This window comes from Dermochelys coriacea, chromosome 21 (assembly GCF_009764565.3).
Source record: "Dermochelys coriacea isolate rDerCor1 chromosome 21, rDerCor1.pri.v4, whole genome shotgun sequence".
Taxonomy (NCBI): domain Eukaryota; kingdom Metazoa; phylum Chordata; order Testudines; family Dermochelyidae; genus Dermochelys; species Dermochelys coriacea.
The window spans coordinates 12,838,708-12,909,447 of NC_050088.1; the positions used below are offsets into that span (position 1 = coordinate 12,838,708).

Consider the following 70,740-nt stretch of genomic DNA (forward strand, 5'->3'; position numbering starts at 1 on the left):
CTCCCTGGTCTCTTCCTTGCTTCTGAACTCTGGACCAGATCCTCCATGCAGCGGAGCTGTGACCAGTGCAGGATCTGGGGTAGTGGAAGGGGAAAGGTAGCTCTAAGCTTACCCGTATCTTCAGCTGAATCAGAAGCCTGTGAGCTGCTCTAAGTTACTCTGTAGAGAATAGAACGGAGTAAATAATTTTTTTTAGGCTCAGAGGCTGAACTGATAAGCCAGTTCGGTTTAAACTGAAACTGATTTTTTTCCCATTTTTTTGTTTTGGGTTGTTTTCAGGTGTTTTGCCACCCTTTAAAAAAAAAAACAACAACAACTATATTTTTAGCCAGAACACTTTTTAAAAATGAAAAGTTGAAATGTTTCCTTTCAAAATGTCCGAAATGAAATCTTTCTAAATGAATCGGTAGAGCTGCCACCTCTGAGGTACAAATCCCAGGACATCTGGGATGGTCCTGAGCCCATAAAACGGGACAGCTGGCAGTGTACATTGAGTGCCCTCACACATCTCCCAGGGCAGCCACCTCCAAAGAGGGACAATAGGTGTGACCCTAAGAATTGGGCCCAATGGAGTTATTCCCGATTTACCTCAGGGGGAGTGAGACAGGAATCAGGGGTGATAGTGTGACTCCTGATGTAAACTGGGATGAATGAGAGCAGTTGAGCCTGCTGATTCTGGTGGCTGCACATGTGGTTGCGGGGGAGTAGCTCCTTAACTATTCTTATACTTTTGCTCCAGAATTAATGCTCCAATGTAATTCTGTTGCTTTTAGTGTCAAAGCATAAGGAAGCGATGCTGGTGCGAGGCACGCCCTGGTGAATCAGAGATGTGACAGATCCGTTAGAGGGCATTAGCTAGCTGGTTAAATTCAAACACTGCAGCTCTTGCGTGAAGATCAGTTTGACAGACATAAATGGTCCATGTTAAGGTGTGTAGTGTGGTTGGCATGATTGCTGCTGTTTCTGGGCCAGAGAGGGAGGGATGTTTTAGGTGAAAATTCAGCAAACAGGCGGGCACAAAACAAGAATTTCTCAGCATACCCGGTTACCCGACTACCTTGCCCCTGGCCCCCTGGGAAAGCATGCATGGTAGGAAAAGGTGCAAAGCTTTCTTCTTTAGCACTACGGCCCACTGCTGACAGTGGCTGGAATCGCACTCTCTGTGCTCCTGAGAACAGGGTGTCCTCCCAAGAGTGCAAGCCTCCGCAAGGAGTGGGGAAGGAGGCGAGGCTAAGGCAGAGCTGGCTATCTGCAGAAGGAAGCACACATTTGCACCCCCTTTGGGACTGGTGTTGGTGTAGAGTCCCCGCTTCCCTGCCTTGCAGAGGGTAAATGCTTTACAAACACTTATCTGGAGAGGTGAGTAAATAGAATCATAGAATATAAGGGTTGGAAGGGACCTCAGGAGGTCATCTAGTCCCACCCCCTGCTCAAAGCAGGACCAACCCCAGCTAAATCATCCCAGCAAGGGTTTTGTCAAATCTGACCTTAAAAACTTCTAAGGAAAGAGATTCCACCACCAATAGCACTAGCCCCATTACCCAGATGGGGTCACAAAGGCAGAGATGGGGTCACATGGTGAGCGAGGATTGGAATCCAGGGGGTGAAATCCTGGATCCTGGAAGTCAATGGGAGTTTTGCTGTTGACCTCTCTAGAGCCAGGATTTCACCTCGTATCTCCTGGTTCCCAGGCCCAGACCCACAAAAGGACTTACGTGCCAAACTTTCTGACAAGCATGGGGTTTAGGACACACCCCTTTCCTCAGCATCTCCCACTGGATAGATAGCTGAGATGACTCCACAGATAGCATCCTGGCTCATGTGAATCCCCTTCGTAGGTGCCTGTCTATCCTCATGTGTTGTATAGGGGTCCTGGATAGCTAACTCAGGATTTGCCGATTCCACTGCATGGCCAGGTACCTCAAAGCTGGAACTTGCAACTCCTTATTCCTTTTGTGGATTTGGCCCCCCGTCCAGTGCTTTCTTCATCATGAGCCTCTTCCTTTTCCAAGATGTAGCTGGTAACCTGTGCTACTCTGAATGCACCTCTTCTGAGGGTCAATCAGTGCAGCTGGTTTCAGAGAACGCTTCCTTATTTCCAAGACTCCGTGTTTGACCTGGGAGTCTGGGAAGACCCAGTGAAAATCAGGGGAGGTTCAACAGGCTGCCCTGTGAAATGTCACCATGTGACACTCTCGCCAAAGGCTTATCTTCCCTGGAGATTTCTACCTTGAATTAATTGATTACCAGTCTGGATACTCTGCAGAAATTTGTTTCAGGTGTTACATATTTGCGGTTTACCTGGCCTGGGTTGATCCCTAGGATAAAGAACACTGTTTGTAGCCCTGATCAAATGTGTGCAAATTATCCCCAACTAGTCTTCACAGATGAAGCTAATGCTTCTCTGTTCGGCCCCAGGAACTGGAAAGGTGGGTATACAATTTAGGAGCCCGATCTCTGGTGAATAAAGTCAGGGTGCTTTAGCATTGCACTCTGATGAGGCAGAAGGTCATTAAATGGGTAAGCCGAGAACAGCTGCTCCTGCCAGAGCTGTCCTCTTAGTTCCCCAGGTGCTAACGAAACAACAAACCTTTTGCTGAGGAAATATATTTGCTCCGATCTAGAGGCCTGGTGTTGTAGATGGCCTGCACAGTGCGGTCGCCGTCTGATCTCATGACAAAGGGCATGGGCTATTTTGCTACACTGCTGCTCATAGATGTCACAGTGGCTGTTTCATGTTCCAGGCAGCCAGCTCCAGGGTGAAAAGACAAGGATATCTTCTGCCTGACTAATGCCCAGGGACAATGTGAACGACGAGTGATGGGATGAGAGAAGCAAGCGCATTTATGGGTGACTCTAGCATAGGGGTTCTCAAACTGGGGGTCGGAACCCCTCAGGGGGGTCACAAGGCTATTACATGGGGGGGTCGCAAGCTGATAGCCTCCACCCCAAACCCTGCTTTGCCTCTAGTATTTATAATGGTGTTAAATATATAAAAACGTGTTTTTAATTTATAAGGGGCGGGTTGCACTCAGAGGCTTGCTATGTGAAAGGGGTCACCAGTACAAAAGTTTGAGAACCAGTGCTCTAACAAGCCTGGAGTAGTGTTGTAGGATAAGAGGCCAAAGGCCCATTGGCTTTAATTACCCAAGAAGTGCAATAAACTTTCCTAAAATGCACTGCCTGGAGTATCTTGCTGGGATGATGGACTGGGAGTTACTTAGAAATTGAACAAGGATGTTTAGGGCTAGATCAGGTATGGTGCTCAGTGGTGGGTGCAAGACCATCGTACCAGGGAGGCAATGGGTGAGGTCTTGGCTAAATACCAAGGCTGGGGTTGTCTCCAAGAGCTCAGAAGAGCGGGGACACGTGGGGTGCTGAGCACTCTTAAACATCTGGCCTCCACTGTGGGTGCCGATTGGGTGAAAAATCTCTCCCCAGGTGTAGTGTCTGCACTGAGGGATAATAAATCAGCACCTACTCCCTTATGCGCCTGGAGAGAAAAGGGGTGGGCTGTGGGTGTGGCTGGGGAGAAAAGGAGTGGGGTAGGGTGTGGCCATAGGGGAAAGGGGTGGGCTATGGGTGTGGCTGGGGAGAAAAAGGGTGGGGGTGGAGGGGTGGCTGGGACAGGATTAAGCAGAGTCCTCATCCCGCTAATGAGAGCTCTGTGCTCCCTTTCAGCCTCACTCCTATGGCGGCTGGGTCTCCACGTCTCATAGATGAAGATTCAGGGAGGCCCCTCACTCCAAGTCCTCCTCATCCCTGCTTACCTTATGTTGATACCATCTGCACCAGACAGCGTCAGTCCCTTTCTGGGCTTTGCAGCCAGTGGTAGGGCATCCCTGACGGCCACTTAGGACATTCCAGCCCTTTTTCCTTCTGCTTCCCAACCAAGGATGAAAATACAAAGGTGAGAGGTACAATTTAGCCCCCGGAACAGTGCAGGGGAATGCGCAAGAACCAGTCTCCTCTTCTGAGCAGGGATCAGGCTCCATCCTATCACCACAGGGCCCTCATTACCATAGTAACTGAACACCTCATACTCCTTAAAGTATTTATCCTCGTCGGGCAGTGCTGTTATCCCCATTTTACAGATGGGGAACTGAGGCACAGAGAGACCAAGGGCCAGATTTCTAAAGGAATTTAGGTGCCTGTCTCCCACTGATTTCAATGGGAGTTAAGTGCCTAAACTCCTTTAAAAATCTGGCCCCAAGTCACTTACCCAGCCTCCTGCAGGAAAGCTTGTGGGAGACCAAGGAATTGAAGCCAGATATCCTATGTCCCCACCTATTGCCTGAACTGCTGGGCTGTCCTTTCTTTCCTGACCTTGCATTCTGGGTAAATACAGCACCCAAAACCCCACCATCTGCACTGGCCAACTTTGCACTCAAGGTCTGAACTCCGGATGGGAGAATTGCTTGACACTGACTCCTGGCTGACTCTCTGAATAACCTGATTTATAACCTGAGCCAGATCAAGCTGTCCACGGCATGCATGAAGCAGTAGACTGCTGGGGCAGCGTGAGAGCATGTTAGCTTACACCCGGGGCTGTAGCCACCACTAGTTCTTTCCCTCTGAATCTGCGCACTCTGAACAATAGCGATAGGCACCAGGTGAAAATAAGGGGATGGTGCAGAGAACTGGTACTGGGGTCTGGAGACTTCACCTCTGGTTATTACTGGATGCCTGTTGAACAAAGTGGTATCTGGTGCAAAACCAAAATTCCCAGCCATGTGCCACTCACTCCCATTTAGCTCTGATGCTGGAGTGAGAAGGGAGTCTGACTAGACTGTGCTGCAGTTCAGCAATCTCCAGTTGGCATGCAGTCACTTAGGGATATTGCTAGCCAGCATAAGTTAGAGCAGACACTAGGCTGCTCTAAGCTATTCTGCGAATAGGGTTGACACAGAAGAGGCCATGAGGATGGCTCTCCCCACAAACATCTTGCATCCAGCAAGATCTCAGTGGAGGAAAGTGATTGCTCTGTGATGTTTTGGGGGGATTTGGGGAAGCATTCAAACTTTTGGACAATTCCCCATTATTCAATCTGGGCTCTTGGCTTTTCACTTGCACCCAGAGCTGAAGAGAAGAAGCAACGAAGAATTGGGGGCGGGGAGCACCACCAACTGACAGCTGCTATAAACAATGTTTTGCACCAGGGAGAAATGATCTTGCAAAACAAACCAGCCAGGCAGCCCCTCTGTAAGATGAAACTAATTTACCCCACTGTGCTACTTTGTTAAATAAGTGAGGAGCACTCATGCCCATAACAATAATGGATGGAACTGTTCAAACGGTCTCAAATGCTGCACTGGTTCTGCCGTGAGGTTTTTGGCCTGTTCAGAAACACTTTTCTCACTGGTTTCAGAGTAGCAGCCGTGTTAGTCTGTATTCGCAAAAAGAAAAGGAGTACTTGTGGCACCTTAGAGACTAACAAATTTATTAGAGCATAAGCTTTCGTGAGCTACAGCTCACTTTATCGGATGCATTTGGTGGAATTTTTTTTCCACCAAATGCATCCGATGAAGTGAGCTGTAGCTCACGAAAGCTTATGCTCTAATAAATTTGTTAGTCTCTAAGGTGCCACAAGTACTCCTTTACTTTTCTCACTGTGACAGATGAAGGGCTCAGGAAAGAACACTTCAAGAATATCTGCCTTTCTCCTGGGTGTACCATTTGCTATTTTTAAGCTGAGTTGCCTCGTGGTTATCATTGTTGAATGGTGATGGATATCCACCCTGAAATCTCTTACTCCTGAATCAGACAAAGGGCAAATTCCCCAGGAGTCTCATTGATATTAAGGTCAGAAGGGACCATTATGATCATCTAGTCTGACCTCCTGCACAACGCAGGCCACAGAATCTCACCCACCCACTCCTGCAAAAAACCTCTCACCTATGTCTGAGCTATTGAAGTCCTCAAATCGTGGTTTAAAGACTTCAAGGAGCAGAGACGTCTCAAAGGAGAGTTCTTCTGGAAGAAATGTACAAAGCTTGCTTCTCCTTTCATCCTCTATACATGCTTATGGATCTCCAGCTACTCCTGATTTACAGCAGAGTGAGTGAGCAGGGAATTAATCCCAACGCTATTACGCCTGATTACATTAGGATGAATGAGGCTCTTTTTGATAAGTATATGACATCAATCAGGTCTTAATTAACACCCATCTTACCATAGAATATCAGGGTTGGAAGGGACCTCAGGAGGTCATCTAGTCCCACCCCCTGCTCAAAGCAAGACCAATCCCCATTTTTTGGCCCAGATCCCTAAATGGCCCCCTCAAGGATTGAACTCACAGCCCTGGGTTTAGCAGGCCAATGCTCAAACCCCTGAGCTATCTATATGTGACTCAGTCTTACCAGAACATACGGTCTGATTCAAAGCCCAATGAAATCAATAGAAAGACATGTGGGCCCAGATCCACAAAGGTGCTTAGGTATCTAAGTCCCAGTTCTGGCTCTACTGTGATCTGCAAAACTGCTGCCAGACCCTGTAGGTGAGTTTAAGCACTCACTCAGCACCTAAATTTTCAGGGTGACAGTTCCTTTGGTTCCTACGTTTCTGCCTCAGGGCATGCCCTCTGCTGCCTCCCTTTAGATGGGTCCTAAACCAGCAGCCATACGCATCCTGAAAAGTCTTTCAACGTTTTTCAAATCCACATAGGAAAACACTTTCATCTAGTGGCAAGCAAATCTAGGCAAATGATAAACACGTTGGTCAGTTTCATCTCAATCAAGTAATTTAGCAGGCACATTGCATAGAGTTTGCAGTTTATTGGCTGATTTCAAATGAAATGGCTGTATAAAGTGAATTACAACAAGCCCCAAACCATTAAAGACTCACAGCTGGCCTTAGAAAACAGAGGGAAGATTTAGATTGTAAGCACTGAGAGCAGGGGCTTTCTGCTTGTTTGGTGTTTGTCCAACACCTGGCACAATGGGATCCTGGTCCATCACAGGGACTCCTAGATGCTGCCACAATACAAATAATACTGATAGCAAGGCTCTTGGAATAGTAAAGCAGTAGAAGGTGTTTAATTCACTCCAGGATAGATATCTTCCAACCTGTGGGTTCCTTAACTGCAGCAGCGAAAACGATGTAGAAACCAGATGTGGAGACCCTTATTTGAGCAGCCTAGCAGTTCCTCCAGAGGTGGCCAGTTATCTCACTCAAGAAAACATGGGGCAAAGTTCAGAGTCTCATTAGCAGAATCAGGGGGTGAGAGAGGGAGATGGATGAGATATCATCTGCCGAGTAGGATAGCTGGCCAGGATGAACTAAAAACTCTGACCTCCAAAGCAAACAGCATAAATAAGAAGGGGCATGGGACCAAGAATGAAGTCCTGGAGCAAACACCATCAATCCTTCAGCGAGCAACGCCAGCAAAACCAAACAACATACTGAGGATGGAGGAAAGAGACAGCAGCCCTGGAAACTCCTGCAAAGAGACCCCCCCATCCACCCACCCACCCACCCAAGACCGACGGTATCAGATGTACGTGGCAAGAAGAAGGGGATGCAGGGAGTGACAGCCAGCTGCAGCTCCCCATTTGGTTGATGTGATCTGTCTCTCTCCATGGCATTGTCTGAACCTGACTGACTTGGCTGGTGCAGCTCTTACGCCGACACAGGGACTGGCATTGATTAACCTCCTCACAATCCCATTTGCTCCTGTTCTAGACTCCGCCGCCTCCCCACGTGGCTTCTGGGAGATTCACAGGGCTGCAGGACACGAGGGAAGAAAACTCTCCTGCCAGATATTCAACCAGCTACAACTGCAACAGGTTTCAGAGTAGCAGCCGTGTTAGTCTGTATTCGCAAAAAGAAAAGGAGTACTTGTGGCACCTTAGAGACTAACAAATTTATTAGAGCATAAGCTTTCGTGAGCTACAGCTGCATCCGATGAAGTGAGCTGTAGCTCACGAAAGCTTATGCTCTAATAAATTTGTTAGTCTCTAAGGTGCCACAAGTACTCCTTTTCTAACTGCAACAGGGTGACAGTGTAATGCAACAGATGCTAGGGGCCAGATCCCCAGAATGTGGTGCAAATTGGTGTAGATCTGTTGATTCAGATGAAGCTCCAGTGATTTACACCTCCTGGGGATATGGCCCCACAGCTGCCCGAATCAGAGAATGGAAGAGGCACTTGAGGATTCCTTTTGTAGCTCACGTTCACTTCCACGGAGGCAGTGTGGTCTAGTGGGCAGAGCACTGGCTTGGGAGTCAGGAACCCTAGGTCTATTCCAGGCTCTGCCACTGACTCCTTGGGTGAGTTGAATCCCCTCTCTGTGCCTCATCCCCCTGCCCCCCCGTAACACGGGGTAATGATACTGCCTCACCCTGATCAACCACTTTGTGATCTACAAGTGAAGGGTGTTCCCACAGGTGCGAGGCCATAATGAATTGCACCGAGCAGTGCTATATATCTACCGCACGGAGTATAGCCACTATAAGAGGCATCCCAGAAGTGCAATGGGCTGGTAAACTAATTACAGGAAGACAATTCAGCCATTGGGTAGGGATAGATTCTAGAAAATATATGGGCCAGGTTCTTGGCTGGTGTAAACTGGCATAGTTCCACTGCAGCCAATAGAGTTATGCTGATTTACACCACCTGAGGATCTGGCCCCATAAGTTCACATAAGAGAAATAGACCCAGATTGTTAATGGGAGGTAGATCCTCACGCTCTGAGGGTTTGCCTCAGAATTGAGCTGGGAAGTGCAGGTAGCAACCTAAGCTTTCTCTCCCTCCGTGGCAATGTGCTGGCAGGTGGGGCTTAGCCCAGTTCCTAGGTGTCCCCACCAACTGAACCACCCCTGCAGCTGACATTGATTCAGAGCTTTGTTGACAACCTCAGCAGAGAGGCCAAAGATCAAATGGGCTATGGAGACTGAAATGTGTGTGCCCACTGCTGGAGATAAGTCCCTCACTCCATTCAGTGTTGAAGTACATTAGCAGGAGGGTGCATGAGAAGGAAATACTTCTTTAAAACAATGCATTGTTTGGCCTGTGGAACTCACTGCCACAAGATAGCAAGGAGGCCAAGAGCTTCACTGGCTTGGAAAAGGATTAGATATTTAGATCTGAATACTTATATGGCTAATACTTATATGTGGATATTTAGGTGGAGGACAAGAATATTCAGAGTTAGGAGAGTAAGACTAAAAAACACAAGAGGTTTGGAAGGGCTTTAAACCCTCCTGCTTCAGGGCATGAGCTGACCTCTAACCAATGGGGTCAGGAGGAAACTTCCCCTGGGGCAAGTTAGCCCATCAATGTCTGCTGAAGCGTTCCTGAAACCTTCCTCTGAAGCAGAAGGTGCTGGCTCCTATTGGAGACAGGATGCTCATGGGCTAGATGGACCGGTCTGATCTTGATAGTCCCTGTGTTCATACTGATCTGGCACTGCTAGTACTTGCCCTGTGGTTAAAAATAAGGCCATCAGTCAGTGATCACCTGCTTACCTTCCACTGCCACTGAATTAAAGTGGCCACCTGGCCACAGAGGCATATGAAGGTAGGAGCATGTGAGATGCTGTGTAACCATCCTGCCTCTGTAGCATCCTATTTCCAAGATGCAGTTATGCAACTGCTGTGCAACCTGGAAGCAATCATGCAGGATAAGGTGCCCGGTGATGCCAGATACCGCAGGTACATGATGAAAAGCATGAGGGCTCATTCACACCCGCTTCCCTGAGAGCACCTGGCTGTCCTTCCTGGTGTGCATGGTATGGCTTTCAGAAAACATGCATTGCTGGCTAATGAAGCTGCATAATTACATCTTCAGCCAGGTTCCCAATGGGCATTTGAGAAGGGCAGTGGGGATTTTATCTCGCTGCCTTCAGAGAGATTGCAAAAGACTAATAAAAATCTGCATTTAAGGGACAAAGAGAGCTCAGGGCAACCAACACGCCTGGCAGGGTGTGTTAACCGCCAGCTAAATCAATGGGCCTTCGAGGACAGGCAAGGTTCCCCCTCCTTCTCTTCCTGTGTACAAGGGGGGGGGGAGGGGTTTGTCATGGGTGAATCCCGCAGCTTTGGCTGGCACCTAGTGGGGAGTCTTAGTATTGTCCTATGAAGTAAGCAGAGCAGGCTGGGAACTGTTCTATATCAATAATGGTCCAGATCCCCAGCTGGTGTAAATTAGTGCAGCCCTGCTGATTTCAATGCGGACACTGGTTCACACCAGCTGAGCTGGTCCTGCATTCTCTACCAGTTTAGGTTTACACCTGATCCTGATTGACTTTGTTTCTGTTGCGTGTAAATATTTGTGACTGACTAGTTTAGATGAACTTGTTGTCAGCCTGGGATGTGGTAGGTGTTCCTAGCTGCAATGGGAGAGTTTAAAATATCTCCAACAGCCACGTGACTGGAAATGGAGTGCGCACAGCTCAAAATAACAACGACGTCAACATCCGCATTAGCGTTGCCAAACACCTTCCTGTAGGCATGGAGAAGGATTGATTGGCCTGGAGATGTTTAAATCGCCTCCAGCCAAGAACTGGCAAGTCAAGAGTCCGCATGCAGAAATGGGGCTATTGCAGAGGTCCAAACACATGTGATTATGGTGAAATGCAAACATGCAACATCTGCTGGTCTGCCAGCTCCTGGAGGAACTGTGCACCATGGAATATCTTGTCAGGGCTACAGACCGGGCCACATCATGTACCCAACACTGGAAAAAACTATGATTGTGATGGAAAGACATGAGAAGAGGAAGAAGCCCATGATGTAATAAACGGGTGACACACAGGCATGCTGGGAAGAACCTGGATTTATCTCCTGAACCCAGTCACCTCCTATGGACAGGAGTTACAAAGGCTTGATAATGCCCATGGTCCATAATGGGGATCAGTACTCACAGACTCCAGTAGCCGCTAACACAGCTTCTCAACAGCACTAGCTGACAGCCTTGCTACAGTGAAATGTGCAAAACTATGGCCAAATCCCAGTGACTGCAAACTGCAGGTAGCAATTGAGAGACGGAAAGCATATCTTGGAGCCATCTGGGAGTGACTGCTCCACCAATGTGACGGAGGAGAAATTGGAACACAGAGGTGCTTTCTACTCCAGCATCTGAAATAGGAGAGCGTGTGACTGATTCCCACAAATTACCGCCACAGTCAAAAACACATCTTCTCAAAACCAAACACACATAATAAGGAACAACCGTTAGTAGACCAAAGGGACTGAGCGTTGGGATTCTAGAATTCTGTTCCTGACTCTATGTGGCCTTGAGGCAGTCACCTCGCCTCTCTGTGCCTCAGTTTCCCCAATGTGTAAAATGTGAATGATGATACTGACTCTCCTTTATAAAGTGCTTTGATAGCTACGTGCTTGGGAATGGACAATATCAGGCATAGGGGATTGGACCCTATGCACAGTGTGTAGCCGCCTCCTGTCTGGTTGGGACATACATGAGTTGACTGTCTGGTGGGGTTTTTTTGGTTTTTTTACTCTTATCAGCATGGCCAACCCCAAGAATTCAAAAATCATCATTCAAGTGCCTGAAAAAATCATGAGATTTAAAAAAAAAACACATCTGGGGACCTTTTGGTTTCTGTGCTTTAGGATGCACTTGGGATATGTGTACAAAGTTTTCCCCTGCAACCAGGAGGGCTAGAAATGAACTTATTTTTTTAATGAAAGCTGAAAGTTTCCTGGAATCACCTCACTCCAGGAGCTGGTGCATTAAGAAGTATGCCAAATATTGCAAGACTCACCATAAAAAGTTGTGAGAGCACCATTTGCCCAGCGTGGCATGCCAAGAAACTCTCACTAAACTGCATTATAATGCATCCTGAATGACCACTGATGAAGTGAGCTGTAGCTCATGAAAGCTTATGCTCAAATAAATTTGTTAATCTCTAAGGTGCCACAAGTACTCCTTTTCTTTTTGTGAATACAGACTAACACGGCTGCTTTTCTCAGACTCATTTTCTTGCCCTTTAAAGCCCCCAGGTTAGAAACAGAATAATTTAAGAGTTCCTGAAAGGCCTTATTTAAGTGCAGCCTATGTGGGTATCATAGAATCTGTGAAGTGTGCCTGTGCGTGTGTTTGCACACTGGTGTGCGCACATCCATCACTCCCCACTGCATGGCATGTGCCAGCCCTGCCTCATCGGTTTGTATTGCCCTGGCCTCCTAGTAGCTGGAAGCCTGAAACAAGGACATGGGCCAAAATTTTCAAAAGCTACTAGTAATTTTGGGAACCTCTAATTTTTTTCCGTGCTCACCTGGAGACTCGCTAAAGGGGCTGGATTATGCAGGAAGTGCTGAGCACCTGCCCTTTGGCAATCCAGCCCCTTTAAGGAGTCTCAATTTGGGCTACAAAAAATCGAGTCACCCAAAGTTACTTTTGAACATTTCAGACGCAGTGACTCTGCTGCTGAAAGCTGGTCCCAGATCCCCTTTCTTTGTAGCTCTGGTCTTCAGGCCTGGGGAACTAGAAGGTGGTCGAGGTCTATCCCCAATGCTTTGTGCTGGGGAAGTGAAGATCAGTGTCCATGCAACACATATGACACACTCAGTACAAAAGGAGAGGAAAGTGGGGAGGGGTGGTTACTATTTATGAGCATGCCACATTCTGGGGATTGATGACATGCACTTGTACTACCCAGTGCTGTGATGCCTGGCTGACCAGGCCAGTTAGTCCCTGTGCTGTTCTGCTTCTCTGAGATGGTAGCAGTGAGTAATTGCTGTCCTTGAGTGAGTTGTCTGGCATCCCTGTTGCTCAAGTGCCGGTTGAACATTGCATGTGTGTGCCCTGGGGGTGATGGATGGAGGCTGGGGAAGAATGCTCAGTGGTTTGAGCATTGGCCTGCTAAACCCAGGGTTATGAGCTCAATCCTTGAGAGGGCCATTTAGGGATCTGGGCGAAAGTTGGGGATTGGTCCTGCTTTGGACTAGATGACCTCCTGAAGTCCCTTCTAACCCTGGTATTCTATGATTCTATGTCCCTGCACAGAGGGTTCCAAGAAAGGGTATTTAATGCAACTTGTCAATATCTGCGTGTGTGTGTGTGGCCAGGGTCACTCATATTTTGTAAACTGACTTTATGGATGGATATAGGGGAAGATGGATTTTCTCTTCAAGAAGAGTCTTGCCTAGTGGTTAGAGCACTGGCGTGGGACTTGAAAGGCCTGGCTTGGCCAAAGGCCTACTGGGTGACCTCGGACAAGTCACTGCCCCTCTCTGTGCCTCAGTTTCCCTGTCTGTAAAATGGGAATAATGATGCTGACCTGCTTTGTACAGTGCGTTGGGATCTGCTGATGCCGAGCTCGGTATTGTTGTTTTCTAGCTCTAGCTGTGAATCTTCCGTCATTTTATGAGCATGACCTCAGTGCTTATTTTGTAACACGGCTGCAGCCTCCCCATGGTGGCCGCTAGGTGGTGCTCCAAGACAAACATTGGCCTTGTGAGTGCTTTGCTAACGTTGATTCCCATAGAGATGAAGGCCCAACACTCAGAGTCAAGATGAGGAATCTGAGCCCATTCTGGGCATTTGTTCTTGGTGCTCTGGCGGGTGCTGGGAATGCAGCTCAGTACATGCACGAATACAGCACAACCCACCTTCTGAGTGGACTTTGATCCAGAGGAAAGGTTCAGTCCCACTGGCTGAGGTGGAGAGCTCTTGGGGGGAGGGGGAGTGGGTTAGCCCACAAATTAGGGGCTTTGCCACCCTCTTCCCCTCCCCCTGACCCCTGCTCTGCACCCCAGTCACTGATCTCCCTTCACACACACTTTGGAGTCCTTACACTTGGCCACCTCCGTCGCTCCCCAGGCAGCTTCCTCCCTTAGCTCCTGCCACTTCTGAACACTCCATGTTTCCGATGGGGTGCCAAGGCCACGCGTCCCACAGAACATACCCCAGGAGGAGAAGGCAATATACAGCATGCTCGGCAGAGCGTGTACACTGGGCCAGCATGAGCTGGAGCAGAGCTCTGTTAATTTTCCCCATGAGCCTTCCTTTCCCCACTCAAACAGAGCCTTTGTACGTCCCCTTGGCCACCTCCAGCTGCTCTTCCCTTCTTTCTTGTCCTGTTAACGCATCTGCTGATCCATGAAACCCCCTGCACCATACAGACTCGGGTCCGTGGCTTGACCTGCGCCCACACTGCAAAAGGACTGGACTTAGATACAAATCACAGTAGCACTCAGGCTCTGACCCACCCCTCTAGCAGTGTCCTAAGAGCTTACTGACCCAAGTCAGACTAATTTGCGTGTGGACAGAAGGGGGCTTGGGCTCAAATCTGAGTCAGAGCTGGGGATTCATGTGCAGTGTAGACATACCCTCAGACACAGGTGCTGACTTTCCAATATGCCGGGGAGTGCTTGACCCCTGGCTCTGCCCCAGGCCCTGCCCCCACTCCACCCAAGTCCCCACCCCGCCCCCATCCCATCTCTTTCCCGCCTCTTCCCACCCCATTCTGCCCCTTCCCCTGAATGTGCTGCATCCTTGCTCCTCCCCCTTCGCCCCAGAGCCTCCTGCACACCGTGAAACAGCTGATTGCGGCCGTTGGGAGGCACAGGAGGGAGGGGGAGGTGCTGATTGGTGGGGCCCACCAGTGGGCAGGAGACACTGGGGAATGGAGGGGGCTGCCGGTGGGTGCTCAGCCCTGGAGCACCCACAGAGTCGGTGCCTATGCCCTCAGACTCAGTGACTTTCATTCTCAGGGCTTAATGAAGTGCACTCAGTGCAGGACCCAAACTGGGGAGGCAGTGTGGTATCTTGGCACTCCCCTGATCCCTGGAATTCCTGGGGACAGCTCTAAACCCCAGGGTAAGTTACAGCAGCCTCAGGCCTACTCTAACTTACACCCACATTAATAGGCTCACAGGGGTTCTTAAAGTATCTGGGGGCCACCAGAATCCAGTCATGCTCTGGCCACACATCTGCCTCCAGACATACCTCTGATACACCTATGCCAGAGGGAGGGGAGGCCAGGCAGGGAGGGCATGATACAGCTATACACACCTATGGATTTCCCCATGCCAAAGGCATACTAAGATGTCCAGTTAGGGCCTCTTTACAGGCTCCAAAGCAGTACCAAGAAGCTACAGCTCGCAAAGTGAAGTGCTTACAACTCTGGAAAGCCAAAGTTAAGGCTGCTAACATAAACTGGACCCTGCCCTTTTGAGCCTGTGCATTACAATCGCTTTTATGGATGCAAATGCACATTATTAGACCTGATTCCACCAAAATGCTTTTCCGTGGAAAAGTACATTCCATTGAAATCAAAATAGCTTGTGAAAACAGCTCAATTGCAATGATTTTTTTCCCCCAGTGAAAACATTCGAAATGAAGGCAAATTGTTCATTTCCTTTCATGCTGCAATTTTCCGTTTTCTTCGGCTTTTGAACAGTCAAAGATTTAAACTTGTTCACTGAACAACAGTGAGTTTTTGAAAATCTTAAAAAGCTGGAGCCTCTTGGTGGACATGAGAGAAAAAACTCTATTACCATAGAATATCAGGGTTGGAAGGACCTCAGGAGGTCATCTAGTCCAACCCCCTGCTCAAAATGGGATCAATCCCCAATTTTTGCCCCAGATCCCTAAATGGCCCCCTCAAGAATTGAACTCACAATGCTGGGTTTAGCAGGCCAATGCACAAACCACAGAGCTATCCCTCCCCCCCACAACCTTTCCACACTACTGAACCCCTTTTAGGAGGCTGATTTGTCTTGCATACCCCTAAGTTTCACCTCACTTAACAACTACTTGCTTATAAAACCAGACCTCAAAATACAAAAGGGTCACAGCACACTAGTACTGAAACATTGCTGACTTTCTCATTTTTACAATATAATTTTAAAATAAATCCACTGGAATATAAATATTGTGCTTACATTTCAGTGTATATTATATCGAGCAGTATAAACAAGTCATTGTCTCTATGAAATGTTTGGTTGTACTGACTTCACTAGTGCTTTTTATGTAGCCTGTTGTAAAACTAGGCAAATATCTAGATGAGTTGATGTGCCCTCCTGGAAGACCTCTGCGTACCTCCTGGGGTACACATATGCCTGGTTGAGACCCACTGATCGACTGTACAATGAGATAGATAGAGGGCTAGCTGCTGTACAGAGAGATTAGCAGGCAGAGTCCATATAATGAATGTTTCTACAAGAAGGCCCCAGTATTTGCGGAAGAAATGCTGCATAGAATAAAATGGTGTGGTGTAATAAAAAACAGCAGAGAGGGGGACACACTAAAGGGGATGGTATATGCCAGGGAGAAAAGGTGCATTTTCAGGTGAGGTTTGAACACAGATGGAGAACTCATGCGGCAGAACGAGGCAGGGAGGCAGTTCCAGGCCTCAGAGGTTGCAGAGAAGAAGACTCTTTCACCAGTCGATTGTTCAAAGGGAGTGTGGGGAGGCTGGCAGTAGAGGAGATGACGGAGCAAAGCAGAGGGGAGTAAAGAGAAAGAGACATGAAAATTGGATGGTGCAAGTGGGTTTGAAAAGCAAGGTCAGATTTGAAATGAACAGGGAATAGTGTACAAGACAGAGATCATGGGTAGAGTACAAAGCCCAGTGGTCCTGGAGCTGTCTAGAGCAGAGTCCCTTGCCTTCTAAAGTTGGAAGATAGTGAGACTTCCAGTCATTTCAAATCACGTTACCTTTCTTTAAAGAACAAAGAGTCCTGTTGATTAGTGCATAAGGCCTAGCCCCATCAATTGCTCTGGGTGGGGTTAACAAGGGGGAAGCCCTCACAACCTCTGCCCTCAGACACAACCCTTTTAACATCCGATTATTATTTAACTGCACATCTCGGATTCTTTCTTTTCTGCGGCGAAGCAGGTGGGATTATTTTTAACTTTCTGACTTTGGGTGCATTGCCTGAGTTATTTTTCCCATCTGGGGGGAGGCTGATGGGAATTTACTCTGTGCCTATTGGTCTGTACTTGTGGTGAGAAGCAATTATTTTAGCATTTAATCTTTGCTGTGTGCTCAGATACCATCACAACAGGTACAGCATAAATAAAAACCACTCCAGGGCCCAATCTGACAAACCTTTATTCACTCAAGAACCAGCTGAAGTTAACAGCACTCCATGTAGGACTAACATGTGGGCTTAGTGCCAAACCCATGGAAGTTTTTCCATTGACCTCAGTGAGCTTTGCATCAGGCCGTATACAGTACACAAGGCAGCAGCTTTAGGTCCTTAGTTTTGTAAAGCCCTTTTTACTAAGGGCCAGATCCTCAGCTGCTGTTAATCAGTTTAAAGTCACTGGATGGAGCCCGACCCAACTTGCATGACAATCAATGAGGAAGAGCCCCATTAAATCCAATGGGAGTAGAATCAATTGTCCCTTTCATGTCGTTCTCCTGGATGGTTTCATATATTTGCAACATGCGTATGTTGCACATTTCATATATGGAGCATCTTAACGTGTACTGGGATTTTTCTTAGCAGCTCTCCCAGGGCATTTACCTTAATGCACTCTGAGATTATTTGCCTCCTTTTTTTTTTCCACAGCCTTCAGCTGTAATCATGTGACTTTCTACTATGAATATGAATTTTAATTCCCTCCAGTTCCTTATTACATTTTAATAAGAGGGGAAGGGGCCCAGGCAAACAGCTGGTGGTATTCCAAAGGGGCCAGCACAAGGCAAAGAAGCAATTCCTAGCACTGTAGTGATATTTGGGGATTTGGTAGGCGGTCCCTGCATGTAGAACCCAAGAATTCCATTTGGCAAAGGCTTTCGAGACTTCAAACTCTGGCTCAGTTCTGAATCAGAACAAAAACTGATCACTTTGAAACTCTACACATAGGAAATTCCAGAAAAAAATCATTTTGGGTCCACCAAAAATGTTTTGTTTCCATTTTGACTTTTGAAAATTGTGTATTGTATTAGAAGCTAATGCATATATCACCTTCTCCTGTTTCCAATGCCAAGCTTCGGTAGGGCTGACTTCTGATGGTTTCTTTGGTACCCAGACTGCCAGCCACCTCAACTGTAGTCTCACACAAATGAGGAACTGAGGCACAGAGAGGCTAAGTGAGTTGTCAAAGGTCACACAGGAAATTCAGTGGCAGAGCAAAGATTTGAACCCTGGTCTCAGGTCATGCCCAAAACCACATATAATAATATATAACATGTTTTTAAAAATTGACAAAAAATTTGAAAAGTAATTTCAAAATGAAAAATCAAAATGTTTTGTTCTGAAAAAGTCAAATGTTTTGACATTGTCAGAATTTTTTGTTTTCTTCCAAAACAAAATTCTGGAACAATTGACCCAATTTCACAAAGCATTTTGATTTTGATGGAAATGCATATTCTGAGGAGAACGGAGCCACAAGAATAATTGAAGGATTAGAAAACATGCGTTGTAGTGAAAATTACAGATACAGGCATAAATATATATTGGCACATAAAGAGAAGGGATCAGAGTAGCAGCCACGTTAGTCTGTATTCGCAAAAAGAAAAGGAGTACTTGTGGCACCTTAGAGACTAACAAATTTATTTGAGCATAAGCTTTCGTGAGCTACAGCTCAAGAGAAGGGAGTTACCTTACAAGTGGAGAACCAACATTGAAGGCCAATTCAGTCAGGGTGGATGTGGTCCACTCCCAATAATTGTGACCCAGTGCCAGCAGGCAAATAAAAATAACCCAACATTTATTAGTTTGAAAAATCTTATCATTTTTCAATTAATCTCATGATTTTGGGATGTTTGCTTAGGGTTAGTGATCCCACCCCCACTTACCTAGATCATCCTCTGATGGCTTGGTAGCCTGACCAAGATCAGGTAACTCCTCCCCAGAGGATGGTGATTGGCTGTTTTCCCCACATCTTTCCCCCTAATCATAAATATCTTCCACCACTTGTGTCCCAGCCTTAACTCTGGACTCTCCTACCCTCACGTCATCCGTGTGTGCACATGTCCTGCCCGCAATGCAACCTTGCCCCCGAGCTCCACCCATCTCAAGTCCAACTCGGCTGCAACCTTCAGCCGGGCCTTCATGCCTCTTCCTTTGTAACTTCCTCCTCTGCTCCATGCCCAGCTCCAGGCGTGAGCAGAACTCAGTGCGGCATAGTGAACTGCGATCACGTTGCCCTCATCCTTGTCCGTCCCTACTGGCTCTCCGTTCCTTTCAAGATCCAGCTCAAAATTGCCCTCCGCCCACCCAAGCTCTGCAAGGAATCTTACTCCAGTGGCGTAAGGGCCAGGAGAACGCTGCCTATGTCCTCCCTCTTCCCCCTGCACTGCGGGTGAAAGGGCAGATAGTCTCGGAGCTCCTCTGCACCGGGGGACTTCCACAGCTGGAGTTCAGCTCCTTGTGTTTTAGACCTTCTCTGGAGTTCCCCCAGCCTGCCCCGCAGAGCTCGTCTTCCTCCAGCCCCTCCTCATTCCTGTTCATCTCCTGCTGGCCTCTTCTTTGGCTTACTCCACAGCCAGGCTACTAACACTCTGCAAGAACTTTCTTCCCCTCAGCTCCTGCCATTTGAAAGCCCCCCGGAATCTCACCACCTCACTGACTCCAGCTCATTCTGCCTCCCAGCTGAACGCACGCCTTTCCACCCTGGCCTGCCTCTTTTAATCTTTTAATCTCCCTCTGTTTAACTCAATGAGGGCCTGATCCAAAGCCCATTGGAAAGAGTCTCCAATGGTCCTAGTTAGTGCTACATAGCCAGTTGGGATGCACATATCATGAGCTCTAGCAATCCCCGCTCACCGGTGCTGAGGGTGATTCCCTGCCACTGCCCACTTCTCCACCAATTCCTCCCCATCGGAGTCTGATCCGGTGCCCGAGAGGCAGACCCGGCAGACCCTGACACTCTTGTACTAAAATGAGCGGCTTTTTATTGTTCCAGCTCTTTCTGTTGATGATTCTGAAGATGTAGAAAGCGGGAGTGGCAGCGACCCTGACTTAAACTGTGGCTCCAATACGGTTTCCTGTAACATCTCTCACTGCATTTGTGAAGACGGGTTCAGGTTCATCTCTGGAAAAGAGCCTTTCCTTGCTACCAGTGAGTCCGGCTGTGAGGGTAAGTGTCGCACTAGCACTGTGTCTTTCTTCAGCATCTTTCATCCAAGGGTCTCCATTCAAGGTGGAATTCACCTCTGTGCAGAGGGCCAGCACAGGTCCACGTATCACTTAAGGCCACGGGACCCTAAATTTGACTCCAGGGTGTTAGCAGTGAACAAACCCAAAAATCAAGCTGCATTTGTGCTGCACATCGTGAGGAGGACAAATGGTCTCACCCTGTTCTTGCCCTGCACGGAAATCCCCATTCACTGCCGACAAGTTTCATGAGAGAAAATGACTACGTGAAGATGTGTTTGACTGGATCACAGCGGGTAAGTTAGCAATGTCAGGGAGTTAGCATTGTTTCGTGGATGTGAAAATAGCACTGGAGGACACACACATGGATAAGACGCCAGCGTGGGACTCTGAAAAGCTGAGTTCTGTTTCTGGCTCTGACACTGGCCTACTGGCTGACCTTGGACAAGTCACTTCGCCTCCCGTGCCTCAGTTTCCCCCTCTGCAAAATAGGCTAATGATGCTGACCTCCTTTGAGATCTATTGATGAAAAGTGCTATATAAGAGCTAGGGATTGTTATCCCCTATTCTAAGTGTCAATGAAGAGCATTGATGATAATTCCCAGGGGTTTCCTGCCCTGCTGAGATGAGAAAGAAGGGATGGGATAGAACGTATGAGCAATGCAGTTCTTCCATGAACGGTATTTGTGCCTTCTGCTGATATAAATCAATGTAGCTCTGTTGGCTTTCATGCAGCTATATTGATTTACACGAGCTTATGTTCTGGGACACTGTGCATGACTGGCCTTTGCTCACTAGATGAACCCTTATGACATGTGTCTTATCTCTCATGGTTTCCTAGATTAACTGGGATAACAGGAAAAAAAGCTCGTTCTGTTCGCTGGTCAATTCCACCCTCAGCCTCCTGATACCTGCCTGTGAGAATGTCAGCTTGACCACTTCCCTAGAGGTCAGAAATGTTGCATTGTTAGAGAGACCCTCCTTTAACACTGGGACACCCCGGTCTCTGCCAGGACTGGTGTAGTTCCCCTGACACTGGCTGAGCCTGTTTAGAATCCTCTTGTAACACACCACTTCAGGAACAGGTTTCAGAGTTCAGAGTAGCAGCCGTGTTAGTCTGTATTCGCAAAAAGAAAAGGAGTACTTGTGGCACCTTAGAGACTAACAAATTTATTAGAGCATAAGCTTTCGTGAGCTACAGCTCACTTCATCGGATGCATTTGGTGGAAAATACAGAGATCAGAAACCTCCACGAAACCTTATGCTCAAATACATTTGTTAGTCTCTAAGGTGCCACAAGTCCTCCTGTTCACTTTAGGAACAACCGCCCAGAGCCTGAAAGGTATTGCATGCCTAACTCCAGAGCCACCCTTAGGATTTATGGGGCCCACCGCAGTATTATTAAACTGGTGCCCCTATGCTCGCCTTGCTCTTAGCAACACAAAATGAATACGGCCCCTGCCCTCTGCCTCGTAAGGAGACTGCAGCGTGCGCTGGATGTGTGGGAGCCGACCCTTGCTTACCTGCTGTCCTGGTCATAGGGGCGGACTCCGTGGGTGGGTGCTCCAGGGCTGGAGCACCACAGGGAAAATTTAGTGGGTGCAGAGCACCCACCGGCGCAGTTACCAACTCTTCCCCCTCCCTCTCAGTGCTTCCAGAGCGCCGCAAACAGCTGATTCTCGGCGTTTTGAGTTCCAGGAGGGAGGGGGAGGTGCAGAGACAGGGCGCGCTTAGGGGAGGAGGCGGGGAAGAGGTGGGGCAGGGGTGGAGTGGGTGGAAAGAGGTGGGGTGGGAGCAGGGGCTTGGGGGAAGGGGTGGAGTGGGGGCAGGGCCTGGAGCGGAGTGTGGGGGTTGAGCACTCCCGCAGCAAGATGAGAAGTCGGCTCCTCTGGTCCCGGTGGTGCCCCAAATTTTCGGGTGCCCTAGGCAGCCGCGTTTGCTGCGTATGCCTAAGGATAGCCCTGCCTAACTCCCGTTGACATCAAATGTATCACTGAGCAGCGGGACAGCAAAAGGTGTATGTGTCACTTACATCCTGTAGGTTTATAGGAGACTGAAAGAGGCCTTGTTTTGGTCTTCTGCACAGGGGTGGCAATCGCTCGACAGGATAGTCCCTGTCAGTCTGTCTGTCTGCCTATCCACCTGCATGGATTTTCCACACAGATTTTAGGACTATCCTTCACCGTTTCGGTATCTCCAGAAGTATTTGAGTCGTCTCCTAGGGCCAGACCCCAAAGGCCACAGAAATCAGTGAGCTGCAACCCGTTTCCCACCAGGAGTTCCACACTTAAGTGCATGGAGCTGGACAGAGGGAACGTAGCCCCCATTGGAATGCAGGGGAAAGCCGGAGACTTTCCAAACGGTCATGACGCAGGCTCTGACCCCCTAACCCTCGCAAGGGGACAGCGGCGTCCTTCGAACACGTCCTTGCGGACAGCTCCCTCTGGAGCATCGAAAGCATGGAAGAAGTCACTTCTGCTGCAACGCTGCTTCTGCAGAGTGTGGGGTCGGCCGCAGTGACAGCTGCCCTCACCTCTCCGGAGAACCAAACCCAGACTGCGACCACCAAGCTCATGGGTAAGAAGTAGACTGGGCCCAAGCCGTGAAATTCACATAGGTGTCAGGGGCCAGGTTTTTAACCACTTACCCCCAGGCTTTTGGGGTGTTCAGTACAGGGTTATGATTAAGTCTGTCTTAGAAAGAGGCTCTACATTCAGCCCTGGATCCAGGTGTGGATTTAGAGGCTGGAACCAGCTTTTTGACAGGTTCCCTTGAGGGCTGGGGTCCATGAACAGAGATATTGCTGATGAAGTTACTTTGATTGTAAAAGCAGTGGGGCAGGGACTGTCCTCCTACCTGTCTGTGCAACACCCAGCAGAGTGGGGCCCTGATCCCTAACTGGGGGCCTCTGCATGCTACTTTAATACAACTAACAAATGTGCATGAGAAATACTCAAAAAGAAAAGGAGTACTTGTGGCACCTTAGAGACTAACAAATTTATTTGAGCATAAGCTTTCGTGAGCTACAGCTCACTTCATCGGATGCATTCCAAGCCCCTTTCTCCTGGCACCTTTCAGCGATTCAGACGAAGCTCACTGATGAGAACTGTAGTCTGCAGAGTGAGGTACTTGGGTTCAGTGCTCATGAAGACAGAATGGATATTCACTGCACTGCTGTCACTGACGCTGACATGGAAGGTACCATGGAGACAACCCACTGATCATAACTACGTTCCTCTCCGGTGCCTTGTAGTTCTGGGCTCATATATAAAACAGGCACCCTCATGGATTAGTAACTTGCTCATGGCAAGTTGGTCCTTACTCTGTGAATGGCACCATGAGGTCTACAGGACTCTTTGTGGAGCAATTTACTATCCATTGTCTTCAATGAGTTGACAACAGTGAGTTTGATCCCATATGAGTAAAGGGGCAGAATCCAGCCCTTAGCGTGGGGACCAGCCATACTGTTCAAGTCCCTTAGTAATAGAATCACCGAAGCAGAGAAATGTAGGGCTGGAAGTGACCTCAAGAGGTCACTTAGTCAATCCCTCCACACTAAGGCCAGATGAAATATACCTAGACCAGCCCTGACAGGTGTCTGTCCAACCTGTTCTTAAAAACCCCCAATGACGGGGATTCCACAACCTCCCTAGGTCACCTATTCCAGTGCTGAGCCATCCTTAGAGTTAAACAGATTTTCCTAATTTCTGACCTGAAGCTCCCTGGCTGCAAAAGCTGAATCCTTCCTGTCCTGCCCCTGGTGGCCATGGAGAATAATTGATCACCATCCTCTGTATAGCAATCTTGTATGTATTGAAAGACTGTTATCAGGTTCCCGCTCAGCCTTCTCCTCTCTGAACTAAATATTCACAATTCTTCCTCATAGACCAGTTTTCTAAATGAGCATCTCAGCGATTTCTTGGCTCCCCCCGTGGTGTTAATGCACCGTCAAAGGGCCCTGATCCTGCTCAGTACCCTCAACTCTCCCTGATTCCTCAGGGTCAGGCCCAGGTCTTGCATGCCTTAAAAAGTCCTTCCTTCCTGTTCTTATTGGATCAAGCACTTCCTCAGACACCGAGATCAAGGCAAGTTTGCCCAAGTGGGCCCTTTCAAAGTTCGCTGTGCGGGCAGGAATGTCATATGGGCCTGATGAAAAGCCAATCCCAGAGAGTGGAGAGGCTTTTAAACCATTAAACCTAGCAGAGAAAGGCCTGGCAAGAACAAACAGCTGGAAGTTAAAGCCGGACGCATTCAAATTAGAAACAAAGCACAGATTTTTAACAGAGGACAATTAACCGTTGGCACAAACTGCCAAGGGAAGTGGTGGATTTCTCATCTCTTGATAGATCCAGATGGTTGTGTTTCTGGAAGAGATGTTTTAGTCAAACCCAAGTGACTGAGCTCAGTAGAGGAATTTCACTAACAGGGTGAAATTCTCAGGCCAGCTCAGACTAGAAGATCTAATGGTCCCTTCTGGCCTTACAGTCTGGGAATATTGTCCAATCGGATGCTATTTGACTCCAGTCCTGTTCACACAAGAACGGCCATACGACGTCAGACCAATGTTCCATCAGTGGCCAGTGCCAGAGCTTCAGGAGGAGTGTAACAAACAGGGCAATTTGGAGAAATCAACCCCTGTCTTCCCCTCCTGGCTTCTGTAACTCAGAGGTTTAGGATAGCCACAAGCTGTTGGTGCTGAGCGTCCCCCTGAAGTTAGTGGAATTTGTAGGCACCTTGCAGAGCTGGACTCTGTGCTATCTTACCTTAAGCAACATGTCCGGAAAATCATTTTTACCCGTTGGTTCAGCCATTCTCTGGAGCTGGTGGAAACATTTTTTTTGTCCTGCAGAAAATGGCTTTTTTGATAAAATGGCATCTTGAGCAAAAAATTTCAGTTGTTGGAAAAATTTATCTTTTTTTGACAAAAATACAAAAAAATTGAACGAAACCGGGGAGGTGGGGGGGGGGAGGGAGGGTCATTTTTCATCACAATTTTTTGCAGGAGGAAAATAAAATTCCTCAACTAGCCCTACCATCTGCCCCTAAGCTTTTTCACCCCCTCCACCCTCACCCTCTGCTGCTTGCAGGATCTGCTGCTGTTGCTTTTATCTCCTACATGGGGCTGGAGTCCCTACTGGGAGGGAGATTTTTTCAGAATGAAAATCCAGGGAGCAAGGCAAGACCAGAACAGGTTCGCATGAACTCCAGAGTGGTGAGTGTCTCCACCAGCACCTGGAAGAAGAAGATTTCCAGTCCCATCAACCTCACCTTCCAGCACCTTGAGGTGGATCGACAATGTGTGTCCTCAATATGTAACAGCATGAGTTGGGGGAAAGGAGAGTCCGTTATCAACCCATCTCATCTGTTATGGTCCCCTGCAGAGTATATCCGTCCATAAAGGCCCAAACCACGACCCGGGGTCTCTGAAAACCCTCAGGGAGTTTTGGATCTGGATGCGCGTCTAGATCGGAACTCCATGACTTGGGCCCAGCTTTAGATGCATGCTGCAGGAGTTCAGTCAGAGTGGTGGTAATAGGTTTGCCACCTCTCAGGTACGAAAAACCAGGACACGGGGGATGATGCTGTGCCCCTACCACTGGGCAGCCGTGTGCACCGAGCGCCCTTACAGCTCTCACAGGGCAGCCGCCTCAAAATGGGGGTGATCCTGGGGAAACCTGGACAGGTGGCAACCCCAGGTGATAGGTTAAGACAAGAATCTCTGTCTTCCTGGCCTCATAACCTGTGGTGGTGAAAGGCTCAGAGAGGGGGGAGGATACTGGGGAAGTATCATGGGATGATGCGTTCACCACGTTTCCCCTGGGAAGTGGCAGGGAGGGCTGGCCATGGGATCCCACTAGCGTGGCACTGTAAGTCATGGAATGTATTTGGCAGGGCAAGTCATTGGATCCCATTGGCAAGTCGGGTCCTGGGATACCCTTTGCTTGGCATGGAAGCACCTGGGATCCAAATAGTGTGCCAGGAACTGGGGGAAGGGCACCACCAGATGCATCCCTTTATCCCATGGTGCTGCCCAGCTGCCCTAGGCTTCTGTGAGGTCACTGCCTCACCCCCTGTACGGTATCACCGGCCCATTGAGGCTGCTGCCTGGCTCCTCTGTTTCCTGGGCGGCTGCTGGCGTGACATAGATTGGGATATGATCAGCACACCGAGCCCTCTCTCCCTCTCCAGCCTCTCAGTCTGTCTCCCCGTCCCTGACCTCCCCATTCCCAGGAACCTATGAGCAGGTGGATGTTTTCATTCTCTTTGTGGTGGGTTTTCTGGGTGTGGGAGGATCCCCCATTGGGTTGTGTTCATTTAATTTTGCTTGGTTGGGATCCATCATTGAACAATCCCAATTCTAGAGGAGGGGCCAAACCCAAAGCCTGGACCAAATACCCCCAAGTTTTAGGATCCGTCCCCAAAAGCTGTGCTGTGGGCCCATTTCTTGCAATGAATATTTCTAACCCCTTGGGGCTGAATACTGAGGCTCAAAATCACCCGGGTGTAGCTCAGCTGATGCCATTGGATGAATGAACCTTGTCTTCCCACCACCTCTCCTCCCCCTGGTGTTTGCCCATATCCCTCATTTTGTCTCTTCTTAGGTTTTAAGCTCTTTGGGGCAGGGACTCTGTATGTATCTACCAGACAGTAGGGAATATCAAAAGTAAGATTTCAGAATGGTGCTCCAAGGATGCGGATTGTACTCCAGGGTCTTCTGTGGATTTGCTGGGTGAACTTGGACAAATTACTTAACTGCTCTGTTCCCCAGTTTCCCCATCTGTAAAATCAGGTTAATCCAACTGACCTTCATTTAAGGTCCTTGGATAAAAATAATTATTGATGGTGCTATACAAATATTTATGATTAATAATAACAATCACTCTGTGTTTTGCACCATTGCTGTAGTAGAGTGTTGAGATGTGGGTCTCAATAAAGGTACTTTATGCCACTCCATTATTTCTGCTGCCTGAAATTAGCTGAGGACTTGTCCCATGGGCTCTCATCCCCTGAGATCTAGGAAAGACCAAACACATCAAAGGATCCTAGGGACACATGACTGGCTGTAGCAGTTCAGCCCATGTGTCCATCAAACACAGCATCCTTCCTGATGAGTCTAGTTGTTTGTGCCCATGCAGAGCACGGTGGGGAGAGAGAAATTCCTGCTTGACCCTAATCACCACTTCCTGGAGGGAATCCAGGAGCTCCGAATTCATCCCTGTGTTGATTTGCTGTTAAAGACTCTGCTGTTGCTTAATATGGTCTGAACCCCCTTTCTGTCTGTGATTGCAAATCCTTGCAGGACAAGACTCTGCTGGATCGGGCCATCTGTGTCCACTGGAACTCTGCAGGCCAGGATGGTGTCTGGTCCCCCCAGGGCTGCCAGCACCTTCACTCACACTCAGTGCAGCTGTCGCTACCTGGCCAGCTTTGCGGTGCTGATGGCGCCTGGTGTCATTCAGGTATCTGGGGCATTGGGCTTAAAATCAGGTGTCTCTGGAAGTGTCAGTGCATGGGATGCTGGGCTCCCCACTGGGCATAATGATGTCCCCTTGGCCCAAGCAGTTGGCCAATACTCAGGGCCTTGCAGGGTGGAGAAATTGATGCTACTGCTCAGGCCTGTACTTCAGTGTAATCTTGTTTATGTACAAAACATATACACAAAGTCCTGTTTTCCTGAACACAGGACATTCAAAGAACAGGCTCATAAATCTGGCTCACAAATCTCCACGCCTGCCACTCCAGCGAGCTCTGTGCCCAAGAAGTTCTGTCTCTCTGCTGCCTCTCCGGGGCTGGAGCACCTACAGGGAAAAATTAGTGGGTGCTTTGCACCCACTGGCAGCCAAGCTCCCCTTCCCTGCTTCCCCACCTCCTCCTCCCCCCCGAGCGCGCCGCTCCTCTGCCTACCTCCCAGCATTTCCCGCCCTGCTGCCGCCAAACAGCTGTTTGGCAGCGTTAGCACGCTTCAGGAGGTGGGGGAGAATCGAGAACATGGCACGCTCAGGGAAGGAGGCGGGGAAAAGGCAGGGCCGGGGCGGGGATTTGGGGAAAGGGTTGGAATGGAGGCGGGGAAGGGGGGGAAGAGGCGGGGCCTCATAGAAGGGGTGGAGTGGGGGCAGGACAGGGGGCAAAGGGGTGGGTCGAGCACCCACGAAAAAGAGGGGAAGTCAGTGCCTATGCACACAGGTTGCAAAACCAATCTCCTAGACCCTGCATCTGCAACTCCTCAGCTCTGACCTGCCATGTGCCTTGGGCAGTCCCTCCATTGTTCATAGCTGTATCTGCTACATAAACAGGATCAGACTTTAGCAGCAACAACAGCTCCAGCCCATCTCAACTGACGTCTTCTCTTTTCCCCAGGGACAGCAGGATCAGGCCTCAGGGGCAGAGATCCACACCGACATTCATTCCTGTCAAACCCAATCTCCACTGCACCTAGTGCAAACATCACTGTGCCATGCAAACATCACTGCAGGTTTCCTGCTGTCTTGGAGATCTTGGACCCTTTCTGTAGAGCCTTAGAACTGACAGAATTCGATATTTACAACCCAGACTGGTCTGAGTTCAGCCACCCCTAGTACCACTGACTCACAAAGCAGGGTTGTCCTCTAGCTCAGACAGAGGACTGGGAGGAAGGACTGTCTCTTACCATGTGCCTGTAGAGCACCCCTCCCAATGGGCCCTTCTGGGTGCTGTTGTAATAGAAATTCCTCTTTGCTGCTGCGTCTTCCTCTTTGCTGACTAAAATAAGATTGTTTTACTGTTAGCCCTACTGAGCCAGCACTGCTAGATTTGCGTGTGACTCATGCAGAATCAGCAGAACTGGTCACTAGATTCCAGTTGCAGAATCTTTGCTGTGAGTGATGCACGCTCCAGAAGGAACTGCGCCATATGCTCTGACCCCAAGCTGAGTTTGCGCAACTGGGAATTAGACAAATATTTCTTTTGACCCATCCGCTGAGCGGCACATTTAATAGGGTCACAGAGATGCTAAACATAGTGCTATTTCTACAGAGACCCACACTGTTGTCAAGGTGATCGCAAGTAACAAGACCCATTCTGGGCATCTTTAATCCTATATACCTTGAATCATAGAATATCAGAGCTGGAAGGGACCTCAGGAGGTCATCTAGTCCAACCCCCTGCTCAAAGCAGGACCAATCCCCAATTTTTGCCCCAGATCCCTAAATGGCCCCCTCAAGGATTGAATTTACAATCCTGGGTTCAGCAGGCCACTGAGCTATCCCTCCACTTATCTAAAAATCTAAAATCTAAATCTAAAAACACGAGCAATTTTCTTTGTATAGGGTGTAGTTAAAAACTGAACTCCATGTTGCCATGAACCTGAAATTCTGTTTTTTAGTACTGGGGTTTGTGACAGGGCATTATTCCGCTCCTGTCTCTTTTCTAGCCACAAACCACTTGGAGACCATACATGCCTTAGCTCACTCAGCGAAAGGCAGGGGAACAAAGGTATTTCCCCTTTTTGAGATCTGTTCTGGCTCCGACTCTAAAAGCGTAGGATTTGGTGTCATGTCATATCATGTCATGTCCCACCCCCACCATCACCAACCCTTTTCTATTTTCTGGGCTAATGGCTTGATTAGCCCTGTAGCTTTCTCCAGCTCGTGCCCAATCTATCAATTAGGCACAACTTTGCTCCTTAGATTTACTCCAGAGGGATTTAATTGGTGAGCCAGTGATCAGATTGCTGGTTAAAGACCATTGTGATAACCAATAGATCATCAACCTCTATTTTCCATGAGGGGTATAATTTTAAAGACTGACAACTAGACATATTGGAAGGATAGGCCTGCTTACAAGATGTTGTGTGTCTTTCTACTAGGGGGTGCTGTTGCTTTGGCAAATTCAAAGCAAGCAAATGAAGAGGCAAGCATGCTAGGGAGGGGAGAAACAATTCCCTTCCTTTGAAGGCAGTTAACATTAGTATCTTTTACTTCATACATCTGATGAAGTGGATTCTAGCCCACAAAATCTTATGCCCAAATAAATTTGTTAGTCTCTAAGGTGCCACAAGGACTCCTTGGTTTTTTTTGCTGATACAGACTAACATGGCTATCACTGAAAGCTATTTCAGTGGAGTTACTCCTGATTTACACCAGGATGAATGAGAGGAGGATCATAGTCAATGGACTGCAGTAGAGATTGCACCACCCAGGGATGATTTTAGACATAATAAATCCTGCATCTCAGCAGGGGGTTAGACTAGATGACACTTGCAGTCCCTTCTACTCCTATGGTTCTATGATTCTGTGACCCATTGTAACCGCGACCTTTGCTGGGGTCTGTACATAGAACTGGGAAAAACCTCAATAATCTAACCCTCACCCAGTTGCCCCAGGTTAGAGGCTTCCTTTCAACCCCACAACTGGGCTGAGTTCAGTGAATCTGGGCTGGTATTTGGAGCAGGCTGGAACTGATTCCATCCCAATGCAAATCTCAGCAGGTATGAAACAAAGCCAAAGCCTGCTCTGACCCTGCTGAGACAAGATCCCCAGATTTCCACTGGCTGTACCAATAATGCAGCATTGAGCTGGGGCAGTGCTCACGGCAGGTGTTCAACAGACTTAGGGTCAGTTTCAGTTTCCCTCCCTAAACATTTGCCTGGCCATAATCTAGGTTCACCCTCCCAAGGCAGGAAGAGAGCTCATCTCTCCAAATAAACCTGGACTGACATTCCATTCCTCCTCCAGCTTATGTGTTCCATCACCGCCGGCTTGCTGCATTACCTCTTCCTGGCTTGCTTTGCCTGGATGTTGCTAGAAGCTGTGAGTCTGTACCTCATCGTCAGGAATCTGAAGGTGAAAAATTACGCAGGCACTGGCAGATGCACAAGGGAATGCATGTACCCCTTTGGCAACGGACTCCCAGCAGTGATTGTGATCACGTCTGCAGCCAGCGCGCCCAGCGGCGATGGAACTCCTTATCAGTAAGTCCTGCGTGGCAAGGGGGAGCTTTGCCTCAGTATGGAGAACCTGTGCCAGAACCCTATTTACTGGGGTGAATTCCATTCACACTGACTGTATAAAGACCCCCACCTTAGATCAGCAATGCCGGTGCCACCAGCTCACATGGCAGTGGTGCAGAGGTAGCAAATGCAGGCCATACAGGTTTTGCCAGGGTTCTGCTGATGGCCTTTCTCTCTTTCTTTGTAGCTGCTGGCTCAATCCTGATAATGGTGTTAGATGGAATTTCCTTGGGCCTGTCTGTGCCGTGGCTGTGGTGGGTACAGCAGGGCCTCGGGTTTCCCAGAGCAGCAGAACCAGAGGGCTGTGGTGGAATCTCTTACAGATGTGAACACCAAAGAGATGGGGCCCAGACCAGAGTCACTAGGAGGAGGCGGGTCTGAGGCGCCCTTGGTCTGGAGTCTGCATACAACCCGACCTGACCAAGGAGATTTTGCAAAATGCATGCATGGCTACCCCATTTTGGGAACGGCAGCCCCCCGAGGAGCAGCTAGTGTAATCCCAGAGCTCTGCCCCCTACACGTCCTCAGTGAGGCTAGCAGTGACAGAGACCCCGGACAGATAAACCTCCTAAGGAGAGCTATAGCCTATGGTGTGGGGGGAATTGGGGGGATAGGCCATCTAGAACATAAAGAACAACATTGTTCAGAGCTGTCTGAGCAACAGAGTGGGCCTGATTCTCCTCACACCTGGTCTCCCTCCATTGTCTTCAGTGGAGTTCCTCCTGATTTACAATGGCATGAGGGAGAGGGGAAACAGACCCAATGGAGTTACTCCTGGTTTACACCAGGCTGAGTGAGAGGGGAATCAGGCACCACCGGGTATTTTTGGCATTCATTGATGTTCAATATTCTCACAGTCCAGAACATTTCCGTTTAGGCTCCCCCCATATATCATCGACCTGCACAAGGCCTGGGGACTAGAGCAACAAAGTGCGGGGGCTGCAGGTCAGCCGTGAGCCATTTCTCTGGGACACTAGGCCATCTCGAACCACCGGCCAAAACTAATTCTAGCTCCAGGTTCCAATTTAATCTTCCATCCCACGGGCCAGATCCTCAACTGGTGGAACTTGGTTATAGTCTGGTCAGGAGCTAGGCTGATTTACACTAGGTGGGGCTCTGGACTCTGAGGTTGAGATGAAATGTACGAGGGACTCCTTTGTTTTTTCTCTTTACAGATAAATTTTGCATTTTTCTGCCTTACTCCGAAGCTTTTGCGAGAGCATCTTTCCTCCCTCAATGCAGAGCTGTCTACTCTGAGGAACACCAGGCAAGATTCCTAGGGGGGAAATGGATAATCTCTCTCTAGGTTATTACGTGGTCCCTGTCACGACAGTGGCTGAATACCTCACTAACAGTTTTCACCTAACCACACCTCTGGGCGGTGGAGGAACTACTATGAATCTATTCCCAGATAGGGAAACTGAGGCATGGAGGAAGGTTGCCAACTTTCTACTCACACAAAACTGAACACCCTTGCCGCGCCCCTGCCCTGCCCTCCTTCTATGCCCCACCCATGCCCCTTATCCAAGGCCCCGCCCCTCTCACTCCATCCTCCCTCCCTCTGTCGCTCGCTGTCCCCACCCTCACTCACTTGCTCATTTTCACCAGGCTGGCTCAGGAGTTGGGGTGTATGAAGGGGTGAGGGCTCCGGCTGAGGGTGTGAGCTCTGGGGTGTGGCCAGAAATGGGGAGTTCAGAGTGCAGGAGGGCTCCAGGCTGAGGCAGTGGTTGGGATACAAGAGGGGGTGAGGGCTCTGGGGTGGGGCCAGGTATGGGGGGTTTGGTGTTCAGGAGGGGGCTCCAGGCTTGGGCTGAGGGGTTCGGAGAGCGGGAAGGGGCTCTGGGCTGGGGCAGGGGGTTGGGGTTTGGGGGGGTGAGGGCTCCGGCTGGGGATGCAGGCTATGGGGTGGGGCTGGGGATGAGGGGTTTGGGGTGCAGGAGGGTGGTCTGGGCTGGGATTGAGGGGTTCGGAGGGTGGGAGGGGGATCAGGGCTGGGGCTGGGGCAGGGGGTTGGGGCCTGGGAGGGGATCGGGGTGCAGGCTCTGGACAGCACTTACCTCAAGCAGCTCCTGGAAGCAGCAGCATGTCCCCACTCCGGCTCCCATCGGAGCCGTGGCCAGGAGGCTTTGGTTCCCGGCCTATGGGAGGGTGGCGCTTGGTACAGGGGCAGTACCCAGAGCCCCCCTAGCTGCCCCTACGCATAGGAGCTGGAGAGGAGACATACCGGCTGCTTCCCAGGAGCTGTGTGACGCCGCCAGCTGGACCGTGAATGGCCCAGTCAGGGGTGCTGACCGGACCCGCCAGGATCCCCTTTCGACCGGGTGTTCCTCTTTCTTGCTCTTCACTGAGTGTGGGCGATACCTTTTCAAGGGATCTGGAATGGAAACTCGGGGGGGAGATTCTGCTTTCATGTCTGATGCTCTCCCTGCCAGTGCCAATATCCCAGTGGCTGTCACATGGTTGTTTCCCCCCCATTTCAGGTCACTGACTTTTAAAGCTCTGGCTCATCTCTTAGTCCTGGGCCTCACGTGGGGGCTGGGCACCTTCCAGTTCAGCCCGCTGGCCACAGTGATGGGGTACCTGTTCACCATCACCAACAGCATGCTGGGAACCTTCATCTTTGTGGTGCACTGCCTGCTCAATAGAAAGGTGAAGCCTGCATGCCTGCAGCCTATGGGCAGCAGGTGTGGGCTGGGTCTGAGCTTTTACTGGGGGTGGCAAAGGAGTGGGGGAAGGAGAGAATTGAAGGGAGTGGAAAAGGGAAGGGGAAGGGAGAGCAGTAGGGTGCTGTGAGGCAGCAGTAGGGTGTTGAAATGCAGCCACCTCTGGGGCAAAGCACAGTAGCTGTTTAGCAGCATACAGCAACACAGTACAATCTTTTAGCACCGGAACAGCTGGGCTGGATCCTCCATGGGGATATTTGAGATATTGCCTTTGGAGTCAAACATCAGCTGAGGACCTGGCCCGCGGAATGGAATTACCTGCACTGGGATTTGGCCAGCACGCTGGGATGGATTGGTGTGTGTTTGTGGGATTGAGCATGTCAAGATGCGATCAGGGACTTGTGTTTACATCCCTGCTCAGATCCCGTAAGTGACAGGGGATTTTCAACCCTCAGGTGAGAGAGGAGTATTGGAAATTATTTACGAGGCTTCGCTTCTCGAAGGAAGACCTTTCGTCTTCCAATATTACTATGTCTGCTCTCCCCTCCAGCACAGACCCAGTAAGAGAGAATCGAAATGTATGTGAGCAGCAATGTACTAACCTCGACCCTCCCAACTCTGTTCCTTTCTCTCACTTCAATTAGCTCCATCGATAAGGTACTGCAAGCATTGCCAAAGCTCCCCCAGTCCATATATCAAGTCTCCTTGTGGAGGACAGGGTTCACACTGGTACTGCTGAGCCCTGGGTTTTGCCCCCTTTGTGGTAAAACCAATTGGGTTAGGCCATCGGGAGAAAAATGCGGAATGACATTTTGCAAACGTTTTCAAGAAAAATGGTCACCAACATTTTGAATTTTCGAAGCCTTGCGACCACTCAGGAAGTTGGTATATGTATAAAAAAAAAGCAGTCACAAATGTCGGCAAAGTGTTTTGTTGCATTTTTGGTGCCAAATTTTTGCCACTCTACCTCTCCAGTGAAAATAAATGGTGCCAAATTTTTGTCAAAAATATTATGCCACATTTTTGGAAAATAAAAAATAAAAAAGGGCCAAATTTTTGCCAGAAAAAAATGTTGACAAATTTTTGCTAATTTAAAAATGTCCAACCATCTCTAGCCAGCAGATAATTTCAGAGTGGCTTTATTGGGGGCCTGAATGCCACCAGTGGCTTTTTAATGGCAGAGGATACCCACAGAGCGTTATCATTTTATAGCCAGATGTGCCCACGCTGATGTCCACATTGTGCTGCTGGTGTGTAAGGCTGGCCCTGCACTCAAGGCATCTATCTCCAGTGCCTGATTCATGCTATGCTTCCTTTTCTTTCTGTTCCAGGATCTTCAGCAAAACGCTGTCCCATCCCACCAGCAGAAAATGACGTGGGATTGATCTCTGTTGCCTGGCCTCTCTTTATTGGTTTTCAGCGTTGTTCTCCTCCCCTAGTCCCAGACACAGAGAAAAGGGGTTGGCAGAGTCTCATTAAACACTTCCGTTGTGTCACTAAAGAATGTCTCCATTCTCAAGCCCACAAGCAACAAAGCCTTCAACTGGTGGATTCTGAGATACTTCAGGAGACCAGGGCTACGAAATCCTGATCTCCAAGCCCTTCCCCCTGTGTAAAAGCAGTTTAGTTCAGGTTTGGCTTAAGGAAGGCTCAGGTTGGATCTTAAAAATTTAATCCCACCAATTCACCCAGTGGCCCAGTCTGTGCCTTGTTTGAACCTTATCCTGAAACCAGGGGTGAAAATAACTTAAGGGACTTACCGGAACGCAGGGCCAGGGTCCTGAGCAAGGTGTATGTGGGGGGCACCTCGGACGGAAGGGGCGCGGCCTCGGGCAGAAGGGGCAGGGCCTTTAAATCCCTGGGCCCTTTAAATCACCGCCGGAGCACTGGGGCTCCCATCTGCCGCCGCGACTACCACGGGGCTCCAGTGGTGATTTAAAGGGCCTGGGGTTCCCGGCCGCTGCTACCGCAGCCAGAGCCCTGGGCCCTTTAAATCGCTACCAGAGCCCCGGGACTCCCGGCTGCCACCGCTACCCCAGGGCTCCGGTAACAGGGCTCTGGCAGAAATTTAAAGGGCCAGGGGCTCCAGCTGCTGCTGAGAGCCCAGGGCCCTTTTCAATTGTCGACCTGGGGAAGTTGCCTCCTGCCGGTACGGTTGGCTGTGCATCGACTCTCACTGGTACGCCATATCTGACCGTAATGGCTTACTTTCACCTCTGCCTGAAACTGATTCTAAACTAGGATCTAGAGTCTGGCCTCAAGGCCCAAAATCTGGATCCAGATCTGGCTTTTTCAACATGTTGGCATTTGGAAGGGTGTGAGAGGTCCAGGGGTTCATCTTAGCCCATCTTTTGTTCTTTGCTTTATGTAATCCTGTATCATTCTCATTGCAATACAGATTCCTTTGTACTAGTCATGCATGAATCTAGGACCCAGATACTATGGTGGTTGGTGATAGATACATAAGGTGGGATACTGGCTCCATTGACGTCAATGGCAAAACCCCCATTGGCTTGAGTGGGGCAGGAGTTCACCCACAGATTGTATTGTCAGTGGGTTTCTTTTTGTATTATAGCTGGAGACGGAGCCATGGATAAGGCTAAGGTTGCCCAAGAGTATCCATTCCCAGCCCCTGTTTTCAAGTGTTCATTCATAACTTTAAACGTTTCCTTTTCTGAAACTTTTACTTTTGGGGCTGAAATTTTCCAGGCCTGGTAAATGATTCTGGAAAGTTTGAGCAAAAAATATGGTATAATACACTATTTCTACTATTTGAGAAACAGTTTGTGACCATGTGATTAAAGATTGTCTTATACAGGTAATGTTTATACAGAAGGTGTCAGAATTAAGGTTCCGTGTCCAACTTTGCCATTCCCTGACTTTGGAGTGCTTATCTGAGCAGCCTTAATGTTCTCTTGGTGTAGTTTTTCTATATGGAATATAGGCCATTATGGGTCTGATTATGATAATGAATAGCAGCTTACTTCATAGGCCACGGAGCCTGGGAGGGCCAACCGGGCCATGGCCTGACCACCTTTTGGCAAGGCCAAACCTGAGCGGTGATGTGACCCTGCAGGCCAAGTTGCAACTCTACTCAAATTTGGAAGGGGGTAGATGTAGGAGCTCCCCGGGTGGAGGGCATCAGGCTGCTGGTGGGAGTGGCACCCAAGAAGGGAAGAGAAGAGTCAGGGACTAAGGGGCGGGGAACCAATTCCTCTACACACTTTAAATAACAATCTGCAGGCCCTGCCTTGCTTCAGCAGTCATCTTGCTAAGGAAGAGTGGTCCAGTGGTTAGGGCCCTGATGTATGACTTGGGGGAGCTGGGTTCAGGGCCTGTCTCTACACCAATTTTCTGTGTCACTTAGGGCCAGATTTTTAAAGGGAATTAAGCCCCTAACTTAATTCCTAAGTCACTTTTGAAAATGAGTTAGGTGTTGCAATCCTGAAAGGAACAATGCCTGAATATCTTTAACAATCTGGGCTTTAGCCCTTCTGTGCCTCAGTTCCCCGTGTGCAAAATGTGGGTAATAGCACCTAAGATATGGCCAGTTTCTCAGGTGATGAAAGGTGGCATCACTCCCTTGACTTCCATGGAGCGCTGGTGATTGACAACTGCTGAGGATCCAGCCCATGGACTTCAGTGCATCTGCTTGGAAAGTAAGGTGCTATTCAGTGTGAGGGTATCAGCCTCTGGCTGTATAAACAGTTTGAACTTTGGGCTGTTCTATTGCTTACTTTGCATATAAACCAATGTGTCTTTAACAAATTCTAAACTACTGATGCTTTATTTATTGTTTAATATAACAATGTTACCAACTACAGACCAGACAGAGTGTCCTCAGAGACATCATCACAGGTTACTGCAACCTTACTAGTCGTTAAAATACAATCGTACTGCCATTGATCGCACTGCTTGTTAATGTCACAGAGGTTCCCATGTGCACAGTGCCCCTCTGTGCTCTTGCACTGCTTGGGAAAAAGGTTCCCTCTCCTACCTGATTTGCATAGGCTGAAGGAATCAGAGGAAACTGCATCCCATTGATGACAAAGACAACATCAGGCATGATCAGGTTGCTGCAGGTAATGTCATACTCAAGGGGACAAGAAGGGAATCCTCTTATGAAAGAAACAATGAGCCCACCGTGCTGAGCATAAAAGATGAAGGTGGGCAAGCTTCACAGGGTTTGGCTTTAGCCTGAAATCTTCATGATTTGTTTGAACAAACGAACCCATCCGATGCGCTGATGGCCTGTTACAAGAATAAACAATCCGGACGATCATCAGCACCCCATCCTGATGGTTGGTAGTCCATCTCTGATAGCAACGACAATATTGTCACAGTTCTCATCTATGGCTACACATATGACACTGAAGCCCGAACCCTGATAGAGGGCTTGGGAAATCTGTATCTGGGATGTTTGATGATGCAGCTCTGCGGTGCCTTTCAGTCTGGAGACGATTTTGTTGATGCTGCTCGAATCTGTTACATGCTGATCTTGTCAGAGACTGCCAGTGAGTCCTGTTCTGAGCCATTTGCTCGAGTTCCTGGAGACTGATGCCAGCCCACTGGAGCCTGCTCTTCAGGTTACCTAATCCTGATAATCATCCCATAAATAACTAGACAACCACAGATATAATGGAGATGATAAAATATACCCCAAAACAACAAGGAGTCCTTGTGGCACCTTAGAGACTAACAAATGTATTTGGGCATAAGCTTTCATGGGCTAGAACCCACTTCATCAGATGCATGGAGTGAAAATACAGGAGCAGGTATAAATACATGAAAGGATGGGGGGTTACTTTATCAAGTGTGAGGTCAGTCTAACGAGATAAATCAATTAACAGCAGGAGGAAAAATAACTTTTGAAGTGGTAAGAGAGTGGCCCATTCCAGACAGTTGACAAGAAGGTGTGAGTAACAGTAGGGAGAAATAGGTATTGGGGAAATTAAGTTTAGGTTTTGTAATGACCCAACCACTCCCAGTCTCTTTTGTAATGACCCAACCACACCCAGTCTCCCAGGCCTAATCTGATGGTATCCAGTTTGCAAATTAATTCCAGTTCTGCAGCTTCATGTTGGAGTTTGTTTTTAAAGTTTTTTTGTTGAAGAATTGCCCTTTTGAGGTCTGTTACTGAGTGACCAGAGAGACTGAAGTGTTCTCCTATGGGTTTTTGAATGTTATGATTCCCGATGTCAGATTTCTGTCCATTTATTCTTTTGTGTAGAGACTGTCCGGTTTGACCAAATATACCCAGACCTTCTGGTCCTCAGCCCACCCCCTGCCGCAAAAGCCCAATAGGAGACTCAGATCATGTAGTGTTAAAATATGGTCTGGGGCCAAATTCCTCCCCTAGTTCTACTGGTGTAACCCCAGTGATGTCCCTGGTGGAACAAAATGGGGTGTTACTGGTTTTCCATGCACAGAGACTTATTTGCAAAGGACTTTAAAATACTTCAGAAGCAATTGCTGTTTAAGATGACAGACAGGAACAAGAAGAATGAAAGCAAGACAACCCAATGGGGGAGTACAGGAGGAGCAACAGACAGCAGGAGCTCTGAGAACAAAATGAACACTGAACACGGCACATAGACTCTCCCAGGCTGGCAGACTCTAAGCCTGCACAACGATAAAAGACCCTCGGCACATCTGCGGCTGGCCTGAGGCAGCTGACTTGGGCTTGAAGGGCTTGGGCTGCAGGGCTATAAAATTGCAGTACAGACATTTGGACTCAAGCTGAAGCCTGGGCTCTGAGACCCTGCAAGAGGGGAGGGTCTCAGAGCCTGGGCTCCAGCCTGAGCCTGAATGTCTACACTGCAATTTTTAGCCCTACAGGCTGAACTCCACAAGCCCAAGTCAGCTGCCCAGGTTCTGAGACTTGGTGCAATGGTTTTGCACTGTAGACTTACCCTTGTGATGGAGTGTTCATTTCACACTTCACCTGAAGGGTTAAGGTGGCTTGGAAGGGGCTAATTAACTTAGTAGGCTGCACCCGGGGGAGAATTAGGCTGGCGGGCCTAAGGGCAGATGAAGTTCAGCTGAGCAGCTATGGCTGGGCTGGGACAAAGCTAGAAAGCTGAACCCAGAAAGGGCTGTAGGAGAAGTAGCCTGCAGTTAATCTCTGGGAGTTTAAGTCTGGCCAGAATACCGAGCAGGGAAGGTGTGATGAGGTCTGGGAGAAGCAGACTCTGCTTGCTGGATAGAGAATCCTTGTGCTGGAGCCTGGGGCAGCAGGCAGGCCTGTGTTCCCCTACCTGCCATGGGGAAAGTGGCATAGTCTTAGGATAAAGGATTTCCTGGAGAGACTTTGCTACCCACAGCAGGGGAAAATGTAGTGACTGGCTGGAGGGCCAAGCCATGAAGAAGGAGCTTGCTGACTCCCAGAGAGTGCGTGCGACTGTGGCCAGAGCAAACAAAGGAATGGGGCATCAGACCTGGATGGAGCCAAACCCCAGAGCAGCCAGGAGGAGGTGCCCCAGCGGTGAGTAAGTCCCATGACAGCCCAGGTTAGAAATGCTGGACTCTTCTGCTGAGTGGCTAAACTCAGACACTAAAACCTTGTGTTTAAATGTAGGTTAATTACTGCTGAGTCACACTGGCAGGCAGGCCCCGTTCACTCCAGTCAGGCTACAAAGGGGAGTGGAAGTGGCTTTTTGGACCAGCAGGAACCAGGGAGCTAGGACAGAGGCGGTCTGGCAGGGAAACGCTAGGAATAACCAAGCTTGGGCTAAGCTGCATTACTGGTTTGGAGTTAGCAGGGAATCAAGGCCTAGGCTTAATCGGTCGGCATGGCCTGCTGAGACTGGGGAAGGGACCCTGTCCCTTTGCAGGGCAGTACATAGATGCTGTGACAAAGCTTTTAAGAAGGGATCTGCCCCAGTATGGCTCCTATGGCATTCTGTATGCTGCTGATGGCAGGTGTTGGCACAGCCCAGAGGAAAGTGCCCGTATCAGCAATCGCCTGGCAGCCAGCAATCACCAGGCCATTCACTGTGATGCTGAGCAATTGCCAAAATAAAGGGTGTGCTTAAGATTTGAATCATTTCAAACTCAACGATGCAGTTGGTGCTTTAAACTTTTTCCTAAGAATTAAACCCTGATAATGGAACACAAACACATGTTCTCGGGCTCAGATCCTGAGCCTTTCGCTCCCTGTATGTTCTGCCCTTACTCACGCCGGCTCCCACTGACTGCACAGAGAGATCTGACCGAGCAAGGATTTCAGGAGCTGTACCTGTCTAAAGGCACCTATTACAAATCTGATCCAAAGCCTGTTGAAGTGAATGGGAGTCTTTCAGTGGCTTTGGAACAGGTGCCAAGGAAGTTGTGCCGCTGCCAGATCCCCAGCTGGTCTTAGCTCCATTGACTTTAACTGAGTTACAACAACTTACACAAGTTGAGAATCTGGCCATGTGTGTCCTACCCAGTGACTTGAATGGCGATGATAAGTAACAGGGCTCTATAGAGACTGTTGTAAAGCTTCTGGAATTTGAGAGAGAATGAAGCCTTGTCTACATGGGGGAGTTTTACCAGTAGAATTATACTGGTATAGTTATGTTGGCATAATCCCCTATCTGATTCTGGTATAAACTGAACCAACTAACAAACTAAACTAAAAAAAGACACATCCTGGAATAAGTGTGTTTACACAGAAGGTTACACTGATATTACTGCATCACTTTTAATTTGCATTTTAGCTTCTACTGGTAAAACTTTACCATGCAGCCCTGAGACCCTTTCCATAGGCACGGACTATTATAAAAGTGGGTGTCACTCCACTGACGTCTATGGGGGATACTTAAGCAATGGGTTAGTCACGCCAGGTTTGAAAATCATTCTCTGATCAGAAAGCCAGTAGTAAACAGGGGCTAGAATGGAACTAGTGAATAGAGGCTAGGCCCCTAGCCTTGCGGTTTTTGTACTCTCGTTCCAGGAGTGAGTGATCTAAAGGTCTGAGCAAGTGGCTCAGGGTTTGGACCTTAGCTCAATATTGTATGCATTTTGTGGGGCAGGTTCTGCCATGGGCATTCACACATGCAGTAATTTAATAAGGCTACTAAAGGAAGCTCATCTGAGATGCACAGTGACTCGAAGCCCAGACAGTCCCCCATTTATCTGACAGCTGCCACCTTGGCCAACGCAGCTGGGATTGAACCTGGCACTTCCAGAGCTAAAAGCATTAGCGGCTATAGCTTGAATTAAAGATTCTGCAGCTAGGCCTGTAACAGATTCATTGTGACAGATATGGCAATTTCCTGCAATATCTTTGGGAGATGTTACTGAATTGAGTTTAAATAGTTTGAGTCCATTGAATTATAAATGCAAAGTTTATATATTCTTCAGGGATTGAATGTAGCCTCTAGTGGGGAGATGTGGCCATTATGAACCTTGAGAAGGTTTACGAACGTCACAGGACTATTTAACACAGGCAAGTTTTATAGTCTCGCTTCTGACTGCAGTGTAGATACAACCTGAGTCTGAGGGCCTGATCCTGTCAGCCCTCCACCAAAGTCAACCAGGTTTGGGCCTAGAATGAACTAAGCAAGACCAGGTGGATTTCTCTTTTGCTAACTGGTTTTTACTGTTACTGGGTTTACCAATTCTTGCAGTGCATGAAGTGAAGCAAATGCACTCATGATAAAATACACTCATGATAAAATGCGGAGGCTAACTTACTAGGTGGTTTGAGGCTGGATTTTTTTATATAGATATTTCAAGCACAATTTTTTTGCATCAAATATTAATAACTAGAACATCAATTTATAATGAGATGCGGAGTTTTCCGCTTCAATCCCAGGCATGCATTTGATGGAAAATGTTGAGGGAAAACTTTTCCGGTATATCAGAAGGAACCCAGGTTTGCAACGACGGAAAGAGAACATTAAATAGCAAGTGACACACAAATGCAGAAGAACTGAGCTTGGCATGTCAATAAACAATGCAATTAATCTCTAGATAGCAGCCTTTGATATCCTTGATGATGAGGTTCTATTGATTTCCCTGGCAGGAGGACATGGGTTTTTGCTTCATTGTTCTTTTTTCACACAAAGGATGGATGTGCGTAATTGCTCATCCATCCCTTGGGTTTTCTCTTCGGAGCTCCAACCAGGTTCTGTGTCCCCCTCATGTTGTGAAGATAGTGTGATTTCCCAGGTAACCCAGGAGTCCCTGAGGTTTGCAAATCTGAAATGGCCCCAGCGCTTAGTACTGCTAGGTGTCTTGAAAAGAGTTAAAAATGGATCCTAAATGATTTACATGGGAGATAATCATTACTAACCTGAGCCAGGTTCAGACAATGAACTAGAGGGAGAAATGTCTTTATTCATGATGTATTTATACAGCCTTAGACTCTTGTTCTGCTTTTCATCATAAAGATGCACCTTTCTGAGCATTAGGTTGATGCGCAGGCCAGCTTGCTTACCCACAAAACGTGCAAAGATCATCTAAAGAGAGCAGGAGATAAAATTGTTTTGCCAAAGATGGGGCACGGGGCACCTATCAAAAGAAAGAAGTAATCTCACATCCTGCCATGAATCACAAATGCTTCGAGCCCCAGGAGGCTGTGCTGAAATCAATTGATCGGAAACAAACTTAGAAAGCGCTATACAGACACACAGCAATGATTCGCCTCAGGAAAGGCGAGTTCATCTGTCTTGAGTTTCTGATGGAAGGTGGAATCTCGTGTCAAAAAGATTGTGCATTAAACGCACACTAATTAAATAACTGAATTAACTGGTTACCTCTACTAGCTGCAGTAGAGCTGTTTTCACTGTTCTCTGGATCTGAGTTCCTTAGCTAAAGTACAGACTGGAGAATTAATATAAATGTATGAGTGTCCATAGCAAAAATAGCTTTATCCTAGTTCCATACTAATCTGGGCAAGTGATTTACGGTACCAGCATGGAATTATGGATCCTAATCTACTTCCAATCAGGCTTATCTGCCGTTGAAATGGGACTGCTTGTGTCTGTTCAACTAAAACAATTCTAAAGTAGGAGTTAGACGTGTAAACAAGCTACTAGATTGTCCGTTTGGTTCAAAATGACCTTGCCCAGCTGATGCTATGAGCCAACCTTTGCCACTTATGCAAGCAAGAGTGTCATGGGAAACCCAAAACAAAATACGAAGGTCGTAATTTTGTCACCATTCTAAATTCTCTGGAATTTCATCAGTGCTGTAAGCTCTTATGCCACTCTAATCAAAGATTCAATTAGTGGTAAAGTCTTTAGTTTATGAGCCAATTCAAAGCATCTTCCTCTTTTGTCTACGAAGCTAAGAATTCACCACAATATAACTTGATCACCTTTCTATTTAAAGTGGGCAGCGTGTTCTGAACTATCTGCAGTATTTTGGTGATCATGTTGTCTAATGACAAAAATTCTTCAGATTGAAGCGGTTTCTTACAGAACACCTTTAGATAACTTTAATTTTCTGAAACTGTTTCTTAAATCTTGACATCTTTCAGATTTGTCTCTACTAGCATTTACCTTATGATACAGTAGATCAGTGATTCTCAAACTTTTGTACTGGTGACCCCTTTCGCATAGCAAGCCTCTGAGTGTGACCCTCCCACTTATAAATTAAAAACACTTTTTAAAATGTATTTAACACCATTATAAATGCTGGAGGCAAAGCAGGGTCTGGGGTGGAGGCTGACAGCTCACAACCCCCCCATGTAATAACCTCATGACCCCTTGAGGGATCCCGACCCCCAGTTTGAGAACCCCTGCAGTAGATCAAGCCATACTACTTGATGCAGTATCTCTGTTACAAATGATAAGTTTAAAGCTTGTAAAATTGAAGACAAAGGTAAAAGAGGAAGTTACTTCACAACTTAGCAAGAGTATGTCATTAAATCTAACTAGTTAGCAGTTATAGTTACTCAACCTACATCTCCTGTGTGTGAAACAGACAGCATCTGCTGTCTTGCACGTTTTAAAGGCTTAGGACTGAATTATGCCAAGGATTCTGGCTATAGGTGGGTGTATATAACACTATTGTTAGTAAGCTCCTTATCTTCTGTATTGTCATTACAATCAGTTTCTCTGAATACAATTTTTAGTAGCGCACCTTTCTGAAAAAGATGGTGGAACCACAATTTCTAGTGACCTCTAAGTTTCTGCTTGACGGGTACCTATTGGAGATGGTCTAGAAAATGCCATATTCTGGGTCCTTTACAGTCCTAATGTAAATCTGCGAGCAGCATGTTCATGTGTCCATCTATTTAAGGGTTTATGTAATTCAGTCTCCTCTATGTTGGGTGTCTAAATGCTATAACATTGCTACTCTAGTCTGTTTTCATAATACAGAGATGCTCATAAAAATGCCATAGATTCAGGGGTGCCAGAACAGTTTTTATAGTGGGGGTGCTGAGAGCCATTGACCCAAACCATAAACCCTGTATATGATGGAAACCACTTGAAGCCAGGGGGTGTGGCAGCCCCCCTAGTTCCAGTACCTATGCATAGATTAGCTTTCTGGATAATTCCACATTCTCCTAGGTCTTCGCTTCAATACAGTTGAATAAAATGCTTCCTTCATGAGATGGCAACAGAAACAAGCATGTGTTCGATAAAGAAAAACGTCTGGATTAAGATAAGTGAGTCAGGATGACTGGTATGTTTGCTATGCATGTCGAGTAGAGCTAGACCACATTTTATGACCGAAAAATAGGGTTTTACAGGAAAATGTCACTTCCAGCTACATTTTTTTTTCAATGGGAAATGTTTAAATGCAACCATGGTTTTGGGTTGAGATGCACTTTTCAGCTTGATATTTTTCCAAAATGGAAATGAAACAATTTCTATTAGAATTGAAATGAAACAAACCAAACTTTTCAAACGTCTTCGGAAAAGCGTGTGTGGGGATGGGGGAGAAACAAAATAATAACCTGAACAAATGTATTGTTTGAAATTTCTTGCAGGGGGAAAAAAAACCCTCAGTTTTACAATCAGTCCTCATGTCTAGTGAAACTCATCCCAGTGCAGAGGGATGGCATGCGAGCCTTGTCTCATTTAAGCCCTTAGTCCTTAGGCTGCCCCACTCCTTTACTAGATGGGGCTTCAGCTGGTCAGGGAGGCGGTGCACATGGGCAGCCAATCGGAAAAGGCCTGCTAAGGAGCCAATCAGAGGCTGAGTGAGACAGCCAATCCGAGCCAGGCTCAGCCATATATAAAGGCTGCCCAGGGAGGGAGCAGGTAGTCTCTCCCTGACTGGCAAGGGAAGAGGACTGGCTCCTTTGTGGAAAGGTAGCACCTTGGACAGAGCAGTGCTGGGGAAGGGCAGAAGGAGCTGGGGAGCTCCTGTCAAGGAAAACACCAGGCTGCTGGCCTAGGCCAGGCAGGTGCATAGGGCTGAAGGGGAAGTGGCCCAGGGACAATAGCAGGAAAGGGGAGAGAAGGAGAGCAGGGAGGCTGCCACTAGAGGGTCCCTGGGTTGAGACCCAGAGTAGCGGGTGGGCCTGGGTCCCCCCTTCCCCTTGTGCTACACCAGGCTGAAGAGCAGCATGGCCTGATCCAGGCTGTGGCTGGTCCCAGAGATAAGGGGCTAGACTTGGAGGCTGCAGCCAGCCACTCCAACAAGGTGCAGATTGTGTACTGCTGATAACACCAGACCCCAGAAGGGGGTGAGACTGGAGCAGTGGGCACTGCCGGAGGGCGGTGTGCTGAAGAGGATGCTGCTGAGCGGGGAGCAACGAGGATCCCCGAAGCAGCAGAGCAGACCAAGGGCAAGGCACCATGTGAAAAAGGTGCTCTATGACTGGACAGAGCTAATTCCTGGAGCAACCAGTGGGAGGCACCAGCGGTGGTGAGTCCTAACCCCATCACAGTGACTTTAAAGACCATAATCCCTTATGTGGGTGTGTGTCATTGTGAAACTGTATTGCTCTTTTTTTCTGTATAGTGCACTTTTTTTTAAAATGTCAAAACTCCACCTATGTGCTGCGATAGTGGCCATCTTGTTCTCAGCATTACTGCAGCTTGTTAGAGGGGGGCTCATGCACTGTGCATGTGTTCTCTCTCACCAAACTTCACTTCTGTTCATTCTTTTTGCTGTTTTCTTTAGTTTTAAAGAGTCATTCCAACTGAATAAAAAATTCTACAGGGGTAAGTGGATAGCGTTCCCTTGAATTCAATGGAGTTGCTTCCATTTACACCAGCAGAGAATCTGGCTCTGAAAGTGTATCTTGGTGTGCAAAACAAAATTAGAAACTCACTAGCAGGGTTTGTGTTGTCACATTCTGCTCTAGCAGCTGGCCCATCATAGGGTAACAACCTACTTCAGCTACAATCTAATGGTCTTGCTCCTTTAGCTCAAGCAAAGCCCTTTAGTTCTTACAGGGAATCGTTCCACTAACGTTTATTTTATTTGGTTCCAACAATGAACTAGGATCCACATGGCACGTCACCAGAAAGTGCCAGATAAGTGTCACATCAGCTCACTCATCTAGTATAATGCTAAAGATGATGTATCCTAGTCATTAAGTCATCTGCAAACTCAATATCTCATTGGATGTTCTAGATAAAATTAAGTGGAAAGAGATGCAGCCTTTCTCTCACCCTTTGCCTGCCTTGTCTAGTTAGATTGTAAACTCTGAGCAAGGACTGTCTTTTACCCTATATTTGTAAAGAATAATAGGGTCCTAATAGCAGTTGCAGCCCTGTGGGTGCTACCGTAATACAAATAGGCTGCATAAAAATTGAGATCTCAAAACCACTGTATGCTTATCTTAATACAGTCAAACACACAGGTTTCCCATGTACATAATATTACAAGCAGAATGTTGTTTTCCCAGTGAACAGGGTTTTTGTATCAATTCCAAAAATAAGTTCTGCATTTTTGCATTGCTTCTGTCTTCTTGGAAACCTCCATTTTTGCAATAGCTGCTAAAATTAAACCAGAAATTAAGATCAAATGACACAGAAGGATCTTAAACAGGCCTTTAAAAAGGGCAAGTGCATACAGGCCTCTGAACTGATGGCAGCTCCTGAAGGTAACATACCACATATTATTGAACAATATTTAATTGTATTTAGTATACTTTTGGAGTGAGCTTGACAGACCTAAATTTGAAGACAAGCCTGTGATATCGTAATGATAGGCTATCTGAAGCTTAGGCAGATGCTGAGGAGTAGGGTGTGAATAACTAAACCTTTTATTTTAGTATTGCATACTTTCCCAAAGGAAAAAAGAAAAGGAGTACTTGTGGCACCTTAGAGACTAACAAATTTATCTGAGCATAAGCTTTCGTGAGCTACAGCTCACTTCATCGGATGCATCCGATGAAGTGAGCTGTAGCTCACGAAAGCTTATGCTCAGATAAATTTTAGTCTAAGGTGCCACAAGTACTCCTTTTCTTTTTGCAAATACAGACTAACAAGGCTGCTACTCTGAAACCTTTCCCAAAGGACTGATTCAAAACCTACTGAAGTCAATGGTGATACTGCAACTGACCTGAATGGACTTTGATTCAAGCTCCTAGTGAATAAATGCTAGACTTAACTGAAACGTTACAACAAAGGCTTGTATCTGGGTGAGCACCTAAAGGGAAATCAAACCGTTCAATAATTAAAGGGACATACCATATAAAAACATGGGTTGGGTTGGTTTAAACTAGTGTCAATGGTGGATTCTCTGTAACTTGGAGTCTTTTTAAACCACAATCTGAGGACTTCAGTAACTCAGCCAGAGGATAGGGGTCTCTGGCAGCAGTGGTGGGTGAGGTTCTGTGGCCTACAATGTGCAGGAGGTCAGACTAGACGATCATGATTGTCCATTCTGGCCTTAAAGTCTGTCTTTCCACTCTTACCCATGTTTAGTAGCTGATTCTGCAAACAATCCCATTAAGAACAAATAGGACTGCTTGTGGAGTATGCTACTACACAACATGTGTATGGATGCTAGCATCTGGTCCTATAATTAAAAACCTAACTGTTAATAATTACAGCTTGGATTAACACCTGTGCAGAGGATGGAAGTTCTGTTTTGTGCAGGATTTTGAGACTTCAACGTTTAGCTTTGTTCTAAATCGGAGTAAAAACCCACCATTTTGAAATTCTCTGCAAATGACACATTCATTTCAGGTTGGTTTTAAACAATAAATTGAGTTTAACTTTTGATTCTTATATTTTAATATAATATGTAATGACAAGTCACCAGAAAACAAATCAAAAGGTGTTGTTCTGAAAATGTCAATCCCATTCTGATATTGTTGGAGCTTTTTTCCGATTCTCTTCTAAAAGGAAATTCCACTGCAAACAACCAAATTTTGCAAAGCATTTTGATTTGATGGACCTGTATGTTCTCTCAAAATATGGTTCTATGAAAGTTTCTCTGACCAGCTGAGACTTTCAAAAACGAAATGGGGCAGGGGGGGAGTAAAATGTACACTATTTAGTTTGCAATGTTGTAGTAGCTGTGTGGGTCCCAGGATCTGTGTGTCTCTCTCTCTTCTTCCCCCCCCCCCCCCAGTAATAGCTTTTATTGGACCAACTTCTGTTTGGTGACAGAGACAAGTGTTTGAGCTCCACAGAGCTGTTCTTCAGCTTAGCATTTCACTGTGGTTGGTTAATGAAACTAGGCTGGTTAATTTCACCTGCTGTTTATTTTCAGTTCCTATTCCCCTGCACTAGCCTGATTGTAAAGCCTGTACTCACCCTGATCAGTACTTACTCCCAGAGTAGACCTGCTGGATACAACAGGACTACATGGAGCAGCTGCTGTTGGTGTGCAGGGATGTGGGGTTTGACTACAGAGGCCAAAGTTCCTTCTCCTTTTGCAAGGTGGAGCTCTGGTGTAGACAGCACGAAGCAGATCAGACAGTGGATGCCATAAGCTGCAGCCTGCCTCTGGTCTTATATTTTTATTCAAACATCCCATAACTCTTATGTAGAAGCTCCATGCCTTACTAAGAATAACAGCACAGGGGTTATTTGGGTGAGAAAGCACTTAACCGTATGAGTGAGGGTTTTGTAATCCTGAAAACCTTTCTTTCTAGTAAAAACTCCTTTGTTCTGTTACACAAAATAAATGTTGGGTCTGAAGTATTGTGGACCGCATCCCTTTTTTACATGCAAAGTGACACTTTCAGAAGATGTTGGAGATTTTCAAAGGGCAGTTAGGCACCCAGCTCATTGAAAGTCAATGGGAGTTAGGTGAGTGCACACAGGCTAGTGGACAAAGCACTGGACATGGACTCAGAAGACCAAGGTGCTATTCCTGTCTCTGCCACTGGTCTGATGAGTGAGCATGGGTAAGTCACTTTGCCTACTTGTGCCTCAGTTTTCCCATCTATAAAATGGGGATAATGATCCTAACCTCTTTAGTAATGCGTTTTGAGATCTACTGAAGGCTGTGCTTAATCAGTGCTCAATGTTATTTGTTCCTTTGAAAAATCTCTCTCTGCCTGTATTTTGTCTTTATGCTCACTGTAGAATACTTTGTGGTGGTGAAGGGAAATAAAGGCGTTGGGTGGTGCTCACTTCAGAGAGCAGTGCTGCCCGGTTCTCCAGCTGGGAAGGCCTCTGAAGCTCCATCCTGTTTGCTAAAAGTCTACGTTCTTGAAGTCTACTGAACACCGGAATCTGCCATCAATGAACCTGGAGCATATAAAGTTTGGCAAACACGGGCAGGTGTGGTGTTGGCGTTTTCCAAGGAAAGGGACCTTCAGCAGAAAATGGAAGAGACAAAAGACACCGCAAAGAATGTCAGAACTTCAACCACAGAGCAATGCTAGGAAAATCCTAGGCTGGGTGAAACAGACTCCTCCCTATCTTCCTGTAGGGGTTTCATGTCCAGTGACAATGGGACAAATCCTGAAATTCTTTACTCTGGCCCCAATCCGGCAAAGCACTTAAGCTAATGGATAACTTTGGCCATGTGAGTAATCCCCACTGGCTTCACTAGGACTGGTCAGGCACAGTATTGTCAATGCCAAGTGTTCAAAACTCAGGAGTCAAGCCCCCAAAACTCAAGGACTTGACTTGACAAATCACAGGCCTTTCTAAAAAGTATTGTCTTATTTAATTAGCCTCCTAGTGTCTGAGCTTCTGGGGGCACCCAGGGCTTGTTTAACCAGCTTTTCTCTCTAACCTTGAGGGTAGCAACTGCCTAATTTTAAAATGGAAGTTGAGGTTCTCCCATAATGGCATGACTCCAAGAGCTGGGGCTTTGTGAGAACACCCACTGTGACCAGACTGACAATAAAATGGTCAAAGAGGGCAACACTGCAAATCAAGGCCTAATCCTGTAGCTCTGATGGGCAACACAGGTCCCCTTGCTGACCACGGGATTCCTGGCAAGAGTAAAGGGTTGCAGGATTGGGCGCTTGGTCCTGACTCGGGTATCCTCATGGAGCTCATTTGGACCACAGCCAGCTGAGGCTTTCAACTCAGAACTCCTTACAGTCATGAGTGAACTTAGCCTGGCAGCTCCAGGGAGTAGGGTGATCAGGTGTCCAGTTTTGGACCAGAACACCCAGTCAAAAAGGGATCCTGGCAGTTCCGGTCAGCCCTGCTGACTGGGCTGTTGACTGTCTGGTTGGTGGTGGTGCCGTGCTACACAGCAGGGTTGGCAGCTCCCTGTTAGCTGCCACACCGCATGGCTCCCAGGTCAGGAAGCAGCCGCCATGTCCAGCTCCTAGCCTGAGGGGTGGCCAGGGGGGTGCATGTGCTGCCCCGCCTGCAGGTGCAACTCCCATTGGCTGGGTCAGGGCAGGAGAGGAACTAGCGTGAGCCTCATCAGGTGGCTATTGAGGGGTCGTGTGCTGTCGGGTGTCTTGATTGTACAGGTGGATAAATACAGTTCCCCTTCGGATCCTCCCTTAAAACGTGCTAGATTCACGGGCCTCCCTGCATGATCCCCTGCCCAGCACTTCCACGCTGTCTGCCGCTTGGCCTGTCCTCTCACACTCGCATGCATCCGTGTGAGGCTGTCACACCTTAGGGATAGGGGCCTTGTCGCTGTACGTGTTCTGAACAGAGCAGTGTACACTCCCCATGCTCTGTAGACAAGTGGAGGCACATTCGGTGCCTTGCAGGGCGAATTCTGAGATGAGCTGGGAACAGAACCCAAGGGTCCTGCGTCAGAGCCCACTGCTTTCACCATTGGACAATGCTGCCTCTTTCCCTTGAAACTAGGACCCAGCATTTTTACATTGGGGTGCGTGAAGTTAGGCCTTTAAAGTGGGGGGTGGAGGGGATAAAGCACCCAATTCCCCTTCAAAGTTACTTTGGTTTCTTTGACAATCCTAGTGGGCAGTGACACAAGAACAGCTTGACTTTCAGAGATGCTGGGGTCTGCAGCAGGCCCCCCTCCTGTTTCTGTCTCCTTCTGCTCTTAGGTTTCAGAGTAGCGGCCATGTTAGTCTGTATTCACAAAAAGAAAAGGGGTACTTGTGGCCCCTTACACTAACAAATTTATCTGAGCATAAGCTTTCGTGAGCTATAGCTCACTTCATCGAATGCCTTAGTTCACTTTTCATAGATTTAGAGATTTCTCAGGGCAAGTCTCTAGTCTGACCCCCTGTCTCACCTAGGCCAGAGAACTGCATCCAAATAATTCCTATAGCAGATCTGGTAGGAAAACGCCCATTGTGATTTAAAAATGGTCTGTGATGGAGAATCCACCCTTGGTAGGTTGTTTCAGTGGTTAATGACCTCCCCTGTTAAAAACAGGTTTCAGAGTAGCAGCCGTGTTAGTCTGTATTCGCAAAAAGAAAAGGAGGACTTGTGGCACCTTAGAGACTAACACATTTATTAGAGCATAAGCTTTCGTGAGCTACAGCTCACTTCATCGTAGACCTTATTCCCAGCCTGAATTTGTCTAGCTTCAACTTCCTCCCTGTTACAGGGACCGGAGAGCCAGACCCTCCACTAGTGTGAGCTGGGGAAGTTCCATTAAAGTCAGCCATTCTCCTGCATTTGGACCCGCTTGCAATGAGTACGCATCATTCCCATGAGAGTTAACTCAACTATGATGCACGGTGCTCCTGATTCTCCTCTCACCTCTCCAATTCCACTGGAGCCACTCCTGACTGACGTGTGAGAGCAAGATCAGGTCCTGAGAAGTATAGTGGAAGGAGAAGTTTGGAGTAAGAAGAGCTGTTGTGTGGGTGTTTGTGAATGGGGACTAATTGCACTGGATCTCTGGGGGTGAAGGGAATTCTGATTGTCTCCTTGCCTCTAGACCCTAAAGAATCCATAGGGACATAGGCCTGGAAGGGAGCTGCCGCATTACGAAATCCTGTCCCTGCTATTACAGGCAACCCTATCAGAATCCCATTCATCTACTTAACAAATTCCACCTTCAAATCACGTAGGTTGTTTGACCCCCCCCCCACTACTTTTACTGCTAATAAGCGATGGTCATATAAACATCACCCTATACCAGAAACCTACTGACAGCTATTCCTACCTACATGCCTCCAGCTTTCATCCAGACCACAACACACGATCCATTGTCTACAGCCAAGCTCTACGATATAATCGCATTTGCTCCAACCCCTCAGACAGAGACAAACACCTACAAGATCTCTATCATGCATTCCTACAACCACAATATCCACCTGCTGAAGTGAAGAAACAGATTGACAGAGCCAGAAGAGTACCCAGAAATCGCCTACTACAGGACAGGCCCAACAAAGAAAATAACAGAACGCCACTAGCCATCACCTTCAGCCCCAACTAAAACCTCTCCAACGCATCATCAAGGATCTACAACCCATCCTGAAGGATGACCCATCACTCTCACAGATCTTGGGAGACAGGCCAGTCCTTGCTTACAGACAGTCCCCCAACCTGAAGCAAATACTCACCAGCAACCACACAACAGAACCACTAACCGAGGAACCTATCCTTGCAACAAAGCCCATTGCCAACTCTGCCCACATATCTATTCAGGGAATACCATCATAGGGCCTAATCACATCAGCCACACTATCAGAGGCTCATTCACCTGCACATCTACCTATGTGATATGTGCCAGCAATGCCCCCTGCCATATACATTGGTCAAACTGGACAGTCTCTACGTAAAAGAATAAATGGACACAAATCAGATGTCAAGAATTATAACATTCAAAAACCAGTCGGAGAACACTTCAATCTCTACGGTCACTCGATTACAGACCTGAGAGTGGCAATTCTTCAACAAAAAAACTTCAAAAACAGACTCCGAGAGACTGCTGAATTGGAATTTAATTTGCAAACTGGATACAATAAATTTAGGCTTGAATAGAGACTGGGAGTGGATGGGTCATTACACAAAGTAAAACTATTTCCCCATGTTTATTTCCCCCCACTGTTCTTCAGACATTCTTGTCAACTGCTGGAAATGGCCCACCTTGATTATCACTACAAAAGGTTTTCTTCCTCCCCCCTCCTGCTGGTAATAGCTCATCTTAAGTTATCACTCTCCTTGCAGTGTGATGGTAACACCCATTGTTTCATGTTCTCTGTATATATAAATCTCCCCACTGTATTTTCCACTGAATGCATCCGATGAAGTGAGCTGTAGCTCACGTAAGCTTATGCTCAAATAAACTTGTTAGTCTCTAAGGTGCCACAAGTCCTCCTTTTTCTTTTTGCGAATACAGACTAACACAGCTGCTACTCTGAAATCTACTTTTACTGTGAGGCTGTTCCAGAACCTCTGATGGTTAGAAACCTGCTTCTAATTTCCAGCCTCTGTTTATTCCTGGCCAGTTTATTCTCAGTTGTTCTTGTACCAATGGTGTCCGTTAACTTCAACAGTTCTTCTCCCTCCCTGATGTTTATCCCCTGATGTATTTAGAGAGCCCTGGGAACCCCTTGTCTCTTTCTGTAATATATAATCTCGGGCAAGCTCTCAGCTTTCCCTAAGGTGGTTCAAATTTGCTTCTAACCCTTCACCTGCCACTCGAACTGTTGAGTCGTTGCTCCATCTCCTGGTGGATGTAGCACACGCTAGAGAGTAGAGGCTGGGGGTTTTGCAAATTCAGTGTTTTGCAAATCCTGGCCCCATTTAAATGAACTGGGGTTTTGCTGTTGATTTAGTTGGGGGTGTAGGGATTTCACCCCTGGATTCTATTCCTAACTCTAGCAGTGGCTGCATGAGTCTAGGCTATACAGGATTGTAGCTGTGTTGGTCTCAGGACATCAGAGAGACGAGATGGGTGAGCTAATATCTCTAATTGGTGAGAGAGACACACTTTTGAGCCACGAGTTGCTAAACTTGTCGTCTTCCTTCCCCCCCCCCCCCATGCCCCAGAAGTTGGTCCAATAAAAGCTATAACCTTGCCCATCTCATCTCTCTGATCCTGGGCTAGCCACTTAGGGCTAGATGTTCAAAAAAACATGGCATCCATTTGGGCGGTAGAATAAATTGACAGATTTCTGCAACGGCTCATCACGCTGGCCCCAGCTGTGCCCTTGGCAATACTGGCCTGGAGCCTCTGATTATGCAGCCATTGCAGGAGTGGTCTCATTGAATAAAGGTTGCAGAATCTAGACCTCCATGCCTCAGTTTCCCCTAGCTTTAACACAAGGATAATGCCTCCCTCAGAGGGAGACTTGTACAGTACATGAAGGTCCTCAATAATGAAAGGAGCTGAGCAGGGCAAATTATTGGGATAAACAATCCCTTGGCTATCAGCAGCCATCATTTAGCTAAAAAGAAAAGGAGTACTTGTGGCACCTTAGAGACTAACAAATTTATTAGAGCATAAGCTTTCGTGAGCTACAGCTAAAGCTTATGCTCTAATAAATTTGTTAGTCTCTAAGGTGCCACAAGTACTCCTTTTCTTTTTGCGAATACAGACTAACACGGCTGCTACTCTGAAACCCATCATTTAGCTGTTACCTGTTTTTGCTGAAAATTAGGGGACACCATGAGATTCACCATTAGAACAGCCAGGGTGGAAAAGGACTGGATTCCCCAATATCTTCAACTTCCTCCTTCTCCTCTTCCTCCTTCTCATCCCCCATCTTCTCTCCCTCCTTTCTGGTATTTAAATGGGAAGCTGAGGTGACAGACATCTATCTCGTCTTTTCAAAACACTCCCTTATGAAATTTAAGCTTCGAGAATGTATCTTTATTTCCCCTTGGCGGTGATTTTAATAAAGTCTAATCCCTTCTGAATCTTTCCCCATCTCCTGCAAGCTGATCCCAGGCAGAAAGCCCTGCATTATTTACTGAGTCTATCTCCTATGAGATCAATGTCTGAGGAGTTATTAGCAGAGTCCCTCAAAGGCCTTAGCAACTGGTGCTAAGTACTCCCACTTTGGGGTAATGCTAAGGCTTTTGTGTTGCGTGCTGGACAAAGCCACAGAGTTTTGAAAGTTCACGGATATTATCCTGGCTTCTGGTTTGCTTTGTTGAGTATTTAGATTTAAATCTCAAGTGACAAAAGCACCTTTCTTTAAATAAACTGAAAGCACAGATTGAGCCCCCTGAAGCCATAGGCACAGCACGACTTGAGCTGTTAAACAGGCTTGTACGCCACTGGCCATAGGCTAGCAGTGACCTGTAGAAGCTTTGACAGGTTGATGTTAGTAGAGTGCTGTTCGAGGATCTGGCTGGAAGTGTGAGTGGTCATGGTAGGGGAAACCAGGTGTCAGGACTCCTGGATTCTGTTTTCAGCTCTGCATGTTTCGATAAGCCTCTGTGTGCTGGTGCAGATAGGGGGAAACTGAGGCACAGATTAGGCACCACATGTCATGCAGGGATTCTCTCAGTTTGAGAGCAGAACCTGCCCCACTGGAGTATACATCCACAGATGTATGGCATTGTGCACCCTGATCCCTGAAAGTCCTTCAGATTACAGTGTGGTATATTAAACTGTAAAAATTACAAGCTGTCACTTTAAATCCTAAGGAGTTTTCTTGTCTTGCTAGGGGGCTCTGTAGGGAAGCCTGCAATGGGAGTCACTCTGCAGAGAGCCAGTCTAGAATAAGATGGGATGAGTTGTGCCTCTGTTTTAGGGAGCAGCCTGTTCTCTCTCTCACTCTGTTCTTGGGTTCTTCTATGTTTATCAATCTGAGTTCTGAGAAATAAGGTAATGTTACATTGCAACCTTCCCGCAAGAGAATTCTCTGTGTATGCCATGAACATACCTTGCAGGATCTGGTTCGCAGGGTTATAGCACTGCCTCGACTAATGTGATGTGCCATTTAAAAAAAAAAAAATACTACCTTTGAACTCATCCCTCCCAACGAAGAGTTGATCTAGAAAATCTAGCTGCAGCAGTATTGAAAAAGATCAGCCCCTGGGCCATTGCTTAGACTAGGCTGTGAAAGGGTTAAGGCCATACCTTGTGACTGAACGGGTGGCATTCATCTCCTTCCTGTCCCAGCGGAGTGCACATCCTGAGTCCTCGAAGCCACAGGCTGATGGCACAGCATGTTCCAGCTCCACACTGCAGATCCCTCTCGCACGCCTAACAGGGAGGCAAAACAAGCACCAATTAGCCAGAGGTGCATTCAGATCAGCTTTACTGTGTGCAGGGGAAAATCCCTGCTTCAGGGCGACAGGTAAATAAGTCAAGCTGGGCTGGCAAGTGCTTCAAAGACAGGCATCTATTCTTAATTGGAACAAGAGACACTTTAAAAGCCACATCTCAGGTTAAGTTGATGAGAGCGAGAATCTGATTCTGGCTAGAAGGGCTTTACACAAGCTTTTCTGATGTGTTCAGGACTCAGATGCCAACAGGGAGGAAAGGTCTTTGTGCTCCTGAGGCCGACAGGTGATACACAAGGTGAGCTAGGGAAGCCAGCCATGCTGAGTTCAGCATTAAACCAACGGCTACATAATAAAATAGTCACTTATTTGTTTGCATTACAGTCAGGGATCGGGATCCTGGCGGAAATCAGTATTGCTCCCACTGAAACTAACAGCCATGCTGACTTACACCAGCTGAGGATCTGGCCCCAAATCTTTCATTCTCTAGAATCTGGGAGCCAAAAACTGAAAGCTGGGAACCAGTAACGTGTAACAGAAGGTCATGGTTCTAGGCCCAAATATTCTAGGAAAAAGAAAAGGAGTACTTGTGGCACCTTAGAGTAACAAATTTATTTGAGCATAAGCTTTCGTGAGCTACAGCTCACTTCATCGGATGAACTGTAGCTCATGAAAGCTTATGCTCTAATAAATTTGTTAGTCTCTAAGGTGCCACAAGTACTCCTTTTCTTTTTGCGAATACAGACTAACACGGCTGCTACTCTGAAAAATATTCTGGGAAAAGCTTGGAGCTAAAGCAAGTTATTTTCTTTTGATAATCTGTACAGATTTGAACTTTGGAAAGTAGGGGCACTTTTCAAATCAAAGACATAATTGGATCCCTACCTAGCATTTGTTTCCCGTATCCAAAAATCACCAAGCTACTATACAGTGCAGCGTGACAAAATGCTCCACTTGCTCCAAAATGCTCCATGTTTGAGACATTTGGCAAATATCGATTGACTGGCAAGCTGATACCAGTCAATGGGAGATTCGCCTGAGAAAGGGCGGCAGGTTTTAGCTTCTCAGCTGCTGAAATTACACGTATGGCTAGAATCTGATCTCTTCCTCCCCCCCCCCCCCCCCCACATACACACTGCCTGGTCCTTTATTTCACAAGTGATCCTACTGAAATCAGGGGGAGGTTTTTTTGCTGCTTTGGAGAATCTTTACAGTTTACTTGGTGGAGTGTCATAATTCTAGGGCAAACTTTTTTCATTTTTTAGAGTACCATTTGGGAATGGATGAAATAAAGTGGAAAAAGGCCTTTGTTCTGTGTGCTTTCAGATTAAGAATAGCCACTAGATTTTTTTTCAAAGGAAGAATATTGGAGCTCATAACGGAAACCAGTGGGATAGAATTGCAATCTCTTCTGGAGTATTTACATGTGTGTGTATTGAGAGAGAGAAAGATAGAGGAACTATAAAAGTTTCAATTTTTAAAACAAGCTAGATTTGATTAGTAAAGTGTAAAAACTTTAAACCTTTTAGAAGGACAGCCTGATGCTGATCCTATTTAAGTCATGGTAAAACTCCCAAGCTGCGGGACCAGGATCAGGCTGAAATTGCACAGAAAGGCAGGTGTGAATTTATTTATTTTTTTTTTTTAGGGAGGGAAACAAATTGTACATTCCTTTTTTTGAAATGAAGTTCTCTTCTTTAAACAATTCTTTGGGCATAAGAATCATAGAATCATAGAAGGTTAGGGTTGGAAGGGACCTCAGGAGGTCATCTAGTCCAACCCCCTGCTCAAAGCAGGACCAATCCCCAATTTTTGCCCCAGATCCTAAATGGCCCCTTCAAGGATTGAACTCACAACCCTGGGTTTAGCAAGGCCAATGCTCAAACCACTGAGCTATCCCTCCCCCAAGAAGTCTCCACTACAAATTTATTTGCAGGGAGAAGAAAGGGATATTCTAGGGGTTGCTTTCTTTCATGAGAGAGTGAATCTGCTTTTTTGTATTTTAATCCTTTTCTGAATTCATGTTTCTGAAATGGAAAACAAGGGAAGTTAGGACTTTGAAATGTAAAGTAACATAAGGGGCTTTGGAGTGATGCTCAGGAATTTCACTATTCCTCCGTGCTTTGACTTTAGCCTGGCCCCTCCAACAGCTCAGAGTTCACTCTAACCCAAGAGCAGTTTAATAATATACTCTCAGAAAAGCAGAGTTTATATACCTCCAATGCAAATTAACACTATTTAAATACATTAGGATATATTGCTTGGACTCTAGGCCTCTCTCTCCTTTTCTCTTTAAATTTGGATCTTTTTTTCTTTGGGTATAAGTTAATGAGACTGACATTAATTAGGATGCTGGGGCAGATAGGCGACATTGACTTCAGTGGCACTAGGACCGCTTATGCCAGCTGAAGATCAGGGCCCCTGTCTGAAGGTGCTGTGCTCCTCTCGCATCTAGTGAAGTCAGTGTCTGTTTGGGATGCTCAGTACCTCCTGAGATCAAAGCCCCCAAAAATGCTCATAGGCTAGTATGGGGGTGTCCATTAACATGTCTTGACCTTCGTGTTGAGTTTCTTAGAACTTGACATTTTTCTCAGCTTGAAAACTTTTTAACATTTCTCTCCTCCTCTCTGACTCAAATACCAGTTTATAGCACTATAGTGTTATGAACAAGCGCTAACGATTCCCCCGCCTGATTTTTATCTGCAAACATTTCTCTCTGTGGGTTCATAGCTGATAGAGTATAAGAGATGATCGGTGAGTAAGAATTTAGCGTTTAGTCTAACACAAAAATCCAGTACTTTTTATGAATCATTCAGCTAGCCTTGTCTCACTTTGGAAATAATGTAATTAGATACGAGTGATCACAGCTCAAAAAAAATCATGTATAATTAAAACCATTATTTGTGTTACTAATAAACCTCTACAGAAACCAAACAAATGTAAAAATCATAACGCATTTTTCTGTATTTATTCTATTTCTATTTTTTTTCTAGAACTTTCTGCTCAATTTCAGGGGTGGGGGAATCAAGTCTGTTTCACTTTTGTTTATAGTCAGTGTCACTTTCAGATTCACTGAGCATCAAGTGCTGCTGGAGGAATGTTGATTTAGTTCAAACTAAGAGTTTTCATCAGAAACAGAAAATTAAAACCATGCAAGCATTTCTCTTGGGTTTAGGATTGCTTATTTTTTTTTATCACTGATATGTTGGGACCAAAATGTGAGCTGTTACTTACACACACACACACACACACACACACACACACACAATGATATTTCATTATAATTAATATAAAGATGCACTTTGAAGATAAGCACAATATAAATTTTTGCTGTACGTATTCTTTGAGCGTTCAGGAGGAAATTCTTTTCTGAATTCCAGAAAATATATATTTTCACTGCTAGAAGATGCAATTATCTTCTCCGATTTTAGGGAATCTTGTACCACCCACATCTTGATCGCAGACATGTTCAGATGTCACATTAGATAGGCAAGAAAATCAGACTTACCCCAGTGATGACTGCACATTTGTAAAAAGTTATTAAAAGGAAGAAGCACAAGATTTGGATAACCATTTTCATGGTGACTAGGAAAATAGGGAAACTCTTCTCTCTCTCTGGCGTGCCAGAACAACAGTGCGATGTCTGAAGTCCTTGTCCCCTTTCTCCTCGCTCTCCTCCTGATGAGATCTGAGAGCACCCTCCCTCGCCTGGCTCCATATATAACATCTCAGCCCCTTCAATCTCCTTCACTGATGTTTTTTTCTGATGATCTCAGAATAGGCAGATGAGACCTGACTCTGCTGATTTTTTTAAAAAATAAATAAATAAATTAAAAAAAAACCAGAATGAGAAGACTATCTACCCTTACAAATTATGCAGGTTTTTAAATGATTTAGAAACATCTGGATTTGTTTTAAACTGTCCTTCTATAGCCACTATAAATTTGTTAGAATAAAATTAAGGATTTGCAACTTTTTACAAAAACAAAGACCATTAGGCTGATTTCCCCCCCCATGCTAGTGCAGAGTGTGCAACGTGTTGGTATCCATGATGTGTGTTTTAGAATGTTGTGTGTGTTGGGGGGAGAATTGTGTAATTATATTACGTCTGAATATAGCATGTAAATATCCTAATGTAGGTTTGAAAATATTCTGTCTGTTTGTTTATATTTGAAATATCTTCCAAAACATTTTAAGTCTAGGAAATAATATGAAGACACTTGTTTAAATAGATAAATGGATTTATAGCCGGATAAGAGAATTATAACCTGTGAAAAATCATATTGGTATTTCACATCATGGTCCAATGGACAGAAAACCCAGCTGGGTTTCAGGAGACTTCTATTCTATTCCTGACTCTGCCACTGACCTGTTGTGTGATGCTAGCCAAGTCTCTTCTCCACAATGTGCCTCAGTTTTCCTTCCCTCTAATGCTGGTCGAAATTCAGAATTTCTGTTCTGTGGGAAATTTCAAAATTTGTTTTCATTCCAAACTGGAACAAAACCCAAAAATTGCCCACAAAATGAAATTATTTCAAAGAACTATTTCAGGTCTGTCAAAATGTTTTTATTTCTTACAAAACCAAAAAGTTTCATTCTGATTTTGACTCTTCAGTTTTGTTTGCTAGGTTAAAAATAATATAATTTCAAAATGTAAAGTTATTTTAAAAAAATTCCATTTTGAGGTGGTGGAAACAGAATGTTTCATCCTTATCTAAACACTTTTTTTCACTTTTCTCCACTGCCCGTCCAAAATGAAACGATGTTGAAATTGACGCATTGCAATGGAAAGCTTCACTTTCAACAACCTGGCATTTTCATATAATATCTGGGTTGGAAGGGACCTCAGGAGGTATCTAGTCCAACCCCCTGCTCAAAGCAGGACCAATCCCCAACTAAATCATTCCAACCAGGGCTTTGTCAAGCCTGACCTTAAAAACCTCTAAAGAAGGAGATTCCACCACCTCCCTAGGGAACCACTGGAGAGAATTTGACAGCTCTTCCTCCACCCCCTTGTCTACTTAGACTGTAAGTTCTTTGGGCTGGGGCTCTGTCTCTCAGGCCTTTTGTCAACACTTGTGACAGCACGGAGGGAGTGTATGGCAACACACAGCAGTGTAAAGCAGCCTGCGTCCACACTGTGCTGTGTAGCAACGTGTGACCGTGAAAGACTCGGGCAGGGGGGAGGCAGCGGGAGCTACACTGCTTTTTAAAAAAAAAAGCGTAGACATGGGTGGCACTTCCTGAGTGTGTAGAGAGCTGGGTAGGGTAGATGCTCCAAGTATGGAGGTGTCTGCCCTCACCTAAGCAGTGCCTTCCTGTCTACACTATTCTATATACCTATGCTAGGGGGGCCTACAGGGTTCTCTACGCACCGTGGTCTGTGTACACGTAGCCTGACTCTATGTATGTGCAGCATCCAGCACAAAAGGGCCCTGATCTCAGATTTGGCCTCTAGGCACTACTGTGATAACAATAAGAAGACCACCGGGATAATTATACTGCCCTTCCTTTGTTCAATGCTTTGAGGTTTACAGCTACAAAAGCTCTAGCTAAGAGGTAAGTATGATTGAGGCTGACGTGTTTGGGGGTTTTCCAAAGTGTCTGAATCCCATTGGGAGTTGGGCACCTAACTCCCTTAGGTTCCCTTTTGAAAATTTCTGTCTGCAAGGGTTTTTCTGTCCTTATGAGAGGAACCTAGAAGCCTGGGTTCAATGTTCACTGGAGTCAGCAAGTCTTCCTAGTGACTTTGGAGCAGGAGCCTGGAGAAGACACGTTTTCTGGGTCGGGTCCTATCACCAGGTTGTATTCATAAGTAGGCTTGGAAGAATTCTATTTCTGGTGGGGGGGGTTATAATTTCAACAGATAATGTCAATGTTAACTTTTAAGCATTCCCCCCTCAATTTTCTCAGTTTAAGTTTTCACAGTTGCAGGAAATTATGGGGGGTGCCGGGCAATGGGGGGGGGAGGGGCGGACAATTATTTAATGACCGTAGACGTGATTTGAAAAGTTACAGCTTTTTAACCCTTAGCACACGCGTGGTCATCATCACTGGTCAAAATGTACCAAGTAAACAACCCTAAATTAAACTTGAATCAGTTCTCAACCCTATCTTTCTTACTTTGCCTAACTGCATGGGCAATTTGCATGGATAGAAATATTTGTGCATACAGTGAAATAAACACCTGCCCCACATTTACCAATAAAAATCGAATCCTTCCAAGAGTCGTCATAAGCATATTAGTAGCTGCGTTTTTATTCCTTTACCCTTATAAAACCCACATAATGGCATGAGCAAGAACTGCTCATATGAGCCTTTCTCTAGGGGCATGGCAAACCATTCTCTTCCCCTTTGATTTTCCTGGCTTCCTTTCTACCATTCTCCCCATTCCCAGATACTGCATGCTATCCACTCCCCATCACCTCTCGTCCTACTTTTGTCCAAGTGTTTTCCTTTTTTTGCATCATTTTCTCCGAGAAAAGGTTAAAGCAGCCAATAAAAGGTTCTAAAGGAACAGTCCAAAAACCTGGTGGACGGAACAATTGACAAACTGTGGCTCGAGTCCTGCAAGGTGTTCTGCTGGGTGGGAAGATCCCTGCAATGCATGGAGCCCTATTAACACCGAAGAGCAGAATAACTTGCAGGAGAAGGGCCTCTTCCTGAGAAGAGGGGAAATGTTCCGAAGTGCCGGTCAAGGCTCAGATGGGCATATTTGTCCCCTGGCTGTTAGAACATTTCCATAGCTCATCTCGTAGCCTGACACATTAGCAGGGTCAGAGGCAGGCCAGCATCGCTGCAGGATGTTTCGGTCCCATAAGGATATCAAGAATTGCCTCCATTCGCGTTAGCAAAGGCGGCTTGGGTGACATCTGTGCTAGCTAATTCTCTGTGCAGTCCACTCTTAAAGCATTAAATTGTCTCCTAAAATGGATCACCGCTTGTTAACGAGCCCTCAAGTGCATTGTTTCTCTGTGCCTGCTATAGACAGAAGTCCTCCCAGCTGAGATGGGGGACATGTTTGCTTGCTCTAGGAAACACTGGGGCAGGCTTCAGTGGGTGACACTGTCTTCTCTGAGAGGAAGGGTGCCTCTGTGGTTTAAGGCACTGGCCTGAACTGCAGGGGATCTGGGTTAAATTTCTGGTTTTGCCACTCAATTCCTGTGACCCTGGGCATATCATTTCACCTCTCTGAGCCTCAGTTATTCATCTCTAAAATGGGAATGACAATACTTTAGTCTTTATTGCCTTAATTGTATTAATTGTTTTTATTACCATAGCACCCAGGAGCCATGGAACCCATTGTGCAAGGTGCTGTACAAACACAGAACAGATGGTCTCTGATTGTAACTTTTTGGGGAAAAGGGACTCTAAGTAGATGCATGTAAAGTGCCTAGCACAGTGAGGCCCTGATCACAACTACCTGGGAATTTTCTGACCATGTTTGGTTCCCCCACCCCCCGAGGGGGGGAGGGCTGGAAAATGCTGATCCGTCAAAACCAAAAATGTTCACTGGTTAGGGTCAGTTTGGACGACTCTCTCAACTTCAAAACATTTTCTAAATGAAGAGTTTCATTGTACAGTCTGAAGTGACTGTTCATTTAGAAATTTTAGTTCAGACTTTTTAAACTTTATTTTTTTAAAAGTCAAAATCAAAACGCATCTTTTTGAAATTACTGAAACACCTTTCATATGACCCTAATGCAGTTTAGTTTCTGATTACCAGTTCACAAAATATTTCAAGATTTGACATTTTAGGTCAAATGACTTTAGATTTTGTCCCAACTTGGGGTGGGAGTGAATTTTGAAATCTCCACCTCTTGTAGGATTGACAAGAGTCCTCTTGTAGGACTCTTCCCCATCCCCAAATCTAGCCCTAATCTCCATTGAGGCCTCTAGGGGCTACTGGAATACAACTAATACTAACAATACTGACAGACTTAGCCCCTAAATGTAGGCTTTTTAAAAAGCACTGTGCCCAGTTCCTATCCCATGCACATCCCAGGGTCTCTGAGCTACTTATGGCTGCTCATCTCATTTCTCTGTGCTGTTCCTCTTGCAATGGTGGGGTTCATCCTTTGCCCCTGGTCCTCCCAGGCTCTGGTGAGCTGGGCCAGAGAAGACTCACAAGGATTGTTTGGGGACCATGAGGGAAAAGCTCTAGAAGGCAGGATGGAAACTCAAAGTTGCAGACTTAATTAATGAGCAGCGGTTGGTGCTTCACAGTATCTATGGTAATTTGTAAGAGGGGGAAAATGACACAAGACACTAATGCAATGAGGAGGAGTGATGGGCTTCAATTAACAGCAATAATATTCAGCTGGGATATTGGTGGGGGGCAGGGGGGGGGGGAGCAGGCACTGTTAAGGGGAAGGATGATCATCACAGAGCAGGACAATTGGCATAATGAGGGAGTTGAGCACAATGGGTAGGGGAGAGGCCAATCCTGCTTGATGTAGAACCCTGGGGTGGGTGACCTTGAAAGGCTACTTGTAATCCACGGGTCATGTTCTCCATTGGGGTAACACTGGGTTTATACTGAAGCAACAGCCAGTATGTCCACATAAGGAGCTCAAGTATATTCAGACGGGCAGACCTACACGGAGAGCACAATCTGGCTCATGGGCTTGACAGGGTTGGAACATGATTTATAGCACGCAGTTTGGTCCAGTCCAGGCAAAGCGGAACTAAGTTATATCCTGGCTAAGGCATTGACTGTTGCATTACCGTGGTATACCCTGACACACTAGATATGAGTCAGTAAACTGGCCCTATGGATATAAAGCCCTAAGAGGATTGGTCCTCCTTGCTATATTTAAGGTACCTGATTCCGACCTTACTCATGTTGGTTTTGTATTAGGGCCGATCCAGTCCTTTTGTTACGAGAGTGCTAGGTCCGTAAACCAGTAAGCAGTTAACTGTAAATGGTGCTCAGGAATATGTAGCGTTGTCCAGGGGTCTGAGCGAACCCATTCTTTGTTAGCATTGTGCCCTGCAAATTCCTTCCTTTTTTTTTTTTTTTTTTTTTTTTTTTTTTTTGCTGCTCTTTACAGACCTCACTGGAATTACTCCTGCTTCACACAGGCAGGAGTGAGCACACTCCACACTGATACCTCCTCCTCCTTGCATTGATGCCACCTGCCCGTTAGGGAGCATCTTAGGTTGTGGATCATCAGTCCACTGCAGCAGTGACCCCCTAGGCTGTAGACCTTGCTCTCCCATGACTGCCATCTCATAGAAGATCAGGGTTGGAAGGGCCCTCAGGAGGTCATCTGGTCCAACCCTCTGCTCAAAGCAGGACCAATCCCCAATTTCAGTCCCTCCCTCCTCACATGGACAAGTTCTTCTCCATGGGTGTTTGTTTAGCATGATCATCTTCACTGGTCCGTTTTCTCCTTCTCCTTTGATCTGTGTCAGTGCCTCCCTCGCGCTCTTTGCTCTCTTAGCCCAGGGCTTTAGGAAGAAGGTACCTTTGTTTCAGCACCCTGAGCACATGGGCGGGAAAAGAGGAGTGGATGCTTTTCCCCACCCAGAGCCAAATCCTAGACTAGGTGACCCTTGTGGTCCCTTCTAACCCTCTGCTTCTGTGATTCTAAAGCAAAAGTGACTGACTTTAGTCTAAGTCACCATCTAAGCTGTGTGAATTACAAATAAAGTACATGAACAGCAGAGAAAAAAAGTGCATCCCTCCTGTTTGAATTAATCCAAGTAATGCAGAAAAGGGATTTTTAATATAGAGGATTTTTATGTTGACAGTGTCCCTTTCAAAAAGCAAATGGGGAAATCGGAAGAGCAAAATGGTATAAACAGAGGGGGCTGTGGAGTATTGGAAATCTAGGGTGGAATTAATTCCTGGGCTGTGGACCAATGCTAGGCTTCAAAACTGGCATGAGGTGGGACTTAAATATGCTGGCCTCCTGAGTGAATCTCCCCCTAAGATCTTGAGGAGGTAGATACTATACATGGAATTGATGCACTTAGGGGAAAATCTGTTTATGCATCAGCTGTGTTCCTTTCCTCATGTAGAGAATGATGGGGTCCAACCCTGTTTGATTCGATAGACGGGTACAAGAGAGGCTCTAGCAGGCTGGGCAGAGTTGCCACTGAGCATGTGACATAAGCCTACTCTTTGCTTCCGCTAGGCAAAATTACCCCCTGTGCAGAAAGCCAAAGCGCAAAGCCCGGGCACCAACTAAACTCCAGTTGAGCTTCCAAAATGGGATGTAAGTGATGCTGAGGCCCCTTTCTGGCCCCTCTGCACTGTGGAGAATGTACCTCTTTGCAAACTCAGGGCACAGTTAGTCCTCACCCCCCCCCCAGCCTCGCAACACATACACACTGGTCCTTTCCTTTCAGATTTTTAGCACCCACTGTAGGCCCCGAGTCTGCTATTTTCAAAAGTGCCTAAGAGAATTAGGCACCCAGTTCTCCCTGAAAAATCAGTGGGAGTTGGGTGCCTGGCTCTCACAGTGTGCTTTGAAAATCCCAGCCTTACTGCTTAGCATACATGTAGGGGCCTGCCCATATTAATCACAGCCCCATCCCACACAATAACTCAGCAGTCACATCAATAACCCACCAACGAACTGGCTGCCGACGAGGCTCCTGCCTAGCAAGTTAACGGGGGGAGGCCATGGTTCCAGTTTGCCAGAATGAGCGGCTTGTGGCCCTTGGTGCATTAACCTCAGACAAGATGTGCGATAAACCCTACAGGCATCTGCATCGCTCCCCAGGGGCTTGTAGGGCTGCGGCTGGCCGTTAATCAGCTACCAGCCTGTCTCTGTTCGGTTCCATAGCATTTGCTTTATGGTGACATTTACTCATCCATGAGCTCGCCTGCCTCTGACCACTAGTGCAGTCAGCAAGCTTTTCTGGTTCCTGAGCAAGCCCAATATTATTGTTCTTAAGTATTTATAGAGATTTGCACGACACTTTACAGACAGCAAAACACTTCCACGCCTGCCCCCTGGGTAAAATCCTGGCTCTGAGGCTGAGATCCTCAGCTGGTACCTGTCAATATCTCTCTCGTGGCTTCAAGGGAGTTACGCTGATTTATATTAGCTGAGGCTCTGCCTGCCAGGCTGCAGAATTCAGTGGAGCCCCTGGAGACAAGCCTATACACCTAGCCCCCTATTCTCTGCATTGCTCTGCAAGCCCTTGGACAGCACATGGGTTCCTCCAGCCAACAGCTCCCCCAGGGATGCCTCTCAAGAGCGGGGCAAACCACAGCTGGGGTGGCAGCATAAGCTATCTGCCAAGCCTATTGTGGGGGGCTGATTTTTGGGCATGGGAAGGGGAGAGAAATCAGGATCCACCTCCTTGCCTGCTATCTCAGACGTATTGCACTTGGGTGGCTAGCCTGTGCCTCTGCTAATGTTCCCGGGATAGCTCATGTCTAGCTACCCCAAGCTGGGAATTACACCTCCCTGCCTCGATGTAGACGTACCCACAGAGAGTCTGAGACGAAACAAACCGGACCCAGATCTCCCACATCCCAGACCAGTGCTCTATTCACTGGACCGTCCGTCCTAGCCACGAGATCATCCTTCCGCTCTGCTAATGGTTCCCCATGGCTTTCTCCCCACATTCCAAGTCGTTGAGACCAGCTGACCTGTGGGTGGGGCTCTTACCTGCCCCGTTGAGAGAGCATCTCCAAAGGCTTTGGTGTTGGGATCGTCACCTCGCAGCTAACTCCAGGCCTCCTAAAACATGAAGCACAGGAGATGACTGCTCACCGCTCAGGGTTTATCTAACATTCTGGTGCGGGGACATATCCCTGCAATTACTTTGCAACCAAATGGGCTTCACCTGAGTCGCTTTCCATCTCAAGTTGATTGGCCCGTCCTTCCATCTCGCGCTCTGTTCCTTCGGAGCTACTCAGGAATTGTTTTTGCTTTTGCTCTTGAGCGATGGCGGCTAAAACAGGCGAGCGCAGGAGACGTGTTTAACGTGCTCAGGGTCGTGTACCTATAAAGAGCAGCAGGAGCCTTTCTGTGAAAGGTCGAAACGGCCAGAGCTCTAAGGTCTGGTTCTAAAGCTTACTGAAGTCCATGGAGTACTTGTGGCACCTTAGAGACCAACAAATTTATTTGAGCATAAGATTTCGTGAGCTACAGCTCACTTCTTCATCGGATGCATCCGATGAAGTGAGCTGTAGCTCACGAAAGCTTATGCTCAAATAAATTTGTTAGCCTCTAAGGTGCCACAAGTCCTCCTTTTCATTTTGCGAATACAGACTAACACGGCTGCTACTCTGAAGTCCATGGGAGTCTTTCCATGAACTCCAATAGGCTTTGGATCAGGCCCTAAGTAGAATGGGAGACATCATGCAATTCAGCCATTGTGCTGTACAGAGCTGAGCTGGGAATCAGAGCACGGGGGTGGGGGCGGGGAATGGAGAAAAGGAAGGTCGACGATGCAAAACGGGTTGACGGTAGCGCCCCATCAACGTGAACTGTTTGCTGGACATCTCCTTCTCCATTGCTAAGTGGGACTGGAACCTCGAGGTTTTTAAAGCCCTCAATTATTAAATATTGAGGTAGGATCTAGAGGCCAATCTGGCTGGAACCGCTGGGTGCTGCACAAACATCTAGAAAATGACCATCGGGGGCTTGAACAGCCTGTGTCCGTTCAGTGGATGCGGGATATATTGACCATAGGCTTAACAGGCTCACATCTGACAGCAAGCACCCATGTGCATAGAATCCCATTCACACAGGAACTCTGCGTAGCTTTAAAGCTTCCTGTTGCTCTGCTGCATTATTAGGCCTGGTGTTAATTAATTAACTCAATGATTAAGACAGAAGGGGCAAATTCATAAGAACGGCCATAGTGGGTCAGACCAATGGTCCATCTAGGCCAGTATCCTCTCTTCCAACAGTAGCCAATGCCAGCTGCCTCAGAGGGAATGAACAGAACGGGCAATCATCAAACAGAGGCTAGGGACACCGTCCCTGCTAATAGCCATGGATGGGCCTATCCTCCATGAACTTATCTAGTTCTTTTTTGAACCCTGTTATGGTCTTGGCCTCCACAACATCCTTTGGCAAGGAGTTCCACAGGTTGACTGTGCGTTGTGTGACGAAACCCTTCCTTTTATTTGTTTTAAACCTGCTACCTAGTAATTTCATTGGGTGACACCCCCCCCCCCCAGCTCTCGTGTTATGAGAGGGAGTAAATAACACTTCCTTATTTATTTTCTCCACACCAGTCATGATTTTATAGACTTCTATCATATGCACTGTTCCCTCTAAGCTGTGCAAGTGTGCGTGCGCACACAGATCCTAAGCCCCGTGCACACGGCAAAACATTGCACGCACAAAAATTTTCACAGAAGCACAATTTGCACAGAAGACATTTTTTGCACACACGCCCTGTCAAAAATTAGAGGGAACATTGCCCCTTACTCATCTCTTTTCCAAGCTGAAAAGTCTCAGTCTTATTAATCTCTCCTCATTTGGAAGCTGTTCCACACCCCCAATAATTTTTGTGGCATGTTAGAGACTAACAAATTTATTAGAGCATAAGCTTTCGTGAGCTACGGCTGCTACTCTGAAACCAATAATTTTTGTTGCCCTTTTCTGAACCTTTTCCAAATCCAATAGATCTTTTTTGAGATGGGGTGACCACATCTGCACGC

At 46.9% G+C, this 70,740-nt stretch overlaps 2 protein-coding genes across 2 annotated transcripts; one reads left to right on the plus strand and one right to left on the minus strand.

Annotated features, from left to right (window-relative positions):
• The first annotated feature begins 19,003 nt into the window (after positions 1-19,003).
• LOC119846541 (adhesion G protein-coupled receptor E2-like) lies at positions 19,004-37,434 on the plus strand. The gene is given in 15 exon segments (XM_043500729.1): positions 19,004-19,169; positions 19,826-20,021; positions 20,261-20,312; positions 20,858-20,965; positions 22,416-22,593; positions 23,095-23,214; positions 25,104-25,300; positions 27,317-27,408; positions 27,410-27,578; positions 30,729-30,964; positions 31,191-31,257; positions 32,179-32,270; positions 33,484-33,652; positions 34,122-34,226; positions 34,998-37,434. Coding segments are annotated over 15 exon segments (1,998 nt in total). The 5' UTR covers positions 19,004-19,006; the 3' UTR covers positions 35,052-37,434.
• An 11,772-nt stretch (positions 37,435-49,206) lies between these two features.
• PROK1 (prokineticin 1) lies at positions 49,207-60,681 on the minus strand. Its single transcript, XM_038379690.2, has 3 exons — positions 60,610-60,681; positions 56,956-57,081; positions 49,207-50,332 (listed from the first exon to the last, which is right to left on the minus strand). Exons 1-3 carry the CDS (start codon positions 60,679-60,681, stop codon positions 50,213-50,215), a joined length of 318 nt encoding a protein of 105 aa, XP_038235618.1. The 3' UTR covers positions 49,207-50,212.
• Between the last annotated feature and the right edge of the window lie 10,059 nt (positions 60,682-70,740).

Coding starts and splice junctions, on each gene's coding strand:
- PROK1 (XM_038379690.2), bottom strand. CDS start 60,681: ATGAAAATGGTTATCCAAATCTTGTGCTTCTTCCTTTTAATAACTTTT. Junction 57,082..60,609: donor AATGTGCAGTCATCACTGGG/GTAAGTCTGATT, acceptor CCTCCCTGTTAG/GCGTGCGAGAGGGATCTGCA. Junction 50,333..56,955: donor GCCACCCGTTCAGTCACAAG/GTATGGCCTTAA, acceptor TTTCTGCTGAAG/GTCCCTTTCCTTGGAAAACG.